The sequence below is a fragment of the Coregonus clupeaformis genome, chromosome 34 (assembly GCF_020615455.1).
Source record: "Coregonus clupeaformis isolate EN_2021a chromosome 34, ASM2061545v1, whole genome shotgun sequence".
Classification (NCBI taxonomy): domain Eukaryota; kingdom Metazoa; phylum Chordata; class Actinopteri; order Salmoniformes; family Salmonidae; genus Coregonus; species Coregonus clupeaformis.
The window spans coordinates 36,478,519-36,550,607 of NC_059225.1; the positions used below are offsets into that span (position 1 = coordinate 36,478,519).

The following is a 72,089-nucleotide window of genomic DNA, read 5'->3' on the forward strand; positions in this document are numbered from 1 at the left end:
CCCCGGAGCACTCACGTCTGTAGCCATGAAGTGCTTTGAAAGGCTGGTCATCTCTCACATCAACACCATTATCCCAGAAACCCTAGACCCACTCCAATTTGCATACCACCCCAACATATCCACAGATGGTGCAATCTCTATTGTACTCCACACAGCCCTCTCCCACCTGGGTAAGAGGAACACTTATGTGAGAATGTTGTTCATTGACTACAGCTCAGCATTAAACACCATAGTGCCCTCCAAGCTCATCACTAAGCTCAGGACCCTGGGACTGAACACCTCCCACTGCAACTGGACCCTGGACTTTCTGACGGCCCACTCCAGGTGGTGAGGGTAGGCAACAGCACATCCGCCACGCTGACCCTCAACACGGGGGCCCCTCAGGGGTGCGTGCTTAGTCCCCTCCTGTACTTCCTGTTCACCAATGACAAACGGTACCAAAGTGCCGAGTCTGGGACCAAATGGCTCCTGAACAGCTTCTACCCCCAAGCCATAAGATTGCTGAACAGTTAATCAAATGACTACCTGGACTATTTCCATTGACACTTTTTTGCACTGAATCTCTTGCACTGACTCTATGCACACTCACTGGACTCTACCCACACATTCACACATACTTACACTCCAACACTCCAACACACACACAACATATGCTCACACACACACACACTTTTTGTAAAATTGCCAGTGGAAATTGTTAATAGGAGTCATTGTGCACAGAGTTGTATGGTTTGTTTAACTTTGTGTAATAAGTGTTTTTTGTTTGACATACTTTTAAAGTGAAAAATATGTGTCTCAGCATCATTCTGTTACCATGGAATTGCCCTGAATTAAATCAAACAATTATTCATTGTTTAGCCTATATTTAATGAATGAATGTTAATTTAGAATGTATACATCCCCACCCCTGAATATAACAAATATGTGTTTGTAGTCCCCTATAATACAAATACAAAAATAATCACTTTACAGTTCATATATCAAGCTCATTTTCTGAGCTGTAATAACATAAGTACTACCATGACCTCACCTGTGGTAGCAGCCTTGCCCAGTTGATGGTTAGAGGTACTGATGACAGTACCATACTCCACAGCCAAGTGCCCTGTCAGAACTGAATCCCAAAATATGAATGCCCTCTGGCAGAAGTCTGATAGGACACTGACAGCCCTAGCATTGCCCTCTTTGTAGCCTGTCATCTGTAGCTTCTCCATCTCACTCACTCCTCTGAGAAGAACACTAGCAAGCCGACCCTCTGCCGGTCCAGGTCATTCAGGCTGCCAAACCCACTCAGCACTGCACTGTCTGTGTCACCGGATGCTGCCACAAGGATGAGGTAGTTGCACATTTGTGGGAGACAATAGCTGAAGAGCTAAGGCATCAACTACAAGGCCAGGTCTTTGAACGAAGCAGTAGGGCCGTGGAAGAACTCCTGCACAAACTGGTTATGAATGTGGTGTTTCACCGGTGCAACGGTCTTGCTGGCAAAGTTAACCCCGTAAGCTCTGAACACCATTCTTCTGAGATCTGTACCAGGGATATCCATGGGGTGTATAGCAATTTTCAAGGATGGCTCGTTCAGGATAGGGCATGTCTGCTAGTCTCAGCATTCTCGTGCGTCGAGCTTCGGAAAGCCTTTTTGGGGCATGTATAGTCCACCATCAGGAGCTCAACCCTCAACAACAACTTCACTAAAGTATTTTGGATCACTAGATAATCCGTTATCACTCCTGGTTGACACAGTGGTCTCCGAATCAGAGTTCTGGTATCTCTTCACAGCCTGAAGCACCTTCTCTGCAATCTCCTCAACAGTATCTCCAGTCCCACAGAGCACTCTAGTGTCAAACCATTTCTCATAAAACTGCTTCCTGTAGTGTAGAATCTGCCTCATGGGGATCTCAGCCTCCTGGCCCACATTCCTGTTCACCTTCATCCTGGAGAGTCTCTGTATGATGTCATCGGTGGCTACATCTAGATACACTACCAGTCCTTTGTGTTTTACATTTACATTTTAGTCATTTAGCAGACGCTCTTATCCAGAGCGACTTACAGTTAGTGAATACATATATATTTTTTTATACTGGCCCCCCGTGGGAATCGAACCCACAACCCTGGCGTTGCAAACGCCATGCTCTATCAACTGAGCTACATCCCTGCCGGCCATTCCCTCCCCTACCCTCGACGACGCTGGGCCAATTGTGCGCCGCCCATGAGTCTCCCGGTCGCGGCCGGCTGCGACAGAGCCTGGATTCGAACCAGGATCTCTAGTGGCACAGTTAGCACTGCGATGCAGTGCCTTAGACCACTGCGCCACTCAGGAGTACTTGTTTTAGGTGCTGCATAGCCCCAGAGTGGAGTGGGTTGGATCCCATTAGGGAGATGACACTACCAGCAGTGGAGAATTTGCACACAGCCTGCCCCTCTTCTTCCAGGAAATGTTCACCTCTGACCTCGGAAAGCTTGTCAGCCACGGCACCTTCCATGTCACCTCCAGGACATGGTCGTCCATGTCAATGACAGGCATTCCCAGTCTGTGAGTGACATCACACCCCACTGAGGTTTTTCCTGCTCCAGCCGGACCCGTTAGCAGGATGTTTCAGTCCCCTATCTGGGGTACAGTAGATAGCCATGATCTGGATATTGAGAAAGAGCTTGTGCTTGTCCGCCATCTCACAGCTTTCAGAGCAAGCTGCTGTGTGTTGTTCAACACTCCCATTGCTATAAACAGTTTCACCCTTTGACAGTAGGATCCTGGAAGCATTTTGAGGTAGTTGTTATGTCAGATCTGTAAGACAGATCAGATCAGATTGATTGTGCAGGGTTAATTACATCAAATAATGACAGGTAATACATTCAGTGAGGTAAATTCCTTGTCAGGAGCTGTTGAAATGTGTAATTTATGTAGCAACAGGATGATAATTAACATCTATCCTGGTCATACAGCAGTTAATGTAGCTAGCTAAGTTAGTTACTTGACCAGAATTAATAGACCCCATAGTTTATCTACATACTTCCATTTCTGTCTTCTAAAATACTATTCTGTTTAAAGAGGCAATCAGCAGTTGAAACAATAACAAAGAGTTATCTCCACCACTGTTTGTTTTACTAAAAAGATAAGGGATGGGGCTGGATTTTTTTTTACCACATTCAAATTCATAGACAGAGCTATGGACTGACCAACAAGCTTATATTTTGGGTTCTGATGGGGTACGACAGTTGAACAGCTCATGAGGCATTTATAAGTTATATTCTTCAAGCAAATTTCGTTGACATACTGTAGCTAGCTAGAGAAAGAGCTGCTGAAAGTAAACCAAAGTCAGCCACATTGGCTTGTTGAACGTTGACACATTGTACGGCAAAGTAAATGGACAAACTTTATTTAGCGATTACCGTACTAACGGTAGCTAACTCAGTTCTGTACATATGTGGGCAACCGCAGCATTCAAACGAGGCTGCAATGAATACTAATGGTACTGTTGCGACTGTGTTGGCATCAAAATCCGGGGTGTGAACTAAGTTTCGATTCAGCGTTGATTGACATGGTAATAGACCAATAGTATTGGACAAGTTGAAAGAAACTGACCCCGCTGACGCTGTATGTTAAAGTGTGACATGTCACGACGTAACGTACGCAGAGGAGGTCTAAGAGAGAGAGGGAGGAAGACTGTGAGCTTAATTCTGTAAAAAATGGCGGGAAAAAGTGAGAAGGTTTGTTAAAGAAGAATGGTAGGAAATGTAAGCAAAGTGAGCTGAAGACAGAAGTAGAAATGGAAGTGAATGAGAGTGAAGTATCGGAGGTGGTAGGTGTGGTGAAGTACTCGGAGCCAGAGGCTTGCACAGAGCGTCAGATAAAGATGAGTCTGTGACACTAGGAGTGACGTTTTTGGAAAAAGGGGACCCCTTGCCTTTTGGCTGATCCATTTGTGGTTTCAAGATCGGTGAAAAAAGCGTTGGGTATAGTGGAATCGGTGAGGGTAACCAGAAGTGGTCTAGTGATAATTGTTTGTGTTTCTGTTGGGCAGAGGGAGAAGGCGCTAAGAGTTAAACAAATGGGGGAAAGAATTGTGAATTGATTAGCTCTCAAGAAAAGGGCACCATTGAAAGGAGTGATTACTGGGGTAGCAGTAAATGTAAAAGTGGACCAACTGAAGGGGAAGATTCCCGGTGTGTGATGCTCGTCGTATGGTGTGACGCAAACAGGATGGCAAGAGTGGGGAAACAGAAGAGTCATTGTCTGTTCTTTTGAGTTTTGAAGTTGAGTCTTTGCCTGACAAAGTGAAGTTAGGATATATATGTTATCCTGTACGAGCTTATGTGCCGAGTATATTACGATGTTACAGGTTTCAAACTTATGGGCATGTGGCAGCAGTATATAATGTATGCTAATCTCCAGTCCCTCGACTTCCTGGCGCTGACGGAAACATGGATTACCACTGAAAACACTGCTACTCCTACTGCTCTCTCCTCGTCTGACCATGTGTTCTCTTAATATCCTTGTCATCTATCGCCCTCCAGGTTCCCTTGGAGAGTTCATCAATGAGCTTGACGCCTTGATAAGTTCCTTTCCTGAGGATGGCTCACCCCTCACAGTTTTGGGGGATTTCAACCTCCCTATGTCCACATTTGACTCATTTCTCTCTGCCTCCTTCTTTCCACTCCTCTCCTCTTTTGACCTCACCCTCTCACCGTCCCCCCCTACTCACAAGGCAGGCAATACGCTTGACCTCATCTTTACTAGATGCTGCTCTTCTACTAATCTCACTGCAACTCCCCTCCATGTCTCCGACCACTACTTTGTTTCCTTTTCTCTCTCGCTCTCCTCCCACACTACTCACTCTGCCCCTACACAGATGGTAATGCGCCGCCGCAACCTTCGCTCTCTCTCTCCCACTACTCTCTCCTCTTCCATCCTATCATCTCTTCCCTCTGCTCAATCCTTCTCCCTCCAATCTCCTGATTCTGCCTCCTCAACCCTCCTCTCCTCCCTTTCTGCATCCTTTGACTCTCTGTGTCCCCTATCCTCCCGGCCGGCTCGGTCCTCCCCTCCAGCTCCGTGGCTTGATGACTCATTGCGAGCTCACAGAACAGAGCTCCGGGCAGCGGAGCGGAAATTGAAGAAAACTAAACTCCCTGCCGACCTGGCATCTTTTCACTCCCTCCTCTCTACATTTTCTTCATCTGTTTCTGCTGCTAAGGCCACTTTCTACCACTCTAAATTCCAAGCATCTGCCTCTAACCCTAGGAAGCTCTTTGCCACATTTTCCTCCCTGCTGAATTTCCCCCCCCCCTCCTCTCTCTCTGTGGATGACTTCGTCAACCACTTTGAAAAGAAGGTTGACAACATTCGATCCTCGTTTGTTAAGTCTAATGACACTGCTGGTCCTACTCACACTGCCCTACCCTATGCTTTGACTTCTTTCTCCCCTCTCTCTCCAGATAAAATCCTGCGACATGTGACTGCAGGCCGCCCAACAACCTGCCCGCTTGACCCCATCCCCTCCTCTCTTCTCCAGACCATCTCCGGTGACCTTCTCCCCTACCTCACCTCGCTGATCAACTCATCCTTGACCGCTGGCCATGTCCCTTCCGTCTTCAAGAGAGCGAGAGTTGCTCCCCTTCTCAAAAAACCAACACTCGATCCCACTGATGTCAACAACTACAGACCAGTATCCCTTCTTTCTTTTCTTTCCAAAACTATTGAGCGTGCCGTCTTTAGCCAACTCTCTTGCTATCTCTCTCAGAATGACCTTCTTGATCCAAACCAGTCAGGTTTCAGGACTGGTCATTCAACTGAGACTGCTCTTCTCTGTGTCACGGAGGCTCTCCGCACTGCTAAAGCTAACTCTCTCTCCTCTGCTCTTGTCCTTCTAGACCTGTCTGCTGCCTTTGATACTGTGAACCATCAGATCCTCCCTCTCCACCCTCTCCGAGCTGGGCATCTCCGGCGCGGCTCACTCCTGGATTGCGTCCCTACCTGACCGGTCGCTCCTACCAAGTGGCGTGGCGAGAAGCTGTCTCCGCACCACGTGCTCTCACCACTGGTGTCCCCCAGGGCTCAGTTCTAGGCCCTCTCCTTTTCTCCCTATACACCAAGTCACTTGGCTCTGTCATATCCTCACATGGCCTCTCCTATCATTGCTACGCTGACGATACACAACTAATCTTCTCCTTTCCCCCTTCTGATAACCAGGTGGCGAATCGCATCTCTGCATGTCTGGCAGACATATCAGTATGGATGACGGATCACCACCTCAAGCTGAACCCTGGCAAGACGGAGCTGCTCTTCCTCCCGGGAAGGACTGCCCGTTCCATGATCTCGCCATCACGGTTGACAACTCCGCTGTGTCCTCCTCCCAGAGTGCGAAGAGCCTAGGCGTGACCCTGGACAACACCCTGTCGTTCTCCGCCAACATCAAGGCGGTGACCCGCTCCTGCAGGTTCATGCTCTACAACATTCGGAGAGTACGACCCTGCCTTACACAGGAAGCGGCACAGGTCCTAATCCAGGCACTTGTCATCTCCCGTCTGGACTACTGCAACTCGCTGTTGGCTGGCCTCCCTGCCTGTGCCATTAAACCCCTACAACTCATCCAGAATGCCGCAGCCCGTCTGGTGTTCAACCTTCCCAAGTTCTCTCACGTCACCCCCTCCTCCGCACACTCCACTGGCTTCCAGTTGAAGCTCGCATCCGCTACAAGACCATGGTGCTTGCCTATGGAGCAGTGAGGGGAACGGCACCTCTGTACCTTCGGGCTCTGATCAGTCCCTACACCCAAACGAGGGCATTGCGTTCATCCACCTCTGGCCTGCTGGCTCCCCTTCCTCTGCGGAAGCATAGTTCCCGCTCAGCCCAGTCAAAACTGTTCGCTGCTCTGGCACCCCAATGGTGGAACAAGCTCCCTCACGACGCCAGGACAGCAGAGTCACTCACCACCTTCCGGAGACATTTGAAACCCCACCTCTTTAAGGAATACCTGGGATAGGATAAAGTAATCCTTCTACCCCCCCAAAAGAAAAATGTGTAAAGTGGTTATCCCACTGGCTATAGGGTGAACGCACCAATTTGTGAGTCGCTCTGGATAAGAGCGTCTGCTAAATGACGTAAATGTGCCCTTGAGCAAGGCACTTAACCCTAATTGCTCCTGTAAGTCGCTCTGGATAAGAGCGTCTGCTAAATGACTAAAATGTAAATGTAAAATATATATAGGAGGGAGGTTCCAAGGTGTGATAAGTGTGCAGAAGGGCATGAGACAAAGGAATGTGTAGCATTGGGGAAAGTAGTGGTATGTGCTAATTGTAGGGGTGGCCATCGGGCTGGGGATCAGACATGTCCCATGCGAGAGAAGCTGGTTGAGGTTTCCAGGGTAAGAGTAGAGAAAAAGTTGTCATATGCTGAGGCAGCGAAGAAAGTAGAGGAAGAGGGGTCAAGGGGGGGAGTGGTGAGAGTAGTATATATTTACCAGTACAGAGGAATAGGCAAGCAAGTGATATATGTTTCAGTAAGATTGGATTTTTTGCATTTATAGCAATGGTTATTAATTGTACTGCAGGGATGGAACACAAGTCGAATAAATTTGAGGTGGTGATGGCAGCTGCAGATAGGTATTTGGGTGTACGAGACTTGACATCAGAAGAGTTACAGGGAGTGTTAAGTGGTGATGTCCCATCATTTCAGGTTGAGGGCATGAGGTAGGAGTGAATATTTATTGTTATTTTATTTTACCTTTATTTATCTAGGTAAGTCAGTTAAGAACAAATTCTTATTTACAATGACGGCCTACACCGGCCAAACCCGGACGACGCTGGGCCAATTGTGCGCCGCCCTATGGGACTCCCAATCACGGCCGGTTGTGATACAGCCTGGAATCGGGGGGGTCTGTAGTGACGCCTCAAGCACTGAAATGCAGTGCCTTAGACCGCTGCGCCACTCAGGAGCCTATTTAAATATATTTAAATAGTGGAGAAGGGTGGGTTAGTTGTTAGTAATAATTTTGAATTCGTGTAGCGTTAGATGGTAGGGTTTTTCTTGATTTTATTTTTCAAGCAAAATATAAGGGAGTTGTACTCCAGTCTAGTAGGTGGCGGTAATGCAACAAATTGGATGCCAACCGCAGTAAAACCTCATTGAAGAAGAAGAAGAAGACGTAACATACGTTATTATTCAGTCATTCTGTACCGTACAGCCTCTTTCCACCAGGTGTAGCGCTTCTCTCGCAGATTAAAAACATGAAATGATCAATAGTGAGTTCATCAATAGTTAATTCAATCAATTGTTAACTGCGAGCCATCATGACTCTCAAAAACCCTGACACCCACAGTTTAATTATATAGATAAATTTAGCGCCACCCTGCAAACCCTATCCCTATTCAAATTCGACACAAACCTTCAAATGGGTATGTAATGAGACATTATATAAAATATTTATAGTGTTTTATTTACATTTTAGAGGTGATAAATTTGACAAATCGGGTGAAAAAAGCCAGTTCCCCACAATACACATCTACCCCTTTCACTATGACGCAGTAGCTTTCGCTTCCCCACCCGCCATTTTTAAAAAGACCCGGCGGAGCTCCCATTGCTTTCTTCGATCATGCAGAGACGGGCAGCATGAAGGTCTCGTCATTACTTTGCTGGAAAGGGGAGAAATTGTGTTTTACAATGGTATTCAGATTACAGTTGACCTGGAAGTATTTCGTTTTTGGGGCGCTAAAATAAGGTAAAATGTATGGAACAGCGCGATGTACAAAAGTGCGTTTGCTACCGTTACAAGTAAGAGAAGGCAAAACAAAGCAGACAAGCTGCAGATTGCACTATGATTAGTCAGGCCACTTGTTTCTATTGTCGATGCACCATCCTATTTCACTTAAATGGCGATACAATGTAGTAATCAATCAGTAACAATGACTAATAATGAAGGGAAGTAACAAAGACATTGCTCTGTGGAAGTGATACTGTCTTCTATTCGCCATTTATACCACGGGTGGGTCTAATCCTGAATGCTGATTGGTTAAAACCGCATTCCAGCGGGTGTCTATTCCACAAATTACCACCAGCTAAATCTATGACGTTAAAATGCCTATTTACACTGTCTCATCAACCCAGTCAGACACTTTATAAACTTGATCTCCACTATCAAAAGCATCTAGACATTATCTCACATTTCTTTTAGACTAACAGTTAGTTTTCAACAGCGGAGATTTGTATAAACTTTGCCGTCTATCTCTCCGACATTTTTAACATCGTTTCAATATTCAAATACGATCTCCTGCTGTCGGGACGATACAGAAAGGCAGGCAGCGTTTCTCAGCCGGTCGAAATGATGAATCAGCTGGCATCATTTTTATATACAAAAAAAGGTAAATTCAAAAAAGGTAAAATGAAACGCAGCTAATTTGCAGTCTTTCCAGCTTCAATTTGAAGTGATTGTGTTACTGTAGCTGTGTTGTTGGCTAGCTCCTCTGAACGACAGTGTGCTGACAAGTGAGCACATTCTCTGCCAGGCGAAATCGCGCCTCATTAGTTCATTGTTATTTATGTATCCAAGTAATTGTCACTAGAAAACAGCTTAAGCAAATGTAAATGAAGCTATTTTGCTGTTATTCTGGCGGAACTTTTTGACTAAGTTAGCCGTAGTTGGCTAGCTAGCAAACAAGGGATAAGAACGTTGTCAGCCAACGGAACATTTAGAACGAACGACTGGGTCGCGTCCATAGATACAGAACAAAAATACTGAATGACTGGGTCGCGTCCATAGATGCAGAACAAAAAGAACGCGCGACTGGCTCGTGTCTAGCAACCCTAGATTTGTGTTGGGACTATACATTGTGGAAGGATGAAATAGTACGAATAAATTAATCAAAATAACGTTTTTAATTAAAATATGTCAATCATTATTTGAATATGTTGGTAACCCATTGTATAAAAGTGATAATGCCCTCGAAGCCGGTGTTCGTTGGACATATTGGCACGATTTGTCAGCCCTCGATTTCGTCTCGGGCCTGACAACACCCGTGCCAATATATCGAACAACAAACACCGGCTTCTCAGGCATTATCACTTAATTCAGGGGCGTTACAATGTAGCAGCATTGGACTTATTTTAGATTGTAGCACGCTGATGTTACAATCATTCCCCGACAGTTGCCCAGCAACTGTTGCCCAGGGAACTTGTCAAACAAAACATTCCAGCAGCCTTCCCTACTTATCAGAAATTCGAATGTAGAGCCAGCTAGAGGTGACTAGCTAGCTGTTATTTGCATTTTATTTTTTCCGGTGCATATTTTGCAGCAATATGTATCCAACAGAAAGTATTTACAACCTTATTCCAAGGGAGGAGGTTAAAATGGAGAAACCACCAAGGTATGGCTGACTGTGAACTACCTATAGCTACGTAACTGTATGTAGGCTACATTGTAGCTAGCTAAACTTATTTGCACTGCACACAGCCGATGGCATTTTTACTGTACCCAGCTAGCCACATGTATTTATTTAGCCTATGTTTCTGTGTATTAGGAATGTGTGGGGATACTTTGTTGCCACAACCTGCACAGTGAATAAGACTGCACCACTGTGCACAGGGCTTCTGACTCATGACATGTCCTGTAATGATATATCAATCTTCTCTTTTCTCTTTTATTGTCAAGGTATAAATCAAAGTTTAGGGCACAAGTTAAGCATGAGAAAATGCTGAATAAGGCTACCAACAAGACTATGGGACCAGCAAAAGTAGACGTGCCCTCTCCAGAGAAATATCTGCTAAAGCACTCCAAGGAACCCAAACTTCCTGAAAGTAAGCAATAGGATGAGAATACATCTCAATATCACTTTGTTTGGAGGTCATTTCCTAACTCTGTGTTTATATTGTTAAACCCTTAGAGCAACCATTTTCATATTTGGATGATGAGACTCTCAAAAAACCACAAATACCTGCCAAAGCGGACAACCCACTTATGGGCATTCACACCAAAAAGGACTTTGTAAAGACAAATGCCTTTGAGAACATCATGGCAGTGCCAAAAAAGCCACAGCCTATCTACACCGACACTAAAACTGGAGACAAACAGCTCCTGGAAAATTCAGGACTAGTCCCAAAGTACATCAAGAAAAAGGTGAATTTATCACTACATATGAAAATACTGCTTTTGCTTTGTCCGTCAAGCAGGTAGTGAATTTTTCCAAGATTTTGATTGCTATTCTAAGTAAGATGCTTATATGCTTCTTGCACAAAGACTGGACTCTCAATCTATGTGAACTGAACTGAAGAGCCCAACATAACTATTTGCCCATCCCCTCCCTAGGACTTTGGAAAGACCCCTGAGTACCTGCAGCAGCGCACTGAGGAGGTGAGGAGGGCTCAGGATGAGTATGACTGCTTTGTCAAGGAGCGCATGAGACAGGGCGCCATGAAACAGCTCTCTGAGGATGAGCGAAACAACATCCTACAGGTAAACCACTTAGGTCCTTAGAACCAAGCCAATATAATCTGACCTAGAATATATCATAAAGATGCATTACATTCATGTATGTGTTTTAGTTGATTAGTAATTTAGATAAGGTTAAATATTTGAACAATGTATCAAATGATGAATACGCTTACAAATTCTGATAAGCACCAGCATACATTCAAATTTAATGAAGGATGTGAGGGGTAAGATTTGTGTTGGTTAATTTTTTGGAACTCGCAAGGACAATCCCATTACTTTTTTAAAACTATTTTATTTATGATTTTTAAAAAAAATTACAAAACATCCACATACAAACGATAACATACAGACGCACACAAACATCCACGTCACCCCTGCCCAGACCCACCTGCTCATACCACCATCTCCAGCGCTGCATCACTCTCCGCCACATGGCCTCAAACTGCACCATTTTGTTTCTCTCCATCGCCCACTCACTTAACATTTGGATAATAAAGCATTTGACCTTTTCCATTGTGTTTAACAACAATGGAGGATTGGTTGATTTCCAGTTAAGTATACAGGTATCTCACTGCACCCTCATATGCCATGTCTTGAAATATTGAGACAGACGGATTAAAAGTAAATGTACATTGTAGTACTTCTGACAGCCAACATTCTAACTCCACCCATAACTTTTGGACTTCATAGCATTCCCAGAAGGCATGGATTATTGAGTCATTGTTCGTTTTATACTTAAGACATGACTCTGCCGTTGTGCTGTAGAATTTGTGAATTTTGTCTCGTGTAATAAATGATATACATTAGTTTATACTGGATTAAGCGTACATTTTCGTTAGTTATGTTCCAACATTCCCTCCATCATGTGCTAATATCAGTTATTTTTAAGTCTTAGTTCCAGTAGTTTATATTTTTTTCTAAGAGATTGTCAATTGGATAGGCTCTCTGCAAGGTTTTTCTATATCTTACCTAGCATATGAAATCCTTTTCTGACTCAAATAGGGTTCCCTCAAGATTGCTCTGATGTCCAAAAGATTTCAAATCGAAATTTCTTGGTATGAAACTTACGTTGCATGTGTTTGAAAATATCTACGTTGGTCAGTCCAAAATTGTTTTTTAATTCTGTCATGGAAATAAATGTATTTCCTATTACCAAGTCATTTATGCCTTTAGTTTTCCATGTGGACCAATTTATCAGTGAATTCTGAAAAGATATTGAAGTATTGTTCCATAGGCTTGTATTTTTAGGGAATGATATTGGTTATTGTAGAATACGTTTCATTTTCTTCCATATTGTTATAGTGTTCTTAACTATGAAGTTGTTAATGTTCTTAGCTTTATGCTTAGAAAATAGACGTAAAAAGATTCTGGGGATGAGCATGCACATCTTTAATATGTACCCATTGTTCCTCTTTAGTGCATTTAACTACATGTATATGTCGCAAGTAAATGCCCTGGGTGGCGAGTTGATACAATTCCAAGTCTAGCAGGTTAAAACCACCCTCTGACTTAGGAAGATGTAAAACATACCTTTTTATTCTATGAGTTTTCTTATATAATTGTATCAATGAACATTACTTGGTCATCTATTTTATTCCTTTTACTGTTTCCTCCCTATTAATGAGATGTATACTTGGTCTCTTATGACCAAGTATACTTTTTTAAGCTGTCTTTGGTGGGGTAATTAGTATTACCGAGAATAAATATTACGCTGACATGCACGGGCTCATTGATAATTCATTGTTCCTGAGCAAGAATGGAAATCTCATCTCCCTTGCCTGTGTGATTGACGGGTCATCCTCTGTCCAGGGCTTGAAGATGAACTGGGGGGAGCTGCACCATCAGTACCAGGGACTCTCTGTTGTCACGGACACCACCCCCAAGAAGTACCGCAAGGAGCGTCTGGAGCTGGAGATGAAGCAGCTGGAGAGGGACATTGATCGCATCGAGAGATACAAGACTATCTACATCGCCAACAACTAACACATGACACCTATTTTCTTTAGTGGCAAATGCATTGTAAACAGATATTCAGTGAAGAAAAAAACTGCCCTAACTGCTAGATATGAAATTGTCTGGCAAATATTCATATCCCTCTCTCTATCCCTGTCTATGATTTCACTTTGTTTTGGAAAACTAAATAAACTCCCTGCACTATATTATAAGATATTTAGATGTAATTGAATCTCAAACACAACACATCAGTATTTTATGTTCTGTTTTTGTTTATTTGTTCATTCAATATGGTATAAGCGTTTTTTGAAGGTGCCTATAAACTGTTTATAAATGTTACTACATACTATGTTCATGATGTAATCCTTGAAGTTCATTATACAAGAGCCGAAATGAGCAAATGCATATCAAATTAGTCACATTTCCTTTGTAGCAACTGTGCCTACAGGAAATCACATGCAGCTGATTATGCACCCCTGTGGATGTCTGATTGTGCCACTCAGTGGTCTATTCAGAAGGACTGTAATACAACAACCACCTGTTTTTAGTCACACTAATGACTTCAACATGACCAGACAGCATGCTTGTCTTGTTGGCTAGTTTAGAGTTTCAGCCTAAAATTCCACCAGGAATCTTTACTTAAAAAGTGAAAAGGGTAAGGGACAGAATAAAAAAGAAAAGTTCTCATTAAACAGGATTAACTTCAGAACTAAGCATTTTTGGTAAATACAGTGAGCTCCAAAAGTATTGGGTCAGTGACCGTTCTTTGGGGTTTTGGGTCTGTACTCCAGCACTTTGAAATGATACAATGACTATGGGGTTAAAGTGCAGACTGTCAGCTTTAATATGAGGGTATTTTAAGCCATATCATGTGAACCATTTAGAAATTACAGCACTTTTTGTACATAGTCCCCCCCATTTTTGAATAATGATGAATGATAAAGTTACAGAGGCATAAATATCATACCCCCGAAAAATGCTAACCTCCCCTGTTATTGTAATAGGTGTGTGCCCTCTGTAACTTTCTCACTCATCATTATTCACGATTCATTCAGTATAATCTGTAATATGGTAGCATCCACATTAATGTAGAAGTGTTTAGAACATTCTATTCTTATTTACAATAAAAGTGACTCCGAAATGACAATACATTCTTTACCATTCATTTCTATTGGGCACAATATAATCTGAAAAAAACAAAACAAACAGCAAATTCATCCAACACATTTGTAGAGTCACAACCTTGATGTAGTCATTGCGTGCTAGGAATATGGGACCAAATACTTAACCTTTTGCTACTTTAATACACATAAGTGAATTTGTCCCAATACTTTTGATCCCCGAAAATGGGGGGACTATGTACAAAAAGTACTGTAATTTCTAAACGGTTCACACGATATCGATAAAAATACCCTCAAATTGTATCACTTCAAATCCAAAGTGATGCAGTAGAGCCAAAACAACACAAAATGTGTCACTGTCCCAATACCAGTTTGAAACATTATTGTGTAGTGGACTATTGCAATATACCAATATTTATCCTTTCTATGATTTGCTTGCTTGAATCGAACTTGTTGCAACTGATTTCAGTTCATCAAGCACTGTCTTCTGATGGACTTTTTAAGTTGATACTTACAGATATAGGCTATGGGAATATTGCATGAATAAATTGATCATAACTTTGAAAGTGTTTCTTATCTTTGTTTCTCATCTCTTAGATTAAAGATGATTGGCCCGGATACAGTTTAGAGCTCTTCACTTAACTATGACCATGAAGATATAGAGTGTCTACATTCCACATTTATTTAACTAGGCAGGTCAGTTAAGAACAAATTCTTATTTAAAATGACGCCCTACCCCGGCCAAACCCGAACGACACTGGGCCAATTGTGCGCCACCCTATGGGACTCCCAATCACGGCCGGATTGTGATACAGCCTGGAATCGAACCAGGGTATGTAGTGACGCCTCTAGCACTGAGATGCAGTGCCTTAGATCGCTGCGCCACTCAGAACCCCACATGGGTTATCATGGACAGGTAAATAGCTTATCATCTGTAAGAAATTCATACAAACTTTTTCACCAAATTGCTGAGGTGATCAGAAGCAAATGTACTATTCTATTTCTGACATTGTAGTTACACAATTTGTAACATACAGTCTTTACCTTTCCATAGTAGCAAGAGCTTATCTATTTTTGCTAACTTTCTGAGAAAATGTAAGTTCCTTTATTTCTTAAGGGATATGAATACCGAGTATGTCCACTTTACCGTGTAGTTTACCAATAAAATGGTGACGGTGATGTAAAAGTTGTATTTTTTAGCGATCCAATACGTAATATGGTACACTTATCATAAATAAGTTTCTCTAGATCCTCTATGAGAATGTGAAGGTATCCAGATTGCGGATTGAAGTGGAAATTTGAGTCGTCAGCATACAATTACACTTTTGTTTTTAAGCCCTGGATTTCTAGCCACTCTATATTATTGTTGGATCTGATTTTATTAGCTAACATTTCGATGGCCATAATAAATAGATATGCAACAATGGACAACCTTGTTTTACTCCTCGACAGTTTAATACTTTCTGAGAAGTAGATATTATTTATTATTTTACATCTGGGGTTACGATACATAACTTTAACCCATTGTATAAGAGATTCTCCTAAATTAAATTAGTCCAGGCATTTATATCTAAATTCTAGTCGTACTTTATCAAAAGTATTTTCAAAAACCAGACCTGGTTTCCTAGATTTCTCATAGTGTTCTATTGTTTCAAGTACTGTACGTTACTACTGTGCTTTAAGGATACTAGTACTCTGCCAGCAGCACAAACAATGACATCACTTTCGTATGGTAATGATTAAACCTATACAAATAAACGTTTTTTAATAAAATAACTTTATCCGCAATGTTGTATTCCATTCTGTGCAACTTGAGCCACACTTTTCCATGTGCGCACGGAGAAGTACAGTATCACAAATGGATAGGGGAAACCACTCAAGTCGCACAAAATGGAATATAACATTGCGAATATAGTTTGAAATAAAACAATTTCATGTGCACAACATCTAAAGACCTGCATCACTACACTGAGAGCGTTGCCGTTTCTAAAAGGACGTATTTGGGTGTTTTTTTTAGCTTTTGTTCATGTTTTATCCATGCCCTGGCACTGCAGAACAAGCATGAGGAATTGTATCTCTGGTTGGGGTAAGTTTCTCAAAACCAACTGAAATTGCAAAAAAGTATACAGATTTGGTTTAAGTGTCAACTCTGAGGTATCATGTGACCCCAAAATGTAATTACACACACTGCTCGGTCTATGAAATTGTGATTTCCTGGGGAGGTTTAACATGATTTGTGCCGTAGGACGGCATGCCTGGCCCGACACATCATGGATGACATTGGGGACCATGACATGGTGGTGCTGTGTGTTCTGAAGGGAGGGTACAAGTTCTGTTCGGACCTGGTGGAGTACATAAAGGTACAACAAACACCTGGAGACCAGAGTGAAGATCATCAGGCTTAAGAGCTACCTGGTAAGAGCTACAGTGAGGGAAAAAAGTATTTGATCCCCTACTGATTTTGTACATTTGCCCACTGACAAAGACATGATCAGTCTATAATTTAATGGTAGGTTTATTTGAACAGTGAGAGACAGAATAACAACAAAAAAATCCAGAAAAACGCATGTCAAAAATGTTATAAATTGATTTGCATTTTAATGAGGGAAATAAGTATTTGACCCCTCTGCAAAACATGACTTAGTACTTGGTGGCAAAACCCTTGTTGGCAATCACAGAGGTCAGACGTTTCTTGTAGTTGGCCACCAGGTTTGCACACATCTCAGGAGGGATTTTGTCCCACTCCTCTTTGCAGATCTTCTCCAAGTCATTAAGGTTTCGAGGCTGACCTTTGGCAACTCGAACCTTCAGCTCACTCCACAGATTTTCTATGGGATTAAGGTCTGGAGACTGGCTAGGCCACTCCAGGACCTTAATGTCCTTCTTCTTGAGCCACTCCTTTGTTGCCTTGGCCGTGTGTTTTGGGTCATTGTCATGCTGGAATACCCATCCACGTCCCATTTTCAATGCCCTGGCTGAGGGAAGGAGGTTCTCACCCAAGATTTGACGGTACATGGCCCCGTCCATCGTCCCTTTGATTCAGTGAAGTTGTCCTGTCCCCTTAGCAGAAAAACACCCCCAAAGCATAATGTTTCCACCTCCATGTTTGACGGTGGGGATGGTGTTCTTGGGGTGATAGGCTGCATTCCTCCTCCTCCAAACACGGCGAGTTGAGTTGATGCCAAAGACCTCCATTTTGGTCTCATCTGACCACAACACTTTCACCCAGTTCTCCTCTGAATCATTCAGATGTTCATTGGCAAACTTCAGACGGGCCTGTATATGTGCATTCTTGAGCAGGGGGACCTTGCAGGCGCTGCAGGATTTCAGTCTTTAACGGCGTAGTGTGTTACCAATTGTTTTCTTGGGGACTATGGTCCCAGCTGCCTTGAGATCATTGACAAGATCCTCCCGTGTAGTTCTGGGCTGATTCCTCACCGTTCTCATGATCATTGCAACTCCACGAGGTGAGATCTTGCATGGAGCCCCAGGCCGAGGGAGATTGACAGTTCTTTTGTGTTTCTTCCATTTGCGAATAATCGCACCAACTGTTGTCACCTTCTCACCAAGCTGTTTGGCGATGGTCTTGTAGCCCATTCCAGCCTTGTGTAGGTCTACAATCTTGTCCCTGACATCCTTGGAAAGCTCTTTGGGCTTGGCCATGGTGGAGAGTTTGGAATCTGATTGATTGCTTCTGTGGACAGGTGTCTTTTATATAGGTAACAAGGTGAGATTAGGAGCACTCCCTTTAAGAGTGTACTCCTAATCTCAGCTCGTTACCTGTATAACAGACACCTGGGAGCCAGAAATCTTTCTGATTGAGAGGGGGTCAAATACTTATTTCCCTCATTAAAATGCAAATCAATTTATAACATTTTTGACATGCGTTTTTCTGGATTTTGTTGTTGTTATTCTGTCTCTCACTGTTCAAATAAACCTACCATTAAAATTATAGACTGATCATTTATTTGTCAGTGGGCAAACTTACAAAATCAGCAGGGGATCAAATACTTTTTTCCCTCACTGCACCTGTTTGAACTCGTTACCTGTATAAAAGACACCTGTCCACACACTCAATCAAACAGACTCCAACCTCTCCACAATGGCCAAGACCAGAGAGCTATGTAAGGACATCACGGATAAAATTGTAGACCTGCACAAGGCTGGGATGGGCTACAGGACAATAGGCAAGCAGCTTGGTGAGAAGGCAACAACTGTTGGCGCAATTATTCGAAAATGGAAGAAGTTCAAGATGACGGTCAATCACCCCCGGTCTGGGCCTCCATGCAAGATCTCACCTCGTGGGGCATCAATGATCATGAGGAAGGTGAGGGATCAGCCCAGAACTACACGGCAGGACCTGGTCAATGACCTGAAGAGAGCTGGGACCACAGTCTCAAAGAAAACCATTAGTAACACACTATGCCGTCATGGATTAAAATCCTGCAGCGCACGCAAGGTCCCCCTGCTCAAGCCAGCGCATGTCCAGGCCCGTCTGAAGTTTGCCAATGACCATCTGGATGATCCAGAGGAGGAATGGGAGAATGTAATGTGGTCTGATGAGACAAAAATAGAGCTTTTTGGTCTAAACTCCACTCTCCGTGTTTGGAGGAAGAAGAAGGATGAGTACAACCCCAAGAACATCATCCCAACCGTGAAGTATGGAGGTGGAAACATCATTCTTTGGGGATGCTTTTCTGCGAAGCGGACAGGATGACTGCACCGTATTGAGGGGAGGATGGATGGGGCCATGTATCGCAAGATCTTGGCTAACAACCTTCCCTCAGTAAGAGCATTGAAGATGGGTCGTGGCTGGGTCTTCCAGAAACACACAGCCAGGGCAACTAAGGAGTGGCTCCGTAAGAAGCATCTCAAGGTCCTGGAGTGGCCCAGCCAGTCTCCAGACCTGAACCCAATAGAATATCTTTGGAGGGAGCTGAAAGTCCGTATTGCCCAGCGACAGCCCCGAAACCTGAAGGATCTGGAGAAGGTCTGTATGGAGGAGTGGGCCAAAATCCCTGCTGCAGTGTGTGCAAACCTGGTCAAGACCTACAGGAAACGTATGATCTCTGTAATTGCAAACAAAGGTTTCTGTACCAAATATTAAGTTCTGCTTTTCTGATGTATCAAATACTTATGTCATGCAATGAAATGCAAATTAATTACTTAAAAATCATAATGTGATTTTCTGGATTTTTGTTTTAGATTCCGTCTCTCACAGTTGAAGTGTACCTATGATAAAAATTACAGACCTCTACATGCTTTGTAAGTAGGAAAACCTGCAAAATCGGCAGTGTATCAAATACTTGTTCTCCCCACTGTACATAAGCAATATCCTGTTGTTTATAAGCTATCAATCCTCTCGATCTGTACCTGAAATCGTAAAGACAACAACCGCGGTGAAAAGGTGTTCATTCTATAAGGCAGGTGGGTGACCTCTCCTGATCTAGTGTTTATAATGACACCTGTCGTCCTCTTTCCTCTGGAGTAGTGGCGGCTCAGAGAGATAGAGTGACCAGACTTCGAAAAGATAAGTCAGTAAAAAGAGCCGATCTTCCCATCACTAGTCCCACCGAATTCACTCACCCACATGAACCCTTGAGCATGTGGAAATTTTGCGCAACCAGAGAAGCTCAACGAGGGCTGCCCCCTGGCTAGCCCCTCCGCAACAGAGCCTTGAGTGAGGCTGAAACAGCTGCATTAGGGAGTTGCTTTACTAAAAACTAAAATACAACGGGGAAGCAACCACCTATGCTTTATTAGCTAAAGCAAAAAAAATACACATTGTTTGCTTACTGATATGATGCAATGTTGTGAGATGAATGAATGCCAGCATAACATGCAAAACAGTGCCATCTCCTGTATAGTGGTGGGGCTGCACCCCACTTACCTCTACTAGAAGACATTCATCGAATTCTCACATTTTGGCTGTTATGGTTCACTGTCAATAGCAAACACTAACACAATTTACAAAACAGTCAACATTGCTAACAAAGTCTGTGATGTCAAGTGTCAAAGCATCTCATCCCTCTAAAAGCAGGGGTGTCAAACTCATTCCATGGAGGGCCTAGTGTCTGCAGGTTTCTCCTTTCAATTAAGACCTAGACAACCAGGTGAGAGGAGTTCCTTACTAATTATTGACCTTAATTCATCAATCAAGTAAAAGGGAGGAGCGAAAACCCGCAGACACTCGGCACTCCGTGGAATGAGTTCGACACGTGCTGTACAAGCTTCCTTCTTTTCACTCTGTCATTTTTTATTGAAGTTTTTTATTTCACCTTTATTTAACCAGGTAAGCCAGTTGAGAACAAGTTCTCATTTACAACTGCGACCTGGCCAAGATAAAGCAAAGCAGTGCGATAAAAACAACAACACAGAGTTACATATGGGGTAAACAAAACATAAAGTCAAAAATATAAACAGAAAATATATATACAGTGTGTGCGAATGTAGTAAGTTATGGAGGTAAGGCAATAAATAGGCCATAGTGCAAAATAGTTAAAATTTCGTATTAACACTGGAATGATAGATGTGCAAAAGATGATGTGCAAATAGAGATACTGGGGTGCAAATTAGCTAAATAAATAACAATATGGGGATGAGGTAGTTGGGTGGGCTAATTTCAGAATGGCTGTGTACAGGTGCAGTGATCGGTAAGCTGCTCTGACTACTGACGCCTAAAGTTAGTGAGGGAGATGAGTCTCCAGCTTCAGAGATTTTTGCAGTTCGTTCCAGTCATTGGCAGCAGAGAACTGGAAGGAATAGCGGCCAAAGGAGGTGTTGGCTTTGGGGATGACCAGTGAGATATACCTGCTGGAGCGCAGACTACGGGTGGGTGATGCTATGGTGACCAGTGAGCTAAGGTAAGACGGGGATTTGCCTAGCAGTGATATATAGATGACCTGGAGCCAGTGGGTTTGGCGACGAATATGTAGTGAGGGCCAGCCAACAAGACAGGTACAGGTCACAATGGTGGGTAGTATATGGGGCTTTGGTGACAAAACGGATGGCACTGTGATAGACTACATCCAATTTGCTGAGTAGAGTGTGGGAGGCTATTTTGTAAATGACATCGCCGAAGTCAAGGATCGGTAGGATAGTCAGTTTTACGAGGGCATGTTTGGCAGCATGAGTGAAGGAGGCTTTGTTGCGAAATAGGAAGCCAATTCTAGATCTGACTTTTGATTGGAGATGCTTAACGTGAGTCAGTTAGTATTGTGGATTAATTACAATGTTGTTGATCCATCCTCAGCTTTCTCCTATCATGGCCATTAAACTCTGTAACTGTTTTAAAGTCACCATTGGCCTCATGGTGAAATCCCTGAGTGGTTTCCTGTCTCTCCGGCAACAGAGTTAGGAAGAATGTCTATATCTTTGTAGTGTATTGATACACCATCCAAAGTGTAATTAATAACTTCACCATGCTCAAAGGGATATTCAATGTCTGCTTTTTTTTTTACCCATCTACCAATAGGTGCACTTCTTTGAGAGATATTGGAAAACATCTGGCATTCTGCCCTTGAGCAAGGCAAGTAACCCTAATTACTCCAGGGTCGCCGTCAATAATGGCTGATCCCCTGGCTGTGACCACACTCTCTGAGGGCGTCTCAGTGGTAGTGGGATATGCAAAAACAAAACATTTCCATTTCACACCTGTACAGGTTACCCACTTGTACATACAGTGAAACTATATAAGCATTCCTAATTTTTATTACAAATATTTGCCAAAAGCATTTGCCACCTCTTACATTTACATTAACGTCATTTAGCAGACGCTCTTATCCAGAGCGACTTACAGTTAGTGAATACATATTTTTTTTAATACTGGCCCCCCGTGGGAAACGAACCCACAACCCTGGCGTTTACGAATCCCGTGGCTCTAAACGTCTAGGGTGGATGGACATGAGACCCGTAACATAATTCAGGCAAATTAGGAGTGTGACATGGAACAGTGAGAAAAAAAACTACACGACAACCATAAACTACCGTCAAACATAAATGGTTTATTGCTGAACACACGGTAAAGGTTTGGGAAAAAGGGCTGAGCAGGACCCAAGAAATGAAACAATAGTGTAAAACACCCCTAAACTGATCTTGCCTGCCTCAAGAACCGCTAAGCTACTGCTACTCATACAAAAATACAGTGGGTGGTCCGCTCAGGTCTAACTAGTGTTTTTAGACAGATTTCTTCCTACGGGTAATGTACGCCCAAGGGCAACTAGCTTAAACTCCCCTTTTCCCAGAAACACACAAAGTTACCAAACAGAGTAATCAGCAAATAAGTGAGTACACAATACACAGGACACCACCGTATCCATACTCACATACAAAAAGTAGTCTAACAAAGTTACTAAACAGTGGAACCAGCAACTTAGTGCGTAAACAATACACAGGACAACGCAGTATCCATACTCACATACGGAAATAGTCTCTCTCTCTCAACAAACATAACTGACTGGTTTTATACAATGGGATGTGTGATTGAAAAAACCAGCAACAGGTGGTGCAATGCAGAGGAATGTTCACTGATTGGTCCACCTTAGCAATCAGCAGACATCTCAACGACCACCAATCAGGAACATACAGGACACCTGTGATTAGGGCAGAAGGAGAGGAAAACACAGGATACCTGTATCCGTAACAGCCATGCTCTATCAACTGAGCTACATCCCTGCCGGCCATTCCCTCCCCTACCCTGGACGAATTGTGCGCCGCCCATGAGTCTCCCAGTCGCGGCCGGCTGCGACAGAGCCTGGATTCGAACCAGGATCTCTAGTGGCACAGTTAGCACTGCGATGCAGTGCCTTAGACCACTGCGCCACTTAGGAGCACAGAAGAACTAAAGAATACAGATACAATTTCAAATATTAGTTTGATTATGACTCAAAGATGTCAAACAGTATTTTGTTTGTATTTTTTGCCATGAGATATAAGGTTGTTCGCTTCCATTCTGGAGTGTTTGATCAAATGCATTCTGGGCAATTGTTTTTTTCCCTAATATTTCATAAAACAATTATCTTAGAATATTTCCAGTCCACTAATTATTTAAAACTCCATTTAGGAGGATGACTGAAATGTTTCAAGAACACGCTAAACATAGTATAGGTAACCAAACATGCATAATGATTTATGGAATACATTATCTATTTGAATTTAATTCTACTTCCTTTAAAGGGATACCTCAGGTTTTGTCAATGAATCCGATGAACTTGTGGATACCAATTTTAAGTCCCTGTGTCCAGTATGAAGGAAGTAAGAGGTAGCAGCATGCTAGTAGATACCCATAGACTTCTAGTCATTGCGCTAACGATAGTTAGTTGGCTCACAAAACTACATCTAACTTCCTTCATACTGGACACAGACAAAAAAATGGTATCCACGAGTTCATCTGACTCTGGGGAAGTAGATAAAGGGCCTCATCTAATTGAAATGAAATTAGACCAATTCACAACTCAATTCACAATTGACCAAAACCTGGTGTGACTGACCAGCAACAAGTAGACAGGACAGGACACTTGAAAGGATAATTTCTCTAAAGGATATGGGAATAATTAGAGATATCTCTGCATTGAAATATTGTGTATTTACTTTACAAAAGACCTGAATGGCCAGGAATTGTAGCTCACCTGCCCTTCACCTTCTCAATCTCTCTGTGGTGCAGCATGCTCTGCATGTGCTCGTGCGCGTGCTGTAGGATAGATGAAAAAAAAATGCATAGCTGAATAAAGTCTCTCAAGACATGACAACTGTGAAAAAAAGCTATCAACAGTATGCCATTTGCTTCAGCCTGGAATCTTTCAACCAAATCGATGCTCCTACAAAGGTTTGAACGATTAACTTAACCTTGAGATGCTTTTAGGAAACCGGGCTCTGGGCAATTGGCCTAAGGCTAAACCATAAATCATCTTACTTTTTGCATGTAGACCTCGCGGCATAGTTGCCAATAGCAAGTAACCTTAGTCTGAATCAAGTCTGAAAAAGGATAAGCAGCATTTGAAATTTGTTTGCAACAGACACTATTGAAAATAACTAAGATAACCAACCCTGCCATTGCTCAACACACACTTGTCTCTTCTGGCTATTCATTTAGCAGCGCAACGCCCCCCAAAAATATGGAACAGGAAAGAACATTTCTACCAAGGCACACTTTGAAGATGCTATATGCAGTGGGGAGAACAAGTATTTGATACACTGCCGATTTTGCAGGTTTTCCTACTTACAAAGCATGTAGAGGTCTGTAATTTTTATCATAGGTACACTTCAACTGTGAGAGACGGAATCTAAAACAAAAATCCAGAAAATCACATTGTATGATTTTTAAGTAATTAATTTGCATTTTATTGCATGACATAAGTATTTGATACATCAGAAAAGCAGAACTTAATATTTAAATCAAATCAAATCAAATCTAATTTTATTGGTCACATGCGCCGAATACAACAGGTGCAGACATTACAGTGAAATGCTTACTTACAGCCCTTAACCAACAGTGCATTTATTTTAAACAAAAAAAGTAAGAATAAAACAACAACAAAAAAAGTGTTGAGAAAAAAAGAGCAGAAGTAAAATAAAGTGACAGTAGGGAGGCTATATATACAGTAAAATAAAGTGACAGTAGGGAGGCTATATATACAGGGGGGTACCGTTGCAGAGTCAATGTGCGGGGGCACCGGCTAGTTGAGGTAGTTGAGGTAATATGTACATGTGGGTAGAGTTAAAGTGACTATGCATAAGTACTTACTTAACAGAGTAGCAGCAGCGTAAAAAGGATGGGGTGGGGGCAGTGCAAATAGTCCGGGTAGCCATGATTAGCTGTTCAGGAGTCTTATGGCTTGGGGGTAGAAGCTGTTGAGAAGTCTTTTGGACCTAGACTTGGCACTCGGTACCGCTTGCCGTGCGGTAGCAGAGAGAACAGTCTATGACTAGGGTGGCTGGAGTCTTTGACAATTTTGAGGGCCTTCCTCTGACACCGCCTGGTATAGAGGTCCTGGATGGCAGGGAGCTTTGCCCCAGTGATGTACTGGGCCGTACGCATTACCCTCTGTAGTGCCTTGCGGTCAGAGGCCAAGCAGTTGCCATACCAGGCGGTGATGCAACCAGTCAGGATGCTCTCGATGGTGCAGCTGTAGAATTTTTTGAGGATCTGAGGACCCATGCCAAATCTTTTTAGTCTCCTGAGGGGGAATAGGCTTTGTCGTGCCCTCTTCACGACTGTCTTGGTGTGTTTGGACCATGATAGTTCGTTGGTGATGTGGACACCAAGGAACTTGAAGCTCTCAACCTGTTCCACTACAGCCCCGTCGATGAGAATGGGGGCGTGCTCAGTCCTCTTTTTTTTCCTGTAGTCCACAATCATCTCCTTTGTCTTGGTCACGTTGAGGGAGAGGTTGTTGTCCTGGCACCACACGGCCAGATCTCTGACCTCCTCCCTATAGGCTGTCTCATCGTTGTCGGTGATCAGGCCTACCACTGTTGTGTCGTCGGCAAACTTAATGATGGTGTTGGAGTCGTGCCTGGCCATGCAGTCATGGGTGAACAGAGAGTACAGGAGGGGGACTGAGCACGCACCCCTGAGGGGCCCCCGTGTTGAGGATCAGTGTGGCAGATGTGTTGTTACCTACCCTTACCACCTGGGGGCGGCCCGTCAGGAAGTCCAGGATCCAGTTGCAGAGGGAGGTGTTTAGTCCCAGGATCCTTAGCTTAGTGATGAGCTTAGAGGGCACTATGGTGTTGAATGCTGAGCTGTAGTCAATGAATAGCATTCTCACGTAGGTGTTCCTCTTGTCCAGGTGGGAAAGGGCAGTGTGGAGTGCGATAGAGATTGCATCATCTGTGGATCTGTTGGGGCGGTATGCAAATTGGAGTGGGTCTAGGGTTTCTGGGATTATGCTGTTGATGTGAGCCATGACCAGTCTTTCAAAGCACTTCATGGCTACAGACGTCAGTGCTACGGGTCGGTAGTCATTTAGGCAGGTTATCTTAGAGTTCTTGGGCACGGGGACTATGGTGGTCTGCTTGAAACATGTTGGTATTACAGACTCAGTCAGGGACATGTTGAAAATGTCAGTGAAGACACTTGCCAGTTGGTCAGCACATGCTCGGAGTACACGTCCTGGTAATCCGTCTGGCCCTGCGGCCTTGTGAATGTTGACCTGCTTAAAAGTCTTACTCACATCGGCTACGGAGAGCGTGATCACATAGTCGTCCGGAACAGCTGGTGCTCTCATGCATGCTTCAGTGTTGCTTGCCTCGAAGCGAGCATAGAAGTGGTTTAGCTCGTCTGGTAGGCTTGTGTCACTGGGCAGCTCGCGGCTGTGCTTCCCTTTGTAGTCTGTAATAGTTTTCAAGCCCTGCCACATCCGACGAGCGTCAGAGCCAGTGTAGTATGATTCAATCTTAGACCTGTATTGACTCTTTGCCTGTTTGATGGTTCGTCGGAGGTCATAGCGGGATTTCTTATAAGCGTCCGGGTTAGAGTCCCGTTCCTTGAAAGCGGCAGCTCTACCCTTTAGCTCAGTGCGGATGTTTCCTGTAATCCATGGCTTCTGGTTGGGGTATGTACGTACGGTCACTGTGGGGACGACATCATCATTAGTACAGAAACCTTTGTTTGCAATTACAGAGATCATAAGTTTCCTGTACGTCTTGACCAGGTTAGCACACACTGCAGCAGGGATTTTGGCCCACACCTCCATACAGACCTTCTCCAGATCCTTCAGGTTTCGGGGCTGTCGCTGGGCAATACGGACTTTCAGCTCCCTCCAAAGATTTTCTATTGGGTTCAGGTCTGGAGACTGGCTAGGCCACTCCATGACCTTGAGATGCTTCTTACGGAGCCACTCCTTAGTTGCCCTGGCTGTGTGTTTCGGGTCGTTGTCATGCTGGAAGACCCAGCCACGATCCATCTTCAATGCTCTTACTGATGGAAGGAGGTTGTTGGCCAAGATCTTGTGATACATGGCCCCATCCATCCTCCCCTCAATACGGTGCAGTCGTCCTGTCCCCTTTGCAGAAAAGCATCCCCAAAGAATGATGTTTCCACCTCCATGCTTCACGGTTGGGATGGTGTTCTTGGGGTTGTACTCATCCTTCTTCTTCCTCCAAACACGGAGAGTGGAGTTTAGACCAAAAAGTTCTATTTTTGTCTCATCAGACCACATTACCTTCTCCCATTCCGCCTCTGGATCATCCAGATGGTCATTGGCAAACTTCAGAAGGGCCTGGACATGCGCTGGCTTGAGCAGGGGGACCTTGCGTGCGCTGCAGGATTTTAATCCATGACGGCATAGTGTGTTACTAATGGTTTTCTTTGAGACTGTGGTCCCAGCTCTCTTCAGGTCATTGACCAGGTCCTGCCGTGTAGTTCTGGGCTGATCCCTCACCTTCCTCATGATCATTGATGCCCACGAGGTGAGATCTTGCATGGAGCCCCAGACCGAGCGGGTGATTGACCGTCATCTTGAACTTCTTCCATTTTCTAATAATTGCGCCAACAGTTGTTGCCTTCTCACCAAGCTGCTTGCCTATTGTCCTGTAGCCCATCCCAGCCTTGTGCAGATCTACAATTGTATCCCTGATGTCCTTACTCAGCTCTCTGGTCTTGGCCATTGTGGAGAGGTTGGAGTCTGTTTGATTGAGTGTGTGGACAGGTGTCTTTTATATAGGTAACGAGTTCAAACAGGTGCAGTTAATACAGGTAATGAGTGGAGAACAGGAGGGCTTCTTTAAGAAAAACTAACAGGTCTGTGAGAGCCGGAATTCTTACTGGTTAGTAGGTGATCAAATACTTACAGTGGGGAAAAAAAGTATTTAGTCAGCCACCAATTGTGCAAGTTCTCCCACTTAAAAAGATGAGAGAGGCCTGTAATTTTCATCATAGGTACACGTCAACTATGACAGACAAATTGAGAAAAAAATATCCAGAAAATCACATTGTAGGATTTTTAATGAATTTATTTGCAAATTATGGTGGAAAATAAGTATTACAGGCCTCTCATCTTTTTAAGTGGGAGAACTTGCACAATTGGTGGCTGACTAAATACTTTTTTCCCCCCACTGGATTTTTTTATTTTTTTTTTAACTAACGTCGCTTGCTGACTAGCAAACTCACTTTATTCCAGCATGAATTAACATCTAATTTTCCCCGTTTCATGTAAACCCACATTTAACTACATCAACTTGGGTTTCAGAAAGGGCACTTATACATAAAAAAATATCAAGGTAAGGTAAATTGCTAGCTAATTAACCAATTCCTCATACACTTACCTCTTTAAAAAAATATATAAAATATTATTCATTATACAAAATTATCAACGACATACATCCCTACATCAAACATGTCTAACAAAACAAAACACAAGTATGAACAAGAAAATACTAAATACATACAAAAAAAAAATGAAAAAATTCAAGAGCAATTGTATTCACTCAGAAAAAAATTGCATTATAATGAGTCAGGAAGATGTTATTATTTTTGGTATTCACTATGGATAATGTCTTAACAAGATGATTAAATTCAATCAAAAATATTTTCAATTTTGGTATAGAATTCTGGCATTGTGTTTGTGTATAAAGGATTTGGCAATAATAATTTTTAAAAAAGCACAATAATTTCAATGGTCTTGTTATCATTGCAATAGTAACATATTATATCCTTGTTTTCAAAACATATGTACTGTTCAAAAAGGTAAAGTATTCTGCAAGGTTTTCCCAAAAATCGATCAGAGATTTACATTCAAATGAGTAAGATTTTCACCTTATGTTTTGCAGAAAACGCAGATATCATCAATATCAACAGATTTGGACAACATAGAACTACATGGGTACATTTTATTTAGAATCTTAAAGTGCACGACCTTAAATGTATCTGGTATACAATATTTGTAAGGCATCAACCAAGCTTTTTTCCTGACAATGTCAGGAATAAGCATGTTCCAGACAAATTTTCTTCTAGGCGTAAGTTGATTCCGTGAATGGAAAATGTGTCTTATGTATTTGTTACAACAAGATTTCTCAAGTAAGCCCACGCCTTCCAAGCTGAGTTCTGGATAAGCTCTGTGATCATCACCAAAGCTAAGATGAGTTTTCATTAGTGTAGTTAGATCACTGGGAATGGCTTTGATCACAGAAATAAACTCTCCTGAAAGGTATTGCAAATGTCTCATTTATTGATATGGATATAGCCTCTGCGTGATGGGGTTGTGCAACGCAAATGGCTATAACAAGCCTACATAGAGTGGAATTCACTAATACAACAGTCAAAAAGCCTAATATAAGGCCTACAGTCCATGCTCCCAAATACTGGAAAAAGTGTGATTCATTAGGTTACATGATCACCACAGTAGCCCCACGCGGCTATAAAAATAAATTATGCAATTATATGGCGATTAAATAACACACAACAGCATGGCATATTTAGATAGCGTAATAGGCCTAGGCTAAATCATATTTACTTACTATTTTGCAGCTCAGGCTGTTATTCTAGACAAGGCTCTTCTGTGTCTATCATTCTCACACAAGTCATTTTCTGAAGGCCCAAGCCTATACTATGCCATCTATTGGTATAACACAGTTATTGAATGCCGTTCTAAGACAAGCTATAGACTTTTATTTTGGAAATGAAACTGGAAGCTGCAAAGCAACTCTAACGCCTGGGCTAGAGTTGCTTGATTGACTGGCTAACTTTGACTAGCTATGTTCAGTTCATGTCCTTTTGTGTTTGTATTTGCCAAGGCAGCAGCTACTATTCCTGGACCCAAACACATTAAAGCACTTACATTACATGTAAAACAAAAGATAAAACAGTACATCATATAACATTATTACACCACTACATATCCACAATACAAAATGTTTAATACCACCATACAACAATATCACAACGTGTGCGTATGCATGTGTCTGTAGCTTTGTGTGTGTCTCTTCACAGTCCCCGTTGTTCCATAAGGTGTATTTTAAACCTGTTTTTAAATCTGATTCTACTGCTTGCATCAGTTACTTGATGTGGAATAGAGTTCCATGTAGTCATGGCTCTATGTAGTACTGTGCGCCTCCCATAGTCTGTTCTGGACTTGGGGACTGTGAAGAGACCTCTGGTGGCATGTCTTGTGGGGTATGCATGGGTGTCCGAGCTGTGTGCTAGTATTTTAAAAAGACAGCTCGTTATATTCAGTTTGTCATCACCTCTTACAAAAACAAGTAGGGATGAAGTCAATCTCTCTTCCACTTTGAGCCATGATAGATTGACATGCATGTCATTAATGTTAGCTCTCCGTGTACTTTTAAGGGCCAGCCGTGCTGCCCTGTTCTGAGCCAACAGCAGTTTTCCCAACTCCCTCTTTGTGGCACCTGACCATACTACTGAACAGTAGTCTAGGTGCGACAAAACTAGGGCCCGTAGGACCTGCCTTGTTGATAGTGTTGTTAAGAAGGCAGAGCAGCGCTTTATTATGGACAGACTTCTCCCCATCTTAGCTACTGTTGTATTAATATGTTTTGACCATGCCAGTTTACAATCCAGGGTTACTCCAAGCAGTTTAATCACCTCAACTTGCTACATTTCCACATTATTCATTACGAGATGTAGTTGAGGTTTAGGGTTTAGTGAATGATTTTTCCTAGAAACAATGCTTTTAGTTTTGGAAATATTTAGGACTAGTTTATTCCTTGCTACCCCATTCCGAAACTAACTTCAGCTCTTTGTTAAGTGTTGCAGTCATTTCAGATGCTGTAGTAGCTGATGTGTGGAGTCATCCGCATACATAGACACACTGGCTTTACTCATAGCCAGTGGCATGTCGTTAGTAAAGATTGAAAAAAAGTAAGGGGCCTAAACAGCTACCCTGGGGAATTCAAATCAAATCAAATTTTATTGGCCACATGCGCCGAATACAACAGGTGTAGACATTACAGTGAAATGCTTACTTACAGCCCTTAACCAACAATGCATTATTTCTTTTAATTAAAAAAGTAAAATAAAACAACAACAAAAAAGTGTTGAGAAAAAAAGAGCAGAAGTAAAATAAAATAACAGTAGGGAGGCTATATATACAGGGGGGTGCCGGTGCAGAGTCAATTTGCGGGGGCACCGGCTAGTTGAGGTAGTTGAGGTAATATGTACATGTGGGTAGAGTTAAAGTGACTATGCATAAATAATTAACAGAGCAGCAGCGTAAAAAGATGGGGTGGGGGGGGCAGTGCAAATAGTTTGGGTAGCCATGATTAGCTGTTCAGGAGTCTTATGGCTTGGGGGTAGAAGCTGTTGAGAAGTCTTTTGGACCTAGACTTGGCACTCCGGTACCGCTTGCCGGGCGGTAGCAGAGAGAACAGTCTATGACTAGGGTGGCTGGAGTCTTTGACAATTTTCTACCTGGATTATGTTTGAGAGGCTTCCATTAAAGAACACCCTCTGTGTTCTGTTAGACAAGGAACTCTTTATCCACATTATAGCAGTGGGTGTAATCGATAATGTCAAAAGCTGCGCTGAAGTCTAACAAAACAGCCCCCACAATCCTTTTTCATCAATTTCTCTCAGCCAATCATCAGTCATTTGTGTAAGTGCTGTGCTTGTTGAGTGTCCTTCCCTATAAGCGTGCTGAAAGTCTGTTGTCAATTTGTTTACTGTGAGATAGCATTGTATCTGGTCAAACACCATTTTTTCCAGAAGTTCACTAAGGGTTGGTAACAGGCTGATTGGTCGACTATTTGAGCCAGTAAAGGGGGCTTTACTATTCTTGGGTAGCGGAATGACTTTAGCTTCCCTCCAGGCCTGAGGGCACACACTTTGTAGTAGGCTTAAATTGAAGATGTGGCAAATAGGAGTGCCAATATCATCTGCTATTATCATCAGTAATTTTCCATCCAGATTGTCAGACCCCGGTGGCTTGTCCTTGTTGATAGACAATAATACTTTTTTCACCTCTTCCACACTGACTTTACGGAATTCAAAAGTACAATTCTTGTCTTTCATAATTTGGTCAGATATACTTGGATGTGTAGTGTGAGCGTTTGTTGATGGCATGTCATACCTAAGTTTGCTTATCTTGCCAATGAAAAAGTCATTAAAGTAGTTGGCAATATCAGTGCGTTTTGTGATGAATGAGCCATCTGATTCAATGAATGATGGAGCCGAGTTTGCCTTTTTTCCCAAAATGTCATTTAAGGTGCTCCAAAGCTTTTTACTACCATTCTTTATTGTCACGGTTTCAGCCGAGGCTGCCCCTCCTCCTTGCTAGGGCAGGCTTCGGCGTTCGTCATCACCAGAGTACTAGCTGCTACCGATCCATGTATCTATGTTTGACTTGTTTTGTCTTAATTGGTCACACCTGTTTCCCATCATGTAGTTATATCTTCCCTATTTAGCCCTCTGTCTTCCACTGTGTGTTGTGTGTGTTTGTTTTAGTCTTGGTTGTCGTTAGTGTGTGGGATTGTTCCCTCCCTGCGTGGAGGTTTGCTGTTCATTCTTTTACCTTTGAGTAAAGTACACTTTTTGATTAGCTCTGTGTCCTGCGCGTGACTTCGCCTACCGCATTACACTGACGCCTTGACATTTATATCATATATTTTTGTTTCATAGTATATTTTTTAAAATTTGTATGAAGTTTAGTCACATGATTTCTTAATTTGCATTACGTTTTCCAATCAGTTGGGCTGCCAGACTTATTTGCCATATCTATTGCCTCTTCCCTCTCAACCATACCATTTTTCAGTTCCTCATCAATCCAAGGGGATTTAACAGTTTTTACAGTAATTTTCTTAATGAGTGCGTGCTTATTAGTAAATGGAATAAGCAATTTCATAAACGTGTCAAGTGCAGCGTCTGGTTGCTCCTCATTACACACCACAGACCAGCAAATATTCTTTACATCATCAACATATGAATCACTACAGAACTTCTTGAATGACCTCTTATACACTATATTAGGAACAGCCTTTGGAACTTTGGTTTCCCTATATTGTGATCACTACATCCTATGGATTTGGATACTGCTTTAATGCAAATGTATGTAGCATTATTAAAGATGTGATCAATACATGTTGATGATTTCATTCCTGTTCTGTTTGTAAATACCCTGGTAGGTTGACTGACAACCTGAACCAGGTTGCAGGCACAGGTTACAGTTTGAAGTTATTTCTTGAGTGGGCAGCTTGATGAGAGCCAGTCAATATTTAAATCAACCAGAAAATATACTTCTCTGTTGATATCACATGCATTACCCTTTGCAGATGCCACATTACTGACAAAAGTTTGTACATATAAACTGTAACTAAGTAAAGGGAGATGTAAAGTAAGAATTTAACGTGTAAATGTAACATAGGGTTTGTACGTTTACAGATCTAATTGAAAGTTTACGTTTCATGTTTCACGCATGGCATTTCTTACGATCCTAACAATTAACATATGGATATTCTTACAATCCTAACGATACGTACGTTCAACCATTTGGCAGCTATCTCGCTTCATACGATCTCCAAGGCATTCCTAGTCGATCGCCAAACATTTCTGTAAAAAACCCAACGATACAGTCTTGTATTCCGATTTTGTTGGGGGGTCTCGGGCTGTTGGCGGTAAGTGCACCCGATTCAGCTACCCTGTGCACCGGGTAGGGGAACTGTTGCCATTTTGAACCATTTCATGAGTCTGAAGGTACAAACTCTGCCTTCCCAGCGGGCCGGAGAGCAAATCAAGTACACTATTGGCCTACCGCTGGCCAATCGCATGGCTCAGATTAGCGTGTCTGCACTAAGGTAGCAGGGATAAAAGAAAGCTACAGCAAATTTGATACTGTGAGATTTCAAAACGTTTAAAACCATGACTAGAGAGAGACTGTGAACGAATACAGCAAAGAGCTGCTGTTTCATGTTGACGTTCTTACTCAGCACTTTCAACACTTTGTATTCAACACTTTTATAAGCCATAAAATGCGCGTTCTTGCTATTTCCACTCAGCGCTACAACAAGCACTGCAGCAGTAATGAATGAGTAGTTAAGTGTATCTATAGGCTTGCGTTGTTATTATTGGTGACTTGGGTCTTTTTTAATTTCGAGGAACATTTCACTTTCTCTGTTCATAAGAGTAACAACATGAATTTGTGCATGAGGCAGAAATAATGTGGTGCGACTCGAGTTTTACCATCAGATGGAAGACTGTGTCCCTTTTTGGTCAGTGTCAGTGGAGGAAAGGGAGAGTGGAGGGATGTTAAGAGGCGGACCCTCAGTCTGCTGCTCTCTCCCTCCGCTGAGACTGACCAGCAGATGTAGGCACCATCAGCCTAGTAAAATGAAAATAAAAATCAAATTATTTAAATGTATGCTCATCAAGCTGTGCCTCAAGTAATACAACAACGGCTCTATTACTGGTGTGATCATATTGCCTACCTCAAATTTTGAAAAATGGCCCTAACTACAACGCATTGGCAGGGCAATTCAAGCAAAGACAATATGCGGTGATAATGTATTGGGCCTATAGCTTACTGCACAAACCTCATTGCTACAGAACTGTTTTTATTTGATTAATGTTGCAAAGGCTTATGTTTTTTAAATAATGTTAAAAACAATCTCTGCTTGCATCTTGACTCAGAAAAGGTTGGTGACCACTGTTCTAGAGTTTTCCCTGATAACACTATCAACATTTCCCTTTACTGTGGCAATTGTGATCAAATCAACGCAATATTAGCCACTTTCAATACAACATACTGAAACAAAACAACTATGCAAGAGATTTTGTTGTAGAATCGGAGTAGGATTCTATTGTATTGACATGCAAGACTCAGCCTGTACTCTACACAGACCGGTGCGGCATAACCACACAGAGCTGCAGTAGATCTATACACAAATAGACCAATACCATATATGGATCTGTACCATTTACTTTGAACTGGACTGTGTTTACAGTATGAGTGGTCATGAGTAAATGCGCTTATTTTGAGATCAAAGCGACAGCTTGTAGCCACGTGTGCATATTTTGTTCATATTGTAGCGGTTTTGAGGACGGGTTCTTTGCAAGGCAGGGTTTACACACACAACACCAAATAAAGGGTTAAACTTGTTTATTATGATCAGGCTTTGGCAGCATTCTTCACAAATCATACCCAAAACAAACAAAGTAAATACTTTGCTACCCGTGGAAGGTCCTCCAAGCTTTGTTTTTGGTGGAGTTCCATCCTTCTTGTAAGCCTATTCTCCTTTCGTCTTTTAAAGCCTCCTTTTCGTTCCGTTGCTCTGCTTCTCCCATAGCCTCCTACTCCTTTAGCAGCCGGGGTCAAAACCAAGACAAAGAAAGAAACACAGGGCGCTATTAAAGTAGAGAGACTGATTGGTTTCACCTGTCTGCAGTTTGGCTCTGATTATAACTGGAGACAGGAGTGGCTGCTCTGCTGCAGTCTGGAAGTTTCCCCGGTGCTGTATGTGGTCCTGGCAGCCAAAAAACACAGAAACCTTGCAGGCACATAACTCATGAAATGTTGACCCACGGCGCCGGAGAAGATGGCTGCCGTTTTACAGCCCTCTAACCAATTGTACTATTATGTGTGTTTTTCCGCGTTATTTGTAATTTATTTTGTACATAATGTTTCTGCCATTGTCTCTTATAACCAAAAAGAGCTTCTGGATATCAGGACAGCGATTACTCACCTCGTATTGGACGAAGATTTCTTCTTCAACGAGGCGGCCCGAAGGATATCCTACAGACACCCGACAAGGCCCAAATCCCCGTCATTCGCATGAGGAAGAGACTGAGATATCGTGGACGTAGGTCGGGGTGCCTTGTAAGGATCCGAAGGTGAGCGAGTAATCTGCCGCTCCCATCAATCCTATTAGCCAATCTTCAATCATTGGAGAACAAATTGGATGACCTAAGATTACGGTTATCCTACCAACGGGACATTAAAAACTGTAATATCTTATGTTTCACCGAGTTGTGGCTGAACGACGACATGGATAACATACAGCTAGCGGGCTATACGCTACATCGGCAGGATAGAACGGCTGACTCCGGTAAGACAAGGGGTGGCGGTCTGTATATTTGTAAACAACAGCTGGTGCACAAAATCAAATACTAAGGAAGTCTCAAGGTTTTTCTCGCCTGAGGTAGAGTATCTTATGATAAGCTGTAGACCACACTATTTACCAAGAGAGTTTTCATCTATATTTTTCATAGCTGTCTATTTACCACCACAAACCAATGCTGGCATTAAGATTGCACTGAATGAGCTGTATAAGGCCATAAATCAACAGGAAAACGCTCATCCAGATGCAGCGCTCCTAGTGGCCGGGGACTTTAATGCAAGGAAACTTAAATCCGTTCTACCTCATTTCTACCAGCAGGTTAAATGTGCAACCAGAGGAAAAAAAACTCTAGACCACCTTTACTCCACACACAGAGACGCATACAAAGCTCTCCCTCGCCCTCCATTTGGCAAATCTGACCATAACTCTATCCTCCTGATTCCTGCTTATAAGCAAAAACTAAAGCAGGAAGCATCAGTGACTCGGTTAATAAAAAAGTGGTCAGATGACGCAGATGCTAAGCTACAGGACTGTTTTGCTAGCACAGACTGGAACATGTTCCGCGATTCTTCAGATAGCATTGAGGAGTACACCACATCAGTCACTGGCTTCATCAATAAGTGCATCGATGATGTCGTCCCCACAGTGACCATACGTACATACCCCAACCAGAAGCCATGGATTACAGGAAACATCCGCACTGAGCTAAAGGGTAGAGCTGCCGCTTTCAAGGAGCGCGACTCTAACCCGAACCTCCGACAAACCATCAAACAGGCAAAGAGTCAATACAGGACTAAGATTGAATCGTACTACACTGGCTCTGACGCTCGTCGGATGTGGCAGGGCTTGCAAACTATTACAGACTACAAAGGGAAGCACAGCCGCGAGCTGCTCAGTGACACAAGACTTTCAGACGAGCTAAACCGCTTCTATGCTCGCTTCGAGGCAAGCAACACTGAAGCATGCATGAGAGCACCAGCTGTTCCGGATGACTATGTGATCACGCTCTCCGTAGCCGATGTGAGTAAGACTTTTAAGCAGGTCAACATTCACAAGGCCGCAGGGCCAGAAGGATTACCAGGACATGTACTCCAAGCATGTGCTGACCAACTGGTAAGTGTCTTCACTGACATTTTCAACATGTCCCTGACTGAGTCTGTAATACCAACATGTTTCAAGCAGACCACCATAGTCCCCGTGCCCAAGGACTCTAAGATAACCTGCCTAAATGACTACCGACCCGTAGCACTGACGTCTGTAGCCATGAAGTGCTTTGAAAGGCTGGTCATGGCTCACATCAACAGCATTATCCCAGAAACCCTAGACCCACTCCAATTTGCATACCGCCCCAACAGATCCACAGATGATGCAATCTCTATTGCACTCCACACTGCCCTTTCCCACCTGGACAAGAGGAACACCTACGTGAGAATGCTATTCATTGACTACAGCTCAGCATTCAACACCATAGTGCCCTCAAAGCTCATCACTAAGCTAAGGATCCTGGGACTAAACACCTCCCTCTGCAACTGGATCCTGGACTTCCTGACGGGCCGTCCCCAGGTGGTAAGGGTAGGTAACAACATCTGCCACACTGATCCTCAATACGGGGGCCCCTCAGGGGTGCGTGCTCAGTCCCCTCCTGTACTCCCTGTTCACCCATGACTGCATGGCCAGGCACAACTCCAACACCATCATTAAGTTTGCCGACGACACAACAGTGGTAGGCCTGATCACCGACAACGATGAGACAGCCTATAGGGAGGAGGTCAGAGACCTGGCCGTGTGGTGCCAGGATAACAACATCTCCCTCAACGTGACCAAGACAAAGGAGATGATTGTGGACTACAGGGAAAAAAAGAGGATTTAGCACGCCCCCATTCTCATCGACGGGGCTGTAGTGGAACAGGTTGAGAGCTTCAAGTTCCTTGGTGTCCACATCACCAACGAACTATCATGGTCCAAACACACCAAGACAGTCGTGAAGAGGGCATGACAAAGCCTATTCCCCCTCAGGAGACTGAAAAGATTTGGCATGGGTCCTCAGATCCTCAAAAAATTCTACAGCTGCACCATCGAGAGCATCCTGACTGGTTGCATCACCGCCTGGTATGGCAACTGCTTGGCCTCCGACCGCAAGGCACTACAGAGGGTAGTGCGTACGGCCCAGTACATCACTGGGGCCAAGCTTCCTGCCATCCAGGACCTCTATACCAGGCGGTGTCAGAGGAAGGCCCTCAAAATTGTCGAAGACTCCAGCCACCCTAGTCATAGACTGTTCTCTCTGCTACCGCACGGCAAGCGGTACCGGAGTGCCAAGTCTAGGTCCAAAAGTCTTCTCAACAGCTTCTACCCCCAAGCCATAAGACTCCTGAACAGCTAATCATGGCTACCCGGACTATTTGCACTGCCCCCCCACCCCATCCTTTTACGCTGCTGCTTCTCTGTTAATTATTTATGCAAAGTCACTTTAACTCTACCCACATGTACATATTACTTCAACTACCTCAACTAGCCGGTGCCCCCGCACATTGACTCTGCACCGGTACCCCCCTGTATATATAGCCTCCCTACTGTTATTTTATTTTACTTCTGCTCTTTTTTTCTCAACACTTTTTTTGTTGTTGTTTTATTTTTACTTTTTTGTTAAAAATAAATGCACTGTTGGTTAAGGGCTGTAAGTAAGCGTTTCACTGTAATGTATGCACTTGTTGTATTCGGCGCATGTGGCCAATAAAATTTGATTTGATTTGTAGGCCTACATTGAACACCACACATTGTCTGCTACTGTAGGCTAAATGATAGAACAGCTATTTCCATGTTAAAATGTTATGGGATGCATTTTCTCCATTGTTTTTGATGGTAAGCCACTCTGGTAGGCTACATTATGATCAAATAGCCACAGTAGCCTACTTGGCCAATGATAAACTGTAACTTAAAGCGGGTACAGTGTTCCCAGTAAACGCGCTGGAAGTTTCACAAAGTTCAAGTTTGCGCTCAGCAGACCTGAAATTTGCTCAGTGGCTAATGTTTTTTGAGGGAACATTGCTTATGGGTAATGTGAACGAGGCTTTAGTGTTGATATGTTAAATACCTATCCAGGCATTGTAAGATCTGGCTTGCGTCAGCAACGCCTGGGCAGAGGAACAAGCCCATATTCTTCTCAGCATCAAGTTGCATATAATATGCATTTTGATAAGCAGTCAATGCACAACATTTCTTAATGCAATCGCAGTGAAAAACACTATTGAAAGCAGCTTTGATGGCCTTTATTATTTGTTAAAAAGAGGGGGATCCCAGCTTTCCATGGCTACTACATTTATTTCTCAACTCCTAATAATGAGTGATCTGCGCTGTTTAAAAGGGATGGTTCAACAGAATAACAAAATGACATTGGCTTCCTTACCCTGTAAGCAGTTTATGGCCAAGTTATGACAGCAATCCATGCTTTGGTTAAGTTTCCATGGCACTGTTTCCAAATGCTAATGCTTCTTTAGCATTTGTGGCACAAATCCCATGCAAGTTATGGTACCTATATTAGCATTTTTGTGCATTATATCCAAATCATCTAGTGACTTTGTTGAGCTACACAATCAATTTAAAATACTTTAGAAACATTTGATGTGAGCTTTAGGAAGTGAGCTTTAGGAAATGAAAGAACTCTACGAAATGAGAAATGATTGGAAATGACTACTTTTTCAGTCCCCTCATTGTGCACTATACTTCTATAAAGGCCATGAATTTCTGTCACTTGTGATTTTGTATTTTGGCTTACTCAGCATCTGAAATATCTGACTCAAGCATGATTGTAGAATTGAGCTGACCTGAATGACAGTGTCTGTATTAGCTCCATTGTCACTGTCCTTCATTCTGGCCCCTTTCCATCCCATTTAAAGTCTCACTGTCTGAATGATAGTGATTATGTAGACACTACTAGACAGTCACCCTCATGGAAAATGAACTGTTTTGTGCAGCGTAGTCATCCTGCATATCTGGATGCCATGTTCGGGGACATCTCTGTGAGGTCATCTGTGTCTTGTCTCTGTCCAGGACAGAGTGCTGACTGTTCACACACTCAGGACAGTTTGTCTCTCTCTAGAATGACCAGTCAACAGAGGATCTGCACATAATAGGAAGTCAAGATCTATCTTATCTACAAGGGAAGGTATGTACATTAGTGCTTAAAAAGATTGTAATGATTTTATATGGACATTTGTCTAACCAGATTTATTTCTGTAATCTTTGCATTGTTATCCCTCCCTGGGAAATTGGATTCTATGCATTCAGGTACCTTTTGTTCTGAAAATATTTTGCGTGAATAACATTTTGATATTTAGTCATACCTAGCCACAAGGGGGAGCTCTCAGCTCTGCTGTTGAGTATTTGTATTTGTATTTATTAAGGATCCCCATTACATTTCATAACACTTTTCACATATCTGTTACATTAGGGGAAACGTAATCCATATTGAGTAAGGTCATATAAAATATGGTTGTTTGAGGCTGTTTCGTGCACATCTTAGGCATGTGGCAAAGCAGGTTAGTTGTGCTCAAGGTTTCCATGTTCTCTGTCTCCATTACATGTCCTTACTCCCTGTTCATAGTGTTGCATAACATTGTTCAGGTGTAGGATGTAGGCCCAACCATAGATACACTCCACCAGCCACACAAAGAGCCTCATACACAGCCAAGGGGGAAACGCTGTTATTTGAACCCCTGCACCAGAGCGACTAACTTTATTCAAGGCATTTGCAATACTGTACCATGAGATGATGCAGGCACTTACCTCAGAGACACACAGACATGTCATTAAACTCCCTCGTGATGCACGATTGTCCCTAACAATGAGCCAAAGTTACTTCCAGATGTCTTAGACAGTACAGAGTTAATCTACATGTAGCCTTATTATACAGGAGGCCTATTAATATGCCATCTTCCCTACTGCTTATTAATACATCTGACATTTTTATAGGAATCAACATAGTTAATTTCTTCACTTATTCTCATTCACTATTTTGATAATCAGGTCTTAAGTGATGCAATAACAGCCGGACGGCAAGGGATTGATAGATTGCATAGAAAACTGGCCTTGCATTCAGGCAATAATTGCTTAAAATCTATAGCGTAGAATCCCGTATTATCGACATATTCAACAGCGTTTAAGAAATATATTACCTTCAACAGTGTTATCTTGTGATCAAGCCTTCAATGTTTTGTGATTATTGGTGTCGTAAAAATGTTAGCTAACGGTTTAGCAATTAGCAAGTTTGACATTATTTGAAAATATTACTGTTATCTGCTTTTGATAAGCGGTTAAGCAAAAAAATACGTCCCGTATTATCTGTATACGGCCCCCAGTTATTGGGCACCTTACTATTTTGTTCAATTACAAGATATATCCGTTTAATTTTGTTGAAAAAAGAGACACCAACCACGTACCCGAAGTGTTTACTAGATAGTTGACTAGTTGGCTAGTCTTCCGGTAAAAAATAATGACTTGCCTGTCAACTTTTCATTGCGTAGCCCGGTGCGCCCTCTTGTGGACTCTTAAAAAATGGTTCTTCACCAACATATTCAGTGTTGTAACCAAATGAAATATGAGTATTAATAATTTACATCAAATACACTTTAATTTCAGTTATGTGCATTAACATAAAACACTGGAGTTTGTGTTGCAGAGGTGCACTTGGAAAGTAAAGGAAGAAATACACAAGATGGGTTCAATAAATATATATATTATATTTTAGACATTTATTTTTTTGAACAAATAAATAATTTCATATGAACACAAACAAAGCAAACTATTAAATCTCGACCTCCATCCCTATATTGTCACAAAAATCACAATAAAAATCCAGCTCCACCGCTACCTCTTGATCCCACTGCACACACCTGCAGTGGAACCAGTGCTGGCAAAAGTCACAGCACACCCATGGCACCTCGGATCTACACTCCTGAGAGGAGCTTGCAGGCGGATCACGCTCCCCGCAGCGAGCACAGCAGGTGGTGTCTTCTTTTATAAAAAATTAAATAATAATACAAATTGATTAATATGGTTTTGCAAAATGTAGAAGTTCTTCAACAACAATAGTAATTGATACAACTGAGAGAGCGAGAAAAACAGATTATGAAGTACCTGAGAGTGGTGCCATGGGTGGTGTGACAGATGTGACCGGTGTAGCTTTTCTCTTCCTTTTCTGTGCTGCAGTTTGAGAAAAAGTGGTGTTAGACAGAGCATGTTGCATGAAAACCCTTTTCAACTTTTTTACATCAATACCTCTGGAGGAAGCTGCAGGGGTTTTGGAGGAGGTGGAGATGATTTGAGGGCTGGTGCTATGTACTGTAGATATATAAAGATATATATATATATTTTTTACATTGCTGTTTTATAAAACAGATAACAAACAGTCATTTGTTCGTAATTTAACATGTGTTTACCTGTGGAGGTGGTGGTATTCAAATTGCAGGGGGCAGGGACACCAGACGAGGCTGCTATGGTGGTGTGACCAGGGGAGACGGAGGAGGCAGTTGGTCCAGAGGAGGCCGTGTTGGTGGTGACAGACATTGGGGGTGGTGTGCATTGGGGTGGTGGTGGACAAAACCGCCGACGATGGCTTGGAGGAGCTGGTGTTTGTAATGGTGGGGTTGAGGGGCCGACGATGGTGTGGCCGGGAGAGTAGGCATGTGGCCTTCTTCTGCAGCTGGGGACTCCGGCCGCTCCTACAGGTGTTGCACACTGGGAGGCACTGGCAGTGGTGATGCAGCTGTCAGGAGTGGTTCCAGCAGGGGGTCCAGCAGAGGCGATGGCGTCGATGGTCTCATCCATGGCAGCCCTCTCCTGTGCCCTCTGTGTTCTGAGGGCTGCCCGACGCTCTTTCTCCTCTGCCCCGGCCCTCTCCTTCTCACCCCTCTCCTGCCACTGGCGCGTGTATTCCTCCCCGGTGAGGCATGTGGCGACCACAGGGAGTCTTCTGTATCGGTCCAGCCGATACTTCAGGACAGTAAGGATGTGCCCCAGGTCCTTCGCTATCAGCCCCCCTCTATTAGGGGGTGCTCTTCTAGAGCTAGGGATAGGACTGGAGCAGCGGCTGGGACTGGGGCAGGGGCTGAGGGTCCTCCTGTGGTCGCTGGGGAGGAGGTGCTGATGGATGGCACAGTGCTGCTGGTTCCAGTAGAGGCGGTGTTGGGACCCGGTAGGGTCCGAGACGGCATTAAACGGGACCCTTCAATGGCTGAAGGGTCAAAAGGGAAGAGGCCACACTTCTTAAACCCTTCCACCACATAGCGCATGTCCTTGCATCGCTGGTACGGGTAGCGGAATACTCTGGCAAATTCTGATTTGTTTACCATGTACATTTACATTACATTTTAGTCATTTAGCAGACGCTCTTATCCAGAGCGACTTACAGTTAGTGAATACATATATCAATTTTTTTATACTGGCCCCCCGTGGGAATCGAACCCACAACCCTGGCGTTGCAAACGCCATGCTCTATAAACCGAGCTACATCCCTGCCGGCCATTCCCTCCCCTACCCTGGACGACGCTGGGCCAATTGTGCGCCGCCCATGAGTCTCCCGGTCGCGGCCGGCTGCGACAGAGCCTGGATTCGAACCAGGATCTCTAGTGGCACAGTTAGCACTGCGATGCAGTGCCTTAGACCACTGCGCCACTCAGGAGTATACTCATGTATATGTAGGAGTGGTCAAAATGGCTAAGGTGGTGTGACCAGTCTGGTCGCTACGAAACCCAGACTCATCGCAGTTATAGATTTGTCTGGGTTTCTCCCTCAACCCACTCTCCTCCAAGTGCTTCTCATAAGAAGTGAAGAAGGTGTCCATCGTCGGACGTGTGGCACACTCAGCTCTCCCCCTGTCCAGGGTGTCCGGCCTCCTCATGCTTAGGTTCTTGTGCCTCCTCCTGAACATTTCCCACCACCTCTTCCCCAGTGGTGGGATTGTTTCCCCTGGGTGCCGAAACCTACAATAGAATAGAATATATAATTGTCCATCCAGGATGAAAATGTTTGTTTTGGCATCACCATACACATCCACATTTACATCACACACATTGATAACAGTCAGTCCAGCATTCTACATACATAAACACATAGAACACCAAATACCTGCGTATTTTGTCTGCGTATTTCATCAGCCTCTGTCTGGTGAAGGGGGAACCCATGGCTGGCGCAGTAGATACAGTACTGCACCAGAGACTTTTCATCCTCTGGTGCAAGCAATGTGGGTGGTCCACTGCGACAACCATGGGTCACCCGGCCGCTCAGCCTGTCCGCCAGGGTCTGCCGAGGTACACCATGCACCTTGGTAGATAAGAAAAGAAAACTGTTACTAGCAGATAAAATTCACATACACATGGTAATCTCCTAAAAACAAAAGATGCCTAACCTTGGCAGCCTGGCGGATAGCCATCCCTGCCCCGCAGTCCTCCATGGCATGGAACATGTCCACCTCACTCCACTGCTTCCTCTTGACTTTCTCCATGCTGCAGTGGTAAATACATGTAGCTAAATAACTTGGCATACTATACACATTTTAGAAAGATAACTCAATCTGAATATGTATAAACATTTACATTTCAAAGCTAAGGCATTGAAAGGTGATGAAAGTTTTCACAATAACTGAAAGTGTACCCACGTTTTTTGTTTGATGTTATCTGTAATGAAAATTAGTGTCCCAATTAGTGTAATATTGATGCATACATTGTACCATTTAACTAAATACTGCCTCTATGTAGCTGTTGTAAGATGAAATATAGCCAACAGTGATAGGTGTCGAAAAGTTCATGGTTCAAAGTTCCAAATACATTTTTGCAGATTGTGCAAAACGCCTCCGTCAGAGGACTCCAATTTTGATACGGTAAAGCTTGACAACATGCAGCTGTTTTCGTGATATGTATTATCTAACACTTACAATTTCTTTCCTTTTTGCTTACTTAGCAGTTCTATCAACATTTAGCAACTAAGATAGCAACATTAGAAAATCCGTTAGCTATATTTCAGAGGTAAAAAGTTGGATATTAAATTAGGTGTGGTCTGTCGCGCAGTCGAATTTTACAATATGCAGCGTGTTCCACAAAATGTGTACATATAACTTTTTTGAAAACTCTCAAAACCTAACTTAACTTACATAAATTGCACTGAAAATCGGTGGTCAGCTAGCTAAAAGGGTGTCGTTAGTCACAAAACTTACCGTTATTTTTCAGTCCATTTAAATGTTGAGCTCGAGGTGATTCAATCCTCCAACCGCTAGAAAGTGTCCGAGGTCAGGGGGTGTCTGATGTTTGGGGAAAATTAGCTAGTGTTCTCCCTACCCTCCAACCTCCTGGAGCACATAGGTGTTCTTTTGTATTGAAAACAAATGGAGAAAAAGTGGTATTTTCCCTTTGAGATGTTTCAGACTGAAGTCAACTATGCATAACACTACATCACATGATGGCTGTTTAGCCCCACTCTAGAGGGAAAACGGCATCTGAGATCCAATCAACATTCTAGATGGGCTGTGTGACATAAACACACACACAAACACAAAATTGCACTCATTTTGCCACACTACATGCTGTACTTCTATATCATAGGTCTTGTTGTTAATCTCAGATCTCAAGGAACAATTTCAAAGCAAGGCAAAACATTGTCATTGATATCTGTATAAATCTATATGGATTCATTTATTTTACAGAACTGTATAACATACTGTACATGTTATCAGTTGATTTGCAATTGCAATACATTTTCCTCTGATAGCAGTCCACATTCACGGCCCTCACTCTCTCTATTCCTCTTCGTCCCCCCACCCCTAGGCTATAGTTGACACAAGAAAGACCATGATGGCCTTTCTGAAGCATGTGCAGGCCTTTGAACCCAAGATGGTCAAGGTCGCCGGGTGAGTCAGCCTGTCAAAGTTTTCCGTGTTCACGGGTTGGAAATGATGAGCCTGTGACAGCAGCAGGAACAAGACGTCACTCTTCCCTAGTTACAGCAGGGTCTGGAGATATGCATTCCTTCTGTCACCATACTTCTATTTACATTTCTCTCAGGTTGTAAATAAGGTTTGTGATTGTGTTTCATTGCTTGAGTATTCATTGCTTGTTAGTATTGCATTTTTTGCATGAATCAATCCATGTGTATTCAACACTATTGTTTAGATTTAGAATGGTATAGGTTCTGTACTGTATGTGCCCCTTTGACGCTTCCGTAACCAGTGTTGTTCCTATCTGAATGATAATAGCTACACTATCGTCATCTTCACTATAATGTAGTCATACACTGTTTATGGAGTATCACTTTAAATGGTTGTCATTTGAGATCAAGTCCAATCTCTTCCGCATGATTTATTGCAAAGATTAGCTGAATTAATGGTTGTAATGTCATGTCTGTTTCCTGGTGAAAAGGGTCTCTAATGTGGTTGGAAGCCTTCCAGACTGTAAGTGCATCTCTATTAAATGTCATCTAGGATTTCACTCATCCTTCAGTCATCCTTCAGAACAAGATTTATACTGTATATCTCAAGTTACTCATATAATCTCAGTCTAAAGCCAAGGTGGTTTTGAAAACTGAATTAAGTTGTATTGTAAATGTATGTTTAACGTTTAATACATTACAAAGTGCTTTGTTTGAGGTTGGTATTTGATCCTGAGACATTTCAATTAGATGTTCTACTATACATACATGATATAACCCCTGGCATTGACTCAGGTTTGAATGTATGGTTTATTCAGACCATGTCTACATATTTAACATATATCATTCTATGTGTCTGTATTTACCTTAACAGATGTGGGGTTTGAAATTCCTAACCGTTTTTTCGTGGGTCATGCCTTGGACTACAAGTTTTTCTGTGACCTGAAAGTAAGGCTTAAGCGTACTTTCACTCCTGAACGACACATTACCTTTTAGTAAAGAGCTGTTTGAAAGAGATGAAAGAACCAGGAGCTAAGAATAAACATAGTCAGTCAAAGAGACACGTCTCTCTCTGAAACCTAAACGCACCCAACAGGTATCCCCAGGAAGAGTTTGCATCTAGGCAAATCCACAGAGTGCATGCCTTTTAAATTTAAATGTTACCTTTACTTAAACAGGGAGTCACCATAGAGACCAGGGTCTCTTTCGCAAGGGAGCCCTGCAAATACAAATCATAGACAAAATCAGATTGTACAAAAACAAACTAAAATACAGCACAGCAAACAATCAAGAAAAACAGCCACATTCCACAGCAATCCCGATCAATGCCAGAGTATACAAAATAATATATACAGTGGGGAGAACAAGTATTTGATACACTGCCGATTTTGCAGGTTTTCCTACTTACAAAATATGTAGAGGTCTGTAATGTTTATCATAGGTACACTTCAACTGTGAGAGACGGAATCTAAAACAAAAATCCAGAAAATCACATTGAATGATTTTTAAGTAATTAATTTGCATTTTATTGCATGACATAAGTATTTGATACATCAGAAAAGCAGAACTTAATATTTGGTACAGAAACCTTTGTTTGCAATTACAGAGATCATACGTTTCCTGTAGGTCTTGACTAGGTTTGCACACACTGCAGCAGGGATTTTGGCCCACTCCTCCATACAGAACTTCTCCGGATCCTTCAGGTTTCGGGGCTGTCACTGGGCAATACGGACTTTCAGCTCCCTCCAAAGATTTTCTATTGGGTTCAGGTCTGGAGACTGGCTAGGCCACTCCAGGACCTTGAGATGCTTCTTACGGAGCCACTCCTTAGTTGCCTTGGCTGTGTGTTTCGGGTTGTTGTCATGCTGGAAGACCCAGCCACAACCCATCTTCAATGCTCTTACTGAGGGAAGGAGGTTGTTGGCCAAGATCTAGCGATACATGGCCCCATCCATCCTCCCCTCAATACGGTGCAGTCGTCCTGTCCCCTTTGCAGAAAAGCATCCCCAAAGAATGATGTTTCCACCTTCATGCTTCACGGTTGGGATGGTGTTCTTGGGGTTGTACTCATCCTTCTTCTTCCTCCAAACACGGCGAGTGGAATTTAGACCAAAAAGCTATGTTTTTGTCTCATCAGACCACATGACCTTCTCCCATTCCTCCTCTGGATCATCCAGATGGTCATTGGCAAACTTCAGACGGGCCTGGACATGCGCTGGCTTGAGCAGGGGGACCTTGCGTGCGCTGCAGGATTTTAATCCATGACGGCGTAGTGTGTTATTAATGGTTTTCTTTGAGACTGTGGTCCCAGATCTCTTCAGGTCATTGACCAGGTCCTGCCGTGTAGTTCTGGGCTGATCCCACACCTTCCTCATGATCATTGATGCCCCACGAGGTGAGATCTTGCATGGTGCCCCAGACCGAGGGTGATTGACCGTCATCTTGAACTTCTTCCATTTTCTAATAATTACGCCAACAGTTGTTGCCTTCTCACCAAGCTGCTTGCCTATTGTCCTGTAGCCCATCCCAGCCTTGTGCAGGTCTACCATTTTATCCCTGATGTCCTTACACAGCTCTCTGGTCTTGGCCATTGTGGAGAGGTTGGAGTCTGTTTGATTGAGTGTGTGGACAGGTGTCTTTTATACAGGTAACAAGTTCAAACAGGTGCAGTTAATACAGGTAATGAGTGAAGAACAGGAGGGCTTCTTAAAGAAAAACTAACAGGTCTGTGAGAGCCGGAATTCTTACTGGTTGGTAGGTGATCAAATACTTATGTCATGCAATAAAATGCAAATTAATTACTTAAAAATCATACAATGTGATTTTCTGGATTTTTGTTTTAGATTCCGTCTATCACAGTTGATGTGTACCTATGATAAAAATTACAGACCTCTACATGCTTTGTAAGTAGGAAAACCTGCAAAATCGGCAGTGTATCAAATACTTGTTCTCCCCACTGTATATATATATATATATTGTGTGTGTGTGGACGTGTGCGTGTGCTTGTTGGTGTGCATGGGCCTCTGGGAATGAGTGCGTTCAGGCGCATGTATATGTGCACCGTATGTTTTGGATTATCTGTATGTTTTCCTGAACTCTTGCACCGTGCCTCATGCCAACACTCCTATGTTAAAATGAGTTACGGCTTTCTTATTTTATAACATTTACTGACCTTATCTCTATTATGAAGACCTGTCTCAAGGAGATACTCAGATTCGTCCTTAACACTGTCAGACATACTTTGATACAGGTAATTGTAGGCAGTGGAGTTATGACTCGTCACTTCAATTCATGTACAGTGAGGGAAAAAAGTATTTGATCCCCTGCTGATTTTGTGCGTTTGCCCACTGACAAAGACATGATCAGTCTATAATTTTAATGGTAGGTTTATTTGAACAGTGAGAGACAGAATAACAACAAAAAAATCCAGAAAAACGCATGTCAAAAATGTTATAAATTGATTTGCGTTTTAATGAGGGAAATAAGTATTTGACCCCCTCTCAATCAGAAAGATTTCTGGCTCCCAGGTGTCTTTTGTACAGGTAAGGAGCTGAGATTAGGAGCACACTCAACTCGCCGTGTTTGGAGGAGGAGGAATGCTGCCTATGACTCCAAGAACACCATCCCCACCGTCAAACATGGAGGTGGGAACATTATGCTTTGGGGGTGTTTTTCTGATTTACAATTTTAGCAAATGTATTAAAAATAGAAAACAAAAAGACCTTATTTACATAAGATGGAACATCTCTATTTCTTCACCTGATCATTTATCACACTACACTTGAACACCAAGAAGTCAACTCTGTTCACCACCGATTATTTTGACCCCACGCTGATAGAAAACCTGCTCCAGAGCGCTCAGGACCTCAGACTTGGGCGAAAGTTCACCTTCCTACAGGACAACGATCCTAACGACACAGCCAAGACAACGCAGAAGTGGCACAAACCTGACAGAGCTTGAGAGGATCTGCAGAGAAGAATGAGAGAAGCTCCCCAAATACAGGTGTGCCAAGCTTGTAGCGTCATACCCAAGACGACTCGAGGCTGTAATCGCTGCCAAAGATGCTTCTACAAAGTACTGAGTAACGTGATATCAGTTTATTTGATTAATTTGCAAAAATGTCTAAAAACCTATTTTTGCTTTGTCGTTATGGGGTAGTGTGTGTAGATTGAGAAAAAACTATTTAATCAATTTTAGAGTAAGGCTGTAACGTAACAAAATGTGGAAAAAGTGAAGGGGTCTGAATACTTTCCGAATGCACTGTATCCCTTTCATACACAGACCAGACCAAAATCACACTAATTTACCACGCCTGTATTGTTATACCAGCCTTTTCATATATCTGAAAGGGGAAGGGGTTAAAAACATGGAAAAATAAAAGCCACCTAAAGACGTAGTCATGATTCAAAATTGCATTTTCACAGACACTGTAAACAAAAAACAGGGATCAGGTCTGTGTGAATGGTTCTGCTTTATTGCAAGTAAATTAATTAACACTTCCATTGTTTAACACCCCCCCTAATTTGCCCCCATGGTTTATCACCACCCCCCACCCCTCTAGATTTGCCAGTTACCCACTGATATGTAGAAAATGGTTATACCAGCAAATAAGTGGTACATTTTTGAAAGGGGGTCATAAACATTTTTATAGGTAACATACAACATTTTCTAATTGAAATGGGTAATAGTAAAACTACTTGTAATTTATCCCACTCTAAAGTAGGACTTGTGTTCTGGTATTATGAAAAAATAATAATGTATGCACTCACTAACTGTAAGTCGCTCTGGATAAGAGAGTCTGCTAAATGACTAAAATGTAAATGTATTATGAGGGTCACAAAAGGGGTTCCCGACGCAAAATGTTTTGGGAACCCCTGATTTAGCACTCTTATCCAGAGCAACTTAAGTCAGTGCATTCAACTAAGGTAGATAAAGAACCACATCACAGTCACAGCATGTAAAACTTTTCTTTAACCGTTACTGAGGAATGTTGTTGTAGTTAAACTGTTCTGTTGGTTGTGTCAGACAACTGAATAGGCTAAGTGACAAAAGGGGAGTGTTAATAAATATTCCACACTGCAATCTCCATTTTGCCATTTTAATAAGTAACAACTATTGAACTTGACATAAAGTAAAATTCTGTGCAGTTGAAATAAATGTTTTATTATGTTTCCTTAAAACGTCTGTAAAACATGAACTTTCAACGTCTTTAAACAGCTTGCTCAGCTTCCTCTGCCTCAGTCAGCCTCACCCTCAGCTGCTTGTGGAGGGGTAGAGAGTAGGATAGGCATGGCGGAGGTGGTGGAGGGGTAAATTGGGGTCAGACTGGGATATGGGGACATGGGCACCGTGGTGGTGGGTACAGCGGGGATACCGCGTTTGGACAGGGGACGGAGTGAGGGGTGCTGGGTGGACCCATAGACACCGTAGCTGCTGCCACCCCTCCTTGCATCCCCTGCAGTATCTCAATATCCTTGGCTTGGGTATTGTTAATCTCTGTGATAAGCTGAAACATAGACAAGAAATGTGAAACCAACACCATACTTCAGTGATTGAATTAAATCAACACCAGGCTAGACTAATTAAAAAAGAACACATTAAAATGTTACGTCTGTCGGAAGGCTGTGGGATAATGAGGTACAAATCTATATCTATTCATTTATTATACCCCATCTTTCTCCCCAAATTTGTGTTATTCAATTGCTAGTTACGATCTTGTCTCGTCGCTGCAACTCCCCAACGGGCTAGGGAGAGGAAAAGGTAGAGACATGGGTCCTCCGAAACAACATGATCCGCCAAGCAGCACTGCTTCTTAACACACTGCTCGCTTAACCAGGAAGCCAGCCGCACCAATGTGTCGGAGGAAACACCGTTCGACTGACGACCCAACTCAGCTTGCAGGCGCCCCACCCGCCACAAAGTTGCTAGAGCGCGATGAGCCAAGGAAAGCTCCCCGGCCAAACCCTCCCCTAACCCGCCCTATGGGGCTCCCAGTCACGGCTGGCTGTAATGAGGTACAATTCTACCGGTGCAGTTTACTGTATTATTATTTGGACGAGTCATGATTTCACGGGGATGCACCTACATCTGGCATCTTTTTGAATTTCGGAAGTAGAGGGGTTGATTTGGCCCATAGATGGCCGAATCCGACAGTATTTCAGAGTAGGGGGTGTGGACTTGTCTGCTATCAAAGAGGATCCGCCCAGGTTCCGCCACTCACACTAGGCCAAACATCTCAACCTGCCCCCAAAACCAAAGATAGCGTTCACACTAGATTTGATTCTGGGCTGCTGGGATTAACACCAGTTAAACATAGAGAGGCAGTACCTGCTGTTTGAGCCGTAGGAGGAACTGCACCTCTATGTAGGTGACCTGCAGGAGGCTTTGGGCCTGGATCAGGGAGTCGTCCAGAGCCTGCAGGGAGCTCCTCAGTATCTTCTTCAGAGACCCAGCTAGCAGATTGTCCACCTGGACGTGCTCTATAGAACAGGGGATTGAGTTAGTCAGGATACACTCACCACACCGTAAACTCATTTAATGTGGACAACACAATACTTGACCTCTTTTAGTGTCAATTTTAACGTGAAAATATTGGTAGGGCAAACTCAATCAAAAAAGCCAATATGCATCGAAACCACTATACAACACATTGAATGATAACCAATCCCACAAATGAATTTCGAGCCACACACAAACATAACATCGGGGTCATGATCAGTTCATAGGCTACCTCCCATATCTTTATCTCTTGTTGCACGGAAGACCACGGTAGTCAAGCATACTTTTATACAGTTACGTTTATTTTACTTCAGAATCATTTTCAGCATCGGTCTGAAATATTGATACATTGAGGATTGGCACACTGCCAAAACACTATTCTGAGGGTCTGCCTGCCTGTTACGAAGATGCCGCGGTAAAGAATAAAGCAACAAAGTTTATAAAGCTACTCCTCGCTTCATCCATTGCATAGTTGCAGTTTCATGAGTATTACAGTCTGACAAACATCAACAAGCCACATTGTATAGCTAGCTCAAAACAGTACTTCCATCCACCACTCGGGTTGAATCTTCTATTTCAGCTGACTTTAACTGATGGCCTTATTTTTATGTTTAGTGGCTGATGAGCACCGTGACATTCGATCTCTTCCTTTCCTTTATAACTAAGTCAGAAAAGTATATGCTAGGACATAATCAACATAATTCATTTAGACTTTTCAGCTAACTAGAAAACCTGGTAAACAATTATGAAGTTGACATCAGTCTAATCAAAGTTACCGGAGATAAGTTGATTTATCTGTGACCAATGACCTTGACCCTTCTTGTAACTCTATGGCAGCACCCAAAGGGGCTAAAGCTGCCTAGAACTACCAGTACGTGCTGCAGTCACACGCTGTCCCAACAAGTGATATGCAGTTCACGAAAGATTTGTTCTTTTTGAAAAACTATTTTTACTGATTTGAGTCATGATAAATTTTTCTGAGTTGACTAGCTAATCAACAAAAGTACATTGTTTAAAGGACACTTTTACACATGTCACAAATGACAGCTCCAATAAGCCCCCTATGGTGAACGAGATGCTTGTAGACAGGGTATCTGCAGGTTCTGTGAAGTTGAATTTAAAACGTAAGACCTTTTAATGCCACTTGAAATGCAATTTAATACCAACGCCACACACCTGCTAATATTCCCCTCCAGAAATGAATCCATGTTGGAAAAAAGTAGTATTTTTAGAGCTGGCTCTTTCAAAAGGCTATAGCCTACATGGCTCCTATTATCAAGCCGGTGTGCTGTTTTAGCAATAAGCCAGACAGATGTAGTAGCATAGTGGCAACTGGCTAGGCTATAGATGGCTGAAGCATGGGGTTGCCCATCTGCATTTGTTAGGCTACCCCAGTGGGCTAATCATTAGCTAGATCACCAACTAAGTTTTCAGAATTTTGGCTACGATATCAATTCCAGCTTAGTATAATGACACTCAATTCCACTGTGAAAAAAAATACCTTAAAGTGAAATATACAGCACTGTTACTGTTCAAAACATGTGGTGTACTCTCCATCTGGAGAGCTAGGCCAATGGGTGTGCACGCTTTTGATCAAGCACACCTGAGTCAGCTTAACAAGGTCCTGTTAAGCAGTTGATTTGTAGAATCTGGTGTGTTCGAGTGGGGCTGGAACAAAAGTCTACACAGCCAGTAGCCAAATAAAATAATTCCCTCATTCAGTTTATCGGGTATCAAATGACTATACTTCTTTGAAGCAAGGTAGCTAAGCGGGAGGGGAGGGCCCTAGACTGACTTTTTCCAGTGCCAAGACATGAAAGTAGTTAGCTATTTCATCTAAATATTTTCAGGGAATGCATGATGGATATTTTGATGTGCAACATGTCAGAATACAATCCAGAATAATCAGATCTCTTTTTGGCTCAGAATTTAAGACATTTTAAGGCCTTTAAATCAGATAAATGAATTTAAAGACTAAGGCCCCGCGGACACTCTGGTAGAAATCATGATTCTTTCAAGTTCAGTTCAACGTTCACCGGCAGGGGGTCCTGCATTCTCTGGGCATTACTGACTGAAATGACTCGAAAGATTTGTTCTTTTGATTGAATGAGTCGAAAAGATCAGAGTCAGTAAAAATATCCGAAGTTCCCATCACTAGTCCCATTTAATTCACTTATCCACATGAAACCTTGAGCATGCGGAAATCACGCACAACCAGAGAAAATCAACGAGGGCTGACCCCTGGCTAGCCCCACCGCAACAGAGCCTTGAGTGAGGCTGAAACAGCTGCATTAGGGTGCTGCCTTTACTGAAAACAAACATTCAAAACGGGGAAGCAACCACGTATGCTTTATTAGCTAAAGTGACTGGGTGTATTGATACACCAGCCAAAGTGTAATTAATAACTTCCCCATGCTCAATGGGATATTCAATGTCTGTGCCCTTCTTTGCGAGGCATTGGAAAACTTCCCTGGTCTTAGTGGTTGAATCTGTGTTTGAAATTCATTGCTCGACTGTGGGACCTCACAGATAATTCTATGTGTGGGTTACAGAGATGAGGTAGTCATTAAAAAATCATGTTAAGGGATAATCAACGAGGGGCTATGCGTTCTATGGAAAATAATCATTGACTTGGAAGGTGTGCTCCACAATGCGCTAGCAGAGTGTAACTAAGATTCCACAGAGTTGCTGTCACGGATTCTGCCGAGGCTGCTCCTCCTCCTTGCTCGGGCAGGCTTCGGCGTTCGTCGTTCCCGGAGTACTAGCTGCCACCGCTGGATGTTCACGATAGTTGTTTGGTCTGGTCTTGTGTGTGCACCTGTTTCGTATTGAGTATAGATTATGTCACCTATAAGTTTCCCTTTTGGTTTGTTTGCAGTTGTGTGTAATTGTCCGCCTGTCCGATTGGTGTCTCGTTAGATGTTTAGTGTTTTACGCGTGTGTGCGTAATCGTTCGCCTCCTTTGTTTCGAGGCCTTTTGTTTTGACTTTGTGCATTCTAAGTAAAGTCATTTTGGACTTAGCCTCCTTGTCCTGCGCTTGACTCCACCACTGCATCCACATCAGTTTACGTGACAGTTGCAATATTTTCCAGAGAATGCATAGAGCGCCGAGTTGATTATCCATTTCATACCATGGATATAATTTAAGACATTTGCAGCTAAAAATGCTTTCATTTGGCACTAGAAAAGTGTTCAACAGCCACTGAAGTAGCTAGCAAGTTCACTAGATATCTACAGTAGTTTCCTTGCTAACCAAACAAACAGACTTGCTAGTTTAGCTAACCAAATAATCAGTCCTTGCTTGCTATTATGAAAATCGAATTCAACAATGCCAATAAGGTTTTCAATTGGACTTGTTTTCAAAAGCAGCTCAAAAACATACAACATGTAAGAATGAACTACAGTCATTGAATTATATTGTGCTTTATAGGGAAATAATTAATGCTCTAGAATGACCTTCAAGCCAATAAGAAACGAGTCTTCAACAATGCCATGGTATAAACACTATTATACACTGGGTGGTTCGAGTCCTGAATGCTGATTGGTTGAAAGCGGTATACCACGGGTATGACAAAACATGTATTTTTACTGTTCTAATTATGTTGATAGCCAGTTTATAATAGCAATAAGGCACCTCGGGGGTTTGTGGTATATGGCCAATACCACACCCCCTTGTGCCTTATTGCACACAGAGTGAGTCCATGGAACTTATTATGCGACTTGTTAAGCAAATGTTTACTCCTGAACTACTTAGGCTTGGCATAACAAAGGCATTGAATACTTATTGACCCAAGACATTTCAACTTCTCATTTTTTATTAATTTGTAAAATAAAATACATCCACTTTGGCAAAATCGCAATAATCCATTTTCAATTCAGGCTGTAACAACAAAATGTGGAAAAGTCAAGGGGTGTGAATCCTTTCTGAAGGCACTGTACATGATAACAAAATAGATCAGTTGTATTACTAGCGAGGCACAGCTGAGCCTATATTTAAATAATTTGCTTTTTTATTTTACCGGACAAACGGTACCTGCATGCATCTGATGGTCAGTCTCAGCGGAGGGATAGTCTCCAAAACTAGCGGAGGTTGAGAGCAGCAGAAGGTCCGCCTCTCACAGTCCCTGCTCTCCCTCTTCCTCCGGTGAGACTGACCAGAGAGATGGGACAACGTCTTCCACCTGATGGCGAAACTCAAGAAGCACCGCATTGTTTCTGACTCATGCACAAATTCATGTTGTTCCCATGACCAGAGAAAGTGAAATATTCCTTGATTAAAATAGACATGATGAGCAAATGACAATAAAAACGCAGGCCTTTCGATACACTTGGCAACTCATTCATTGCAGCGCTGGTTGTAGAGCGAGTGGAAGTAGGGAGAACAATGTTTTATGGTTTGTAAAAAAGTGTTGAATAAAAACAGTGTTGACAGTGCTGAATAAAAACCTACAACATGAACTCAAAAACGGCTGCTCATTGCTGTATTCTTTGACAGTCTCTCTCTGGTCATGGTTCTAAAAGTTCTGAAATCTCACGTAGGCTAGTATCAACTCTGCTGTGGGTGGGGTCGTGGAAGCTGCAGGCACGGTGATTGAGCCATCCAATTGGTCAGTAGTAGGCTCACTTGATTTAGCTCTCCAGGTCCACCGGGTAGGCAGAGTTTGTAGACAAATCAATGGTTCAAAATGGGAAGACTTTTCCTACCTGGCGGGCAGGGCAGCTGAATCAAGTACACCTACCGCCAACAGCGCAAGATGAATATATTATTTATTTTAATAAACACGAACGCAAGGCTTTGGTCACGTTCCTCTGCTCAGACGTTGCATGCGTCAACCAATGGTTGTGTGCCGCATCATCGGCTGACAGATTGCTATAACATTATGATGTTAGCTGATATGTGAAATACCTATCTGGCATGCGTCAGCAACGCCTGGGCAGGTGCACCTAATTGTTGGATTTCTACAGACATTTTTGTAGATTGACTAGGAATGCCTTGAAGATCGACCAGTGGTGGAAGCCCATTTAGACTATTGAGATGCACCCACAGAGAGCAACAGGAAATAGCCCATGTTGACAGCACACTTACACCAGAGAAGTAACAATCTGCATTATCATACCGTAAGTCACCTAAAAAGTGGGATCTCCTCCTACAATTTGGCACAGATTTTCTTCATTTTAAGCAAAGAAATAAGCCTGTTGTCCTGTTACATGGCATGCATTATTCCGCTGTGTTTTGTATATTTTGCTGTCACAATGCATGTATGCATTTGTAGGCCAATTTGGAAACTATAGATAGAACTATGGGTAATGCAGTCAATCAGCTTCATTTCAATGCATCATAATGCTTTTGGTAAAAAGCTCAATGACCAAACCATAGAATTAGGAATTAGAATCTCTATGGACCAAACTGTATGGCTCTGAAAAACAGGTGTTGGAGGAAAAAGGTATCAACAACTGCATATCCCTGTAGCTGTTCTGTTTTCCCCAACTCTTAAACTAACAAATAAAGCAATGTTCCTAGTCAAATAAGCAGTAGGCCTAAAACCTAGGCAACACACGTGAGCAGGTAGATTAGTCAGCCCACACTGGAGAGGAGGAAATCTTAATTTTTATTACAATTCTTTCTAAGAGACAGCAAGTGCCATGAACCCACAGGACATATGGGAGTTTTTTTTAATGCTCTGGAGTTGAGAATATTAGCAGCATATCCAGAGACCAAAAAGTTGAACAGAAACACATTTCTCAGGGAGAATTGCACTGAATAAAATTATAAACCTTTAATGATTTACCGCTAGAATTGGCATATATTTCGGAAAGGAGGACGGCATAACTCGATGAGGCAACTTACCACTGTTTGACTTGACCTTTCGCTTTTTCCCACTCTGATCCACACTAGGAGCGTCAGGGAATTCACTATTCTGAGGCAAAGAAAAATCAAAAGAGAAGTCAAGTGGACAATAGGCATCAGCTCTTTCTTTAATATAAAGAGATCTAAAAGATGCAGCCCTAAAAGCAGGATCCCCATTGTCAAATAACCCCTCCCCTTACCGCTTTGCGCTTCTTCTTCCTCTTTGTATTCAACTCGCTCTGTTCACTGTCCGCTGCTCCGATCCCCACGTCCGAGCGTCCGACAGTCGAGGATAGTGGTGAATTTGGGATCTGTTTGGCTGCTTCTTCATACTGCTCCTCCTCTGGTTCTAGGCTGCTCCGATCCCCGCGTCCGAGCATCTGACAGTCACGGCTGGTGGTGAATTTGCGATTCGTTTGGCTGGGACCAGGCCCGTTGGCATCAGAAATAGCTCCCTCACCTTCCTTCGACAGTGGAGCGTTACGGTTTTCCACTGCCTTGTGGCATCTGGTTGATGGTTGTTGATCTCGAGCCTTCCTGTTTGACAAAGCCAATGAGTACGGTTACATGTCAGATTAATATAATAGTTCCATTTAAAACGCTTACATACTTTGCAAGAAGAATGATTTCCCTAATAATCCTGTTTACATGGACACATCTGAACTCAGGCTACCTGATGGGACTTAAATAAATGCAGAAAATCGGCTATCAAAATAAACGTTCTACCATAGCGACCACTTTATTTTTGCAAAGCCTATTTCATTCTGAGTTCGGACATATAAAGCTTGTATGTGAACACTATTTCTAACATGCATACTTTCAGTTTTTCCTAAATCACTTCACTTGCGCTACCAGTGCTGGCACATGTGCAGATTAAATACACAGCTGGAACGCCGATTAAGCCGTTTACATGTCCTAATAATCCCAAAGATTGCTCAGAAAACCAGGTGATGTAATCGGCGTATGCGAACTTCGATTTTGACCTCACTCCGATTAAGATAAGCAGAGTAAAGTGTTTACATGACTATTGCCCTACTCTGCCTGCTGCCATAATCAGTTTAATATTAAATTATCAGCGTGCATGTAAACGTACTCAATGTAGTGTATGTAGCTGCTTTTAATCATGGAAGCTGTATGCATAAGACTTTTCTCAACTGGCACAACAACAAACATTTTAAAGGTACTTTCAGGGCTCCTGTTGTCTAAAACGAAAAGGCAACATAAGCAAAAACTATTTGTTTGGACAACAGACATGTGAACAAATAATCACAAATAACCACATTGTCTCTTCCTGTAGCGACAAGAAACATGGAACTCACTTCTTCAGTTTGCGGTTCCTTTCCCTGACGAGAGAGAGCAGCTCCGCACCTAGGGTGTGTTCCACAGACATGGGTTTCAGTTTTGGGTTCTTCATCTTATCTTTGTGCGAATGAGTGGCAATGTGCTCGGCGTACTCCGTCAGACCCAAGGAGGACACATTGCACACTTTGCACCAGTGGCTACAGTCCCTGGGAAGGAGGAGAGGAGGTCAGTGCCACACACACACACACACTAACCTCTAGTCCTGATAATGCATATTTCATGCAAATTTGATATGCATGATCAGGTCTAGAGATGGAGCCTAGATGGTGTGTGATACAGGGTTGGGGTCAATTCGAAATGTAATTCAACCCATGAATTGAAATTCGAATTGGCCACACCCCACAGCAAGCAGAACTAGATTTGAATTTGAAATAAAGTTAGTAGAATTTAATTCAAACCTATTCAAAGAAATTCAACTGAGACATGAGTCTCATTGCTTTGACATTCGAGCCAGCAACCTTTCTGTTACTGGCCCAACGCTCCTACACCGGTACATGTACAGTGGGGAAAAAAAGTATTTAGTCAGCCACCAATTGTGCAAGTTCTCCCACTTAAAAAGATGAGAGAGGCCTGTCATTTTCATCATAGGTACACGTCAACTATGACAGACAAAATGAGACATTTTTTCTCCAGAAAATCACATTGTAGGATTTGTAATGAATTTATTTGCAAATTATGGTGGAAAATAAGTATTTGGTCAATAACAAAAGTTTCTCAATACTTTGTTATATACCCTTTGTTGGCAATGACACAGGTCAAACGTCTTCACAAGGTTCACACACTGTTGCTGGTATTTTGGCCCATTCCTCCATGCAGATCTCCTCTAGAGCAGTGATGTTTTGGGGCTGTCGCTGGGCAACACGCACTTTCAACTCCCTCCAAAGATTTTCTATGGGGTAGAGATCTGGAGACTGGCTAGGCCACTCCAGGACCTTGAAATGCTTCTTACGAAGCCACTCCTTCGTTGCCCGGGCGGTGTGTTTGGGATCATTGTCATGCTGAAAGACCCAGCCACGTTTCATCTTCAATGCCCTTGCTGATGGAAGGAGGTTTTCACTCAAAATCTCACGATACATGGCCCCATTCATTCTTTCCTTTACATGGATCAGTTGTCCTGGGCCCTTTGCAGATAAACAGCCCCAAAGCATGATGTTTCCACCCCCATGCTTCACTGTAGGTATGGTGTTCTTTGGATGCAACTCAGCATTCTTTGTCCTCCAAACACGACGAGTTGAGTTTTTACCAAAAAGTTTTATTTTGGTTTCATCTGACCATATGAGGCATTCTCCCAATCCTCTTCTGGATCATCCAAATGCACTCTAGCAAACTTCAGACGGGCCTGGACATGTACTGGCTTAAGCAGGGGGACACGTCTGGCACTGCAGGATTTGAGTCCCTGGCGGCGTAGTGTGTTACTGATGGTAGGCTTTGTTACTTTGTTCCCAGCTCTCTGCAGGTCATTCACTAGGTCCCCCCGTGTGGTTCTGGGATTTTTGCTCACCGTTCTTGTGATCATTTTGACCCCACGGGGTGAGATCTTGCGTGGAGCCCCAGATCGAGGGAGATTATCAGTGGTCTTGTATGTATTCCATTTTCTAATAATTGCTCCCACAGTTGATTTCTTCAAACCAAGCTGCTTACCTATTGCAGATTCAGTCTTCCCAGCCTGGTGCAGGTCTACAATTTTGTTTCTGGTGTCCTTTGACAGCTCTTTGGTCTTGGCCATAGTGGAGTTTGGAGTGTGACTGTTTGAGGTTGTGGACAGGTGTCTTTTATACTGATAACAAGTTCAAACAGGTGCCATTAATACAGGTAACGAGTGGAGGACAGAGGAGCCTCTTAAAGAAGAAGTTACAGGTCTGTGAGAGACAGAAACTTGCTTGTTTGTAGGTGACCAAATACTTATTTTCCACCATAATTTGCAAATAAATTCATAAAAAATCCTACAATGTGATTTTCTGGAATTTTTTTCTCATTTTGTCTGTCATAGTTGACGTGTACCTATGATGAAAATTACAGGCCTCTCTCATCTTTTTAAGTGGGAGAACATGCACAATTGGTGGCTGACTAAATACTTTTTTCCCCCACTGTATATGACTATTGCCAACTTATAAACTTCTTCATAATTATTAGTATTACAAATTACCCTCAACTCTGTAATAAATCACCTTCAATTCCTCATCCCATGCCTCTAGAATTTCCAGTGTGGGTGATCAATTCACACTAAATAGTCAGGACACAGGTCAGAGGTCATTCAAACCCTTCAAAGAAATGTTCCATTCTTATAGTATAAACTGATCATTAACAACAGTCAAAACATTTCATAAATGTTATGTATCCCAAGCGTACATTAAGTCCTCATGACATTTCTTCTTAAAATAAATAATGTGTTTACCCAAAATTTACTCAGAAAACAAAAACTTCATAAAATTAAGTGTGTGCCCCTTTAAGACTTATCATCTCTAACCTGTGAAAAAACCCTAAAATAAAAATATAAACCCTTTATAAACATCATACTAGGTGGGTTGTGTGTGGTTATTTGAAAAACCCAATTGGAAAACAACAAACAAAAATAGCCAGGCCTTATTTTAAATTGGTAGCTCCCTTTCACGGCCTAAGTATAAGACTGCTGAATTTTACTAACTGCTCCCCCTAGCCCACAGACTTGGGAAACATTCCAATGAGAGATAAGGAAATCCCCATTCTCCTGGAAGAGAAAGTATACATTTAGTTAACATTCAAGTATAATCAGCAATCCAAAAATTGTAATTACACACAAAACATGATGCAGATATACGCTGTCCTACCTCACATCAATAATCGTTTGTTTCAATCTAATTCCTCATAACTACTCCATAAGAAGATTACATAAAATCTCTCAAAAGATGAAAACCACTCAAGTTTCCCTGAGTTTACAATGAGTATTTTTTACTTGATTACCCTTTAGACTTCATCCTCTGTAATGCTCACAATGATTATTCAACCCCATAATCAGCTCCATTTGATCCCATATCAAATTATCCTAGTATTGGTACTTGATCAACAACATAGGAAATATCTGTTTCCCCTTATATTGTTCCTGTCACCCCTCTAAATGTCATATTGTCATGCCCTGATCTAGAGAACTCTTGTTGGTTGGGTCAGGGTGTGAGTTTGTTGAGATCTATGTTATTGTATTTCTATGTTGTAGATCTAGGTTGATATTTCTATGTTTGGCCGGGTGTGATTCCCAATCAGAGGCAGCTCTCGCTCGTTGTCTCTGATTGGGGATCATACTTAGGTAGTGAGTGCATACATTATTATTACATTTTTTCATACTGGCCCCCCATGGGAATCGAACCCACAACCCTGGCGTTGCAAACGCCATGCTCTACCAACTGAGCTACATCCCTGCCGGCCATTCCCTCCCATACCCTGGACGACGCTGGACCAATTGTGCACCGCCCCATGGGTCTCCCGGTCGCGGCCGGCTACGACAAAGCCTGGATTCGAACCAGGATCTCTAGTGGCACAGCTAGACCACTGCGCCACTCGGGAGACATGAAACATGGTATTGACTGCACCTTGGTCTGACCCGTCTCTCAACGATCGTGACACATATTTCATTCATTTGCAAATATAATCAATTACTCCGCGTAAGGAAACCATGATATTTTATCCCATGCATTTATTTAAAAGATTGTTTGAGACGTTGACTCCTACTTTTCCCTTAACATATACTGTAGGGGACTTCCATCAATCCTGGAAAGAAAAAAAACTCCCACTCAAAACACATCAGATAATACCATGTTTCATTATGTTCACTACACCTACTAATATAAACCTATAACCCCTTTTCAGTAATGTAATCTCCTCCAATTGTTGCATTGATGTCTTAAAACAAAAACGTATTGTTTAATAACTTCAGAACTTACAAAAAATTTAAATTAAAAATAAAAATTGTCAAAGAACATTCTATATTCAAATATCTATACATGTGCTCCACATTACCCTCTGCGTCCTGTACATCTCAATATAGCCCAACTAGCACTACTCTCTTTCACCCTCTTACTAAATCATAGCATTAGTAAATTCTATCCACAAACCACTACTACTTAATAACATATTTTCATTCACCTAACTAGAAAGCATTATTTTAATACCAGTCTACTCAAACAATCCAATTCAACATTTCTCATCTCCCAATTAACCTACTTTCCTTCTTCAAACAATCCAATTCAACATTTCTCATCTCCCAATTAACCTGCTTTCCTTCTTCAAACAATCCAATTCAACATTTCTCATCTCCCAATGAACCTACTTATCCTTCTAACACAGAAAACCCTCTACAATATCTATTATTCTCTATCGCTGACTTTCCATCTAACGGTACTCTAGCATAAGACAAATTATTTTTAAGTTATAGTCAAAACAAACAAAACATCTATTCACAGTGATGCAACTTTAAATACTATGTTATCCTATGCTGCCATGTGTTGGTAAGACAATCCCTTTCCTACAATCTTATCAATTCACCCAGTGATCTAGGTCAATAGCATCAATGTAACAGTTTTGCTTTCGTGCCTACAAAAAATATTTTACCTTTATTTAACTAGGCAAGTCAGTTAAGAACAAATTCTTATTTACAATGACAGCCTACACCGGCCAAACCCAGATGACGCTGGGCCAATTGTGCGCCGCACTATGGGACTCCCAATCACAGCCAGTTGTGATACAGCCTGGAATCGAACCAGGGGGTCTGTAGTGACGCCTCAAGCACTGAGATGCAGTGCCTTAGACCGCTGCGCCACTCGGGAGCCCATGGGCTTGAACCAGGGACACTCTGCACACATCGACAACAGTCACCCTCGAAGCGCCATTACCCGTCGCTCCACAAAAGCAACGACCCTTGCAAAGCAAGGCAAACAACTACTTCCAGGTCACAGAGCAAGTTACGTCACCACTCTAAACGCTACTAGTTCACACCACTAACTAGCTAGCCCTTCCACACCGGTAACATTTACCCCCCTTTGACTTTCTCCTTTCTCGCAGCAGCCAGTAATCCCACTACACCAAACTTAACCCATTATGTCCCTTACAGCCCTCTCACGTTCAGCGAGCCCCAGTTGCTAACCCCGAAAGATCAACACCTAGAAATTCTCCAGACAACAAATAAAAACCATTCTCAAAAAGCGTTCTGCATTTATCTCTATCGTAGGGTTGAAAAACTAATTTAACAACATTAACAATCAATTGCTGTAGTAGCTTCATGTTTGGTTCAGTTTATCTGTTACGATATTGTATCAGTAATATTTCTGTAGTGACCTCAGCTACAAGTTCCTATATTCCTCAGTTAATGTTATCCTTCATACTCTGCTCCCTTCCAACACAGCTTCATAATCCCTGTTGTATTTTTAATACTCTTTTTATTCTATTTGTCCCCTTGCTTCACTTTCCATTAAGATAAGACACTCGCTTCCCTGTGCTTCGTCACTATACCCTTATTTTCCCTTGTTATCAATTAAGATCATAGCCACAGCTCTTATGAAACCACCAATCCGCCATTATTAGGATACAGCAGATCTAGGTAACTGTCCTTTCTAAGTAGGTTACAAGTAACAAACCAAACACTTGCTGTAGTTGAGAAGCATATATTGAATTTATATCCATAGTATCAATATCCAAATTATGGATTGACATTACGGCACCATTCTCAATCGTTTAAGCTAGCAAACCATTAGGCAACGCAAAAAAAATTACTACCACGAAATCGTCTCGCTATTCCTGTTAAATAAGTGAGTCTTTCCATTTGAACCAAGCACACTACAAACCTTCCATTCTACATCACCAAACCAAATACTTTGTAGTATCTGTCTAAGCAACACATACCAACAGTTGAATTACAGTCAGCAACCCAGATTTTACTCTATGCCATTGAAATGACAAATAAATCCCATAAATAGCCCAATTACACTGGTTTATCATCTTACCATCTGATATAAAATGAAGTTCCTTCACTTCACCACCTTAGCTCCGCAATGATAATTAGTTTAATGGAAACCCTGAATGGGCTTTGTACTATGTTATAAGTTACGTCTATAACTTCCACTCCTTATGGGCAGGTCATTTCTTAAACCTTATCTCTGTCAAAGGATCTAACAATGGTACAAACTTAGAAAACCCATATTCATTATTTCCCACCCATGACGTACGTCTACGTTTGGGTGAGCAAGTTAATACATACATAGCACTCTAATTATGATTTTCTCACTTCTCTAGTAACCGATTACATACATAAACTTCATCCTATTTTTCACATCGTCACAAACTCCATATAGAACGGTTGAAACTTCTAGGTACTCACAACTTTTGTTCAACGATCCTCACTCAACACAAATCAACTTCTACAAACATACTCCCAGCGGACCAAAAAATAAAACAGACTGTAATTTCCAGGACACTGCCCTGCCTGTCCCAGAAAATATAGACTTTTCCACTACTCTCTAAAATAACCACACGCTCTCCATACCCCTCTTTGATATTATATGATAGGCATTGATGTACGGAACCACAATATAATGTTATATCAAAGCTTATTATCCAAATTTATATTAACCTGTCATGCATATTCATATAATTTAATCTCTCCATGCTGATAAATCACTAAGATATAGTTCCACATGGAAAAATCCTAATTTACTTAACATCCATTTGCACATAGTCTGATTTACATTACTTTACAAGAGACTTGTTCTAAATGTGGATTTGTCTGTAATAATTTCATCATTTCCTGTCTCTCTCTTCGAGGTAAATGAAGCTCTGATTTACTCTTTAATGGTGACTGTTTTGCCAGATACCGGTCTACTAAGCTGGCCATTCATTACTGCCATTAGTTCATGCAATATTAGTAATCAAATACTTGAATCAAATCCCCACCTTGATCTTTATTAAAATGTTGTTTGCCTATTTTGTCTTTGGTGCTATGATTCAACAGGCTCACTTGAATCTGCTCGCTCTCCTGGCCGTTTTGAGTAATTCACACAGGACTAATTTTCTCATAGGGCTTCTATAACACGGCTGAGGCCTTGAACCTATTCACATCCACCTCTCTACTCTGCTTCCCCGAGGACCCGAACCTACGAACAATGTCTATTCTTTCATCACATGACTTGAACCTATGAACAATGTCTATTATTTCATCACAGGACTTGAACCTATGAACAATGTGTATTCCTTAAGCTTTCTGAGGACTTGAACTTCACAACTTTTCACATTAGAATGTCGTCTTTCTACCAAGGACTTTAACCTTCAAACAAGGACTTGAACCTTCAACAAAATACTAATTTTCTTAAGCTTGCTGAGGACTTGAACCTCGCAACTTTATAATGACCTAAACCTCTATCTTTGTAATGTCGTACACATTAAAAGACCCTACGCCCAATCTTGTTAAACCCATTCTCCTTCTCCTCTGTTGTTTTTAGTCATTACTCTGAACAAACCCTTCTTAGAATCATAGCACCATGTTATTGTCTAATTTGATCATTCTCCTTACATCCCTTCTACACAACATCACTCATCGTCCCCCTTTAAAAATAATGAATTTTAAACGTTCGTTACAGCTCAGCTTTACCACAGATAAGCAGAATTTGACATAATCCAATAAATGAAAGTCTGCTTACCTGTTAGTTTGGCTGTAAACTGCATCCTGTTCGTTCAGACGCCAATCTGTTATGATGAGTTTCTATGGTATCAAGTAATTCAGGATGCAAGAATATACTTAAACAGTTATATGGAGAGTTAATACAAATATTTAATAGGTACGGTACTGGGTTCTGTCATGATTTAACTGGATTTGAACCCAAATGCAGACAACTACACCGAGCCAGAGAAGGTTTAAAAGGTTTATTTACAAAGTTCAATTTGTCCAGGTTTCCAATAATAGGGGAAGAGCAAGTCCAGGTTTACAGGGAGGGTAACAGATCCAGGTTCAGAGCAGGTGTGGTACCGTAATGTCCTAGTGTCCGTGGTGAGTCCAAAAGGGAGGTCCGGTAGTGGAAAGCAGGATGGTGGTGGCAGGAGTGAAGCGGAGGCAGGAGTCAGGCTCCAATAATCTGTGGCACAGGAGAAAAGTAACTAGAACAGGCCAAAAACACAAAGGGCGAAAACAAGCAGGTTGAGTCAACAGCGAAACTAACATGGTCGTCTTGACTATGATCTGACGATGAGTGGCAAGTTTGACCGGGTCTTAAAGGCTGAGGTGATTATGGTGAATGAGCTGCAGCTGGAACCCTGACTCCCGCACACCAGACTTCACTCCTGCAATCAAGGACAGACAGAGGGGAGGGGGGAGAGCAGAGAGAGAGCTACCTAGCAGCAGTAGGCCTAACAGTACCCCCCTCTACGGACGCCACCTGGCGGTCGACAGGGTTTATCGGGATGTAACCTATGAAATTCACGGACCAGAGCAGGATCCACAATGAAGCTCCTGGGCACCCAGGAACGTTCCTCAGGACCATAACCCTCCCAATCCACCAGGTACTGAAAACCACGACCCCGGCGGCGAACATCCAGAAGTCGCCGGACAGTGTAGACAGGACCCCCACCCACGATCCTGGGCGGAGGAGGGGGACGAGAGGGCGGGCACAGAGGGCTAACCGACACAGGCTTAATCTGGGGAAACATGAAAGGTGGAATGAACCCGTAGGGGAGGCAGGAAGCTGTAGCTTAACCGCGCAGGGGTTAACAATAGACAGTATCTTGAACGGTCCTATAAAACGCGGCGCCATCTTCTTAGACTCCACTTTCAATGGAAGATCACGTGACTTAAGCCATACCTCTTGACCAGGAGAGTAACCGGGAGCCTGGGACCGGTGACGGTTGGCTTGCCTCTGCATGTACGACGAAGCTCGGGACAGAGCTACCCTGGCCTTCCTCCAGACCTTGAAGCAGCGGCGCATGTGGGACTGCACCGAGGGTACCGCCAGTTCCCTCTCTTGAGAAGGGAACAGGGTAGGTTGATAACCCAGAGCACACAGAAAGGGAGACAAACCAGAGGAAGCGTTAGTCAAGGTGTTATGAGCATATTCCACCCAGGGGAGCATGGAGCTCCATGACCCAGGGTTAGACCCTGTGACACAGCGGAGAGCAGTCTCCATCTCCTGGTTCGCTCTCTCGGCTTGCCCTTTGGTCTGGGGGTGATATCCAGAGGACAGGCTGGATGTGATGCCCAAAGCTTTACAGAAAGCTTTCCATACCTGGGAGACAAACTGGGGACCCCTGTCAGAGACAATATCAGTGGGTAGACCATGAGAGCAGAACACATGTTCAACCAAAATATCAGCAGTCTCTCTGGCAGTGGGCAGTTTAGGTAGGGCCAAAAAATGAGCGAACTTAGAAAAACGATCAATCACAGTAAGAATGACAGTCTTTCCAGACGAGGGGGGAAGTCCAGTGACAAAATCCATAGCAATGTGCGACCAGGGCCGGCTGGGTATTGGCAGAGGTCATAGATGACCAGCGCTGGCCTGGGTGGAGTTCTTACTCGTGCACATACCGTACAAGCAGCAATGAAGGCTCGAGTGTCCGCCTCCATCCTGGGCCACCAGAACTTCCGTCGCACAAAGTCAAGGGTCCGCGTAACTCCAGGGTGACAGGTAAGGGGAGACGAGTGAGCCCACTGAAGTACCTGGGAGCGAGCAGACTCAGGGACAAACAACCGGTTAGGAGGACCCCTCCCAGGGTCAGCTTGATGATGTTGAGCCTGTCTAACAATCCCTTCGATGTCACATGTGATGGCCGCAATACTGCAGGTAGGAGGCAAGATGGGTTCAGGGTTACTACCAGTATCAACAGCCGAATGAACACGAGACAGGGCGTCAGGCTTGACGTTGCGTGACCCAGGACGGTAAGACAGAGAAAAATTGAATCTCCCAAAAAATAGTGCCCACCTGGCTTGACGGGGGGTTGAGCTGCTTCGCTGACTGGATGTATGCCAGATTTTTATGATCCGTCCAAACGATGAAGGGTTGTTCCGCCCTCCAACCAATGCCGCCACTCCTCGAGAGCCAGCTTAACGGCGAGCAGTTCACGATTGCCAACATCATAATTCCTCTCTGCCTGAGAAAGTTTCCGTGAAAGAAAAGCACAGGGATGCAGTTTGTTATCTTCAGGAGAACGTTGTGACAACACCGCACCTACCCCAGTGTCGGATGCATCCACCTCCACGACAAACTGGCGGTCGGGGTCCGGCTGCATCAGAATGGGAGCCGAGGTGAAGCGATGTTTCAGTTCTTCGAACGCTGATTCGGCCCCTTCATTCCAAGCGAACGGTAGTGAGATGGAGGTGAGAGTGGTCAGTGGCGCCGCAATGCGGCTGTAGTCCTTGATGAACCTCCTGTAGAAGTTCGCAAACCCCAGGAATCGTTGAAGTTGTTTGCGGGTGGAGGGGGCTGGCCAGTCCGTGACAGCAGAGATCTTAGCTGGGTCCATCCGGCAACTCCCCTGAGCTATGATGTAACCCAAAAAAGAGGTCTCAGACACATGCAATTCACATTTCTCCATCTTCACAAACAGTTTGTTCTCCAACAACCTTTGCAACACCTGGCGCACATGCAGTTCATGTTCCTGGGAGGACTCTGAGAAAATCAGGATATCATCCAGATAGACAAAAACAAACCGATTCAACATGTCCCGAAGGACATCATTGACTAGTGCCTGAAAAACAGCAGGGGCATTGGACAACCCAAAAGGCATAACCAGATACTCAAAATGTCCCAAGGGTGTGTTGAAGGCAGTCTTCCATTCATCACCTTCACGAATGCGCACCAGGTGATACGCATTTCGTAGATCCAGTTTGGTAAAGATAGTTGCACCATGAAGGAGGGGAAAAGCAGAATTAATTAAAGGCAGAGAATATTTGTTCTTAATGGTGATGTTGTTAAGTCCACGGAAATCAATACAGGGTCTGAGGGTCTTATCCTTCTTTCCAACAAAAAGAATCCCGCTCCTACAGGTGACGAGGAAGGACGAATAATACCTGCCGCCAAGGAGTCCCGAATGTAGTTCTCCATAGCCTCCGTCTCCGGGCGGGAGAGATTGTACAGGCGACTGCTGGGGAGAGGGGCTCCTGGCTGGAGGTCAATGGCGCAGTCGTAAGGCCGGTGAGGAGGAAGAGAAGTAGCTCTGTGTTTGCAGAAAACGGATGCCAGGTCATGATACACGTCAGGGACAGCAGAGAGATCCATGGACTCCAGTGGAGGTTGAGGCACAGTGCTGGCAGGGGTCTGAGCAGAACACAAACAATTCACATGACAAAATGTGCTTCATGAAACAATTCTACCTGTCACCCAATCAATGTGTGGATTGTGTCTTATGAGCCAGGGGATACCAAGGACCAGGGGGGTCTGTGGGCAGTCAATGATGTGAAACTGAATGTTCTCCTGATGATTACCCGACACTCTGAGACAAACAGGCACAGTCTGATGAGTAATACGGGTCAACAATTGTCCATTTAGACCCTTAGCCTGCAGCGGACGGTCCATAGGTACAGTCTCTAAATCCATTTGTTGAGCCAACTCTCGATCCAAAAGCTTTCATCGGCACCAGAGTCAACCAGCGCACTAACAGGGAAATCCTGGGACTGCCACTGGAGGGATGCCTGGAGCAGAATGCGGGAGAAGAGGAAGAATCCGCTGCTCGGCTCACCAAAACTTCTCCCATTAATGATGAGCCGGCCCTTTTCCCCGGACGAACTGGGCAGGAAGGAACGAAATGACCAGCTTCTCCACAATACAGGCAGACCCGAGCCTGAATATGACGTGCACGCTCCTCTGAGGACAACCGTGCACGACCCACCTTCATGGCTTCGGGTTCAGTGCTCCTAGTATCGACTCGGGAAGACTCGGCCTTCTCCGTAGGGAAGAGGCGGGGAGGAGTTGGTTGACGACAGACAGGTTGCTTGGAACTACCACTCCTCTCCCGGCGGCGC

At 43.0% G+C, this 72,089-nt stretch overlaps 1 protein-coding gene, 1 long non-coding RNA gene and 2 pseudogenes across 6 annotated transcripts; 2 read left to right on the forward strand and 2 right to left on the reverse strand.

The window, feature by feature from the left end:
* Nucleotides 1-1,015: 1,015 nt before the first annotated feature.
* Nucleotides 1,016-2,593, reverse strand: LOC121549566 (annotated as a pseudogene).
* Nucleotides 2,594-8,542: 5,949 nt separating this feature from the next.
* Nucleotides 8,543-13,579, forward strand: LOC121550069 (enkurin). Of its 5 annotated transcripts, none has more exons than XM_041862187.1 (5): nt 8,543-8,611; nt 10,641-10,786; nt 10,873-11,105; nt 11,295-11,441; nt 13,230-13,579. In XM_041862187.1, exons 2-5 carry the CDS (start codon nt 10,681-10,683, stop codon nt 13,401-13,403), a joined length of 660 nt encoding a protein of 219 aa, XP_041718121.1. In that variant the 5' UTR covers nt 8,543-8,611; nt 10,641-10,680; the 3' UTR covers nt 13,404-13,579. The 5 variants fall into 5 exon arrangements, with proteins under 5 accessions (XP_041718121.1, XP_041718118.1, XP_041718120.1 ...); XM_041862184.1 differs by having other exon boundaries at nt 8,549-8,714; XM_041862186.1 differs by having other exon boundaries at nt 8,552-8,659.
* A 1,823-nt stretch (nt 13,580-15,402) lies between these two features.
* Nucleotides 15,403-47,652, forward strand: LOC121549567 (annotated as a pseudogene).
* On the reverse strand, nt 44,983-45,779 carry LOC123482478. Its single transcript, XR_006657747.1, has 3 exons — nt 45,708-45,779; nt 45,153-45,171; nt 44,983-45,000 (listed from the first exon to the last, which is right to left on the reverse strand). It is a non-coding gene; the product is annotated as an uncharacterized LOC123482478 (long non-coding RNA).
* Nucleotides 47,653-72,089: the final 24,437 nt, after the last annotated feature.

Bases quoted from the DNA above. Each gene is read 5' to 3' on its own strand.
- LOC121550069 (XM_041862183.2), top strand. From the start codon at position 10,289: ATGTATCCAACAGAAAGTATTTACAACCTTATTCCAAGGGAGGAGGTT. The intron at 10,787-10,872 runs GTAAGCAATAGG...TTAAACCCTTAG, and splicing joins GGAACCCAAACTTCCTGAAA to AGCAACCATTTTCATATTTG. The intron at 11,442-13,229 runs GTAAACCACTTA...TCCTCTGTCCAG, and splicing joins AGCGAAACAACATCCTACAG to GGCTTGAAGATGAACTGGGG.